At 37.5% G+C, this 72,089-nt stretch overlaps 4 protein-coding genes across 5 annotated transcripts; all 4 read left to right on the forward strand.

The window, feature by feature from the left end:
• Nucleotides 1–5,738: 5,738 nt before the first annotated feature.
• LOC130466100 (uncharacterized) lies at nucleotides 5,739–8,055 on the forward strand. Of its 2 annotated transcripts, XM_056834822.1 has the most exons (3): nucleotides 5,739–6,039; nucleotides 6,134–7,149; nucleotides 7,479–8,055. In XM_056834822.1, exons 2-3 carry the CDS (start codon nucleotides 6,249–6,251, stop codon nucleotides 7,487–7,489), a joined length of 912 nt encoding a protein of 303 aa, XP_056690800.1. In that variant the 5' UTR covers nucleotides 5,739–6,039; nucleotides 6,134–6,248; the 3' UTR covers nucleotides 7,490–8,055. The 2 variants fall into 2 exon arrangements, with proteins under 2 accessions (XP_056690800.1, XP_056690801.1); XM_056834823.1 differs by having other exon boundaries at nucleotides 5,739–7,149.
• A 22,167-nt stretch (nucleotides 8,056–30,222) lies between these two features.
• LOC130469382 (uncharacterized) lies at nucleotides 30,223–31,032 on the forward strand. Its single transcript, XM_056838648.1, has 2 exons — nucleotides 30,223–30,402; nucleotides 30,481–31,032. Exons 1-2 carry the CDS (start codon nucleotides 30,223–30,225, stop codon nucleotides 31,030–31,032), a joined length of 732 nt encoding a protein of 243 aa, XP_056694626.1.
• Nucleotides 31,033–38,132: 7,100 nt separating this feature from the next.
• LOC110801189 (homeobox protein knotted-1-like 2) lies at nucleotides 38,133–43,303 on the forward strand. Its single transcript, XM_022006519.2, has 6 exons — nucleotides 38,133–38,923; nucleotides 41,087–41,207; nucleotides 41,620–41,813; nucleotides 41,906–42,037; nucleotides 42,506–42,642; nucleotides 42,735–43,303. Exons 1-6 carry the CDS (start codon nucleotides 38,318–38,320, stop codon nucleotides 42,736–42,738), a joined length of 1,194 nt encoding a protein of 397 aa, XP_021862211.1. The 5' UTR covers nucleotides 38,133–38,317; the 3' UTR covers nucleotides 42,739–43,303.
• A 5,340-nt stretch (nucleotides 43,304–48,643) lies between these two features.
• LOC130469385 (uncharacterized) lies at nucleotides 48,644–50,059 on the forward strand. The gene is made up of 2 exons (XM_056838650.1): nucleotides 48,644–48,805; nucleotides 48,895–50,059. The coding sequence occupies exons 1-2, from the start codon at nucleotides 48,674–48,676 to the stop codon at nucleotides 49,693–49,695; spliced, it is 933 nt and encodes a 310-aa protein (XP_056694628.1). The 5' UTR covers nucleotides 48,644–48,673; the 3' UTR covers nucleotides 49,696–50,059.
• Nucleotides 50,060–72,089: the final 22,030 nt, after the last annotated feature.

Consider the following 72,089-nt stretch of genomic DNA (forward strand, 5'->3'; position numbering starts at 1 on the left):
CGACACCTACCTCTTGGTACACTCGAGAACAAGGAGGAGGTTAAAGTTCGTACATGTTGATCAATTGAGAGTCAAATTACATCAATTTTAAATCGAATGATCATGCATGAACAAATACAACTAGATACACAAAAAGAAAACTAATGATGTCTTGATCTAGTGATTAAGATTGATGGGTCTCATTGTTTGTGTACATATAGAAATGATCGCACCTAGTGATTAAGATTTATAAGTCATAAATTAAAAACCTTCCTCCGGAATAAGTTATTCATTTGTTGTTTAAATTTTTCATTTCATAATTAATTTCAATAGGAGGATCTAAGGGAAAATAGACAAAATGCAGAAGAAAGAATCCGGAGAAACTACGCGAGAAAAGTCAATTATCATACTCCGTAGCATAAAAATTGGGAGCCCACCTTATGGAAATTCCCTTCATGATTGATGAAACTCAAATAAATTTGATAATACCACACCCTTCGTCTTTTATGCGTCGACCTATTATAAAGTACAGACTTCTATTATTATTATTTACTTATGACTTTCTTTCTCAATTTCCAGGCAATTCTAAGTACAAAATTATGGCACTCATTCATAACTATACCATGAAATTATTACTCCCTTGTTATAACAGGAGGTTCATAACCGAGCTGAGGTAAGGGGTTTGGGCCGTTGGGCCGTCGGGCGTGGGCTAGTACCCGAGAATACAAGGTATTAGACTATTAGCTGGGCAAGGAAGTGAGTGATAGAGCATGTGGCATCATAGTTTTTTTTTTAAGGAAAATTAATTCATTAATAAAGAGTCATACGACATTTACAAGAGAAATATAGATCTAATAAATACATGAAAAATTGAATCAAAATTAAAGTTTCCTTCATCAAAACTACGGTCGTTGAATAGATCTTGCACTGTAGAACGTCTTCCGTTTATAGCGCTGGAACATGCAGTCTTTTCAGAGAGGGGGTCTAACGATTTGTTGTAGCCGCGAGGATGATTTCCACTTGATTCATCTGAATGTACTCGAAAAATTGATATCTGTTACGATCTCGCATGCATAAAACTTTACCAACAGATCAATTCTACATAAATCCACTACGAGTGAACGACAAACCAAACAAACTAAAACCAACTCCACCATAGGGAGACTAACGAACAAGGACAAATTCCGCTCATATGGTGAAATTTTATTAAGTTTAAGAAACAATAGATGAATTAATTGAAGACGGGTCGGAAATAGTCTAATTTCATGTGGCATCATAGTTAGTTTACTGTCAGACAATCTTTTACAATAATTTGCATTTCCATAACAATTAAACCGATAAGTTATTATATAACATGGTGTTGTAATTTGTAAGACATGAAACAAAACAACTACAGAGTAGCAAAATATTGTATCCCCTTCAACTTTAAGAAATTTGATAAAGCTATATATTTCGTTGGGTGAAATATGTTGACATAAAGCTTTTATCAACTCATGTTTTCATTGTTTCTTCTCTCTTGTTTGTTTCTTAATACCGTACAATTTCATGTTAACTAAACAATCACAATATTTACATATATAGTTATAACTCAATTGTCGTAGTCTCAAACGAAATAGGATGTTTACATCACTTGTGTTCTTGTCAAAAACCGATGAAAGGGTAAGGTGACTTATGTGAGGCGATCGAATTTCCGCTTTTTTTTTTTTTTTCTTTTTAACATCTTTTCTTCTTAATTTGTCTAATCTCCTTCAGAATTCATAGAGACACTGTTAAGTTGATGGATGAATGAATTATATGGATAAGACGATAGATCACATCATCACATCAAGGTGGGACTATCAAATTGTCACGCGTGATCTATATTTATTCATTCTCTAAAATAAAATGAATTCAATTTATTCATTCCAACCAAATAAGCAATTTCCTTCTTATGTACGCCACCCTCAAGGGAAAACAGGTTTTTTTTTTAAAAATATACTCCCTCCATCCCGGAATACTTGACTTGTTTTCCTTATTGGACCGTCCCTTAATACTTGACCTGTTTCTAAAAATGGAAATATTCTAACAATATTATATTATTTCTCACTCCACCCCTATTAACCCACTTACCCCTACTTCATACAAAAAATAATTAAAAATTCAACCCCTACTCTCCTTCAACCCCACCCCTTTACACATTTCCCACTAACTATATTAAAATAATACCCCACTATCAACTACTCCCTCCGTATTTATTTAAGAGATACACTTGGCAGGGCACGAGTATTAAGAAAAAAAATTGAATGAAATAAAGTAATAAAACAAGTGGGGTTGAGTAGATATTTTAATAAGAAAAACAAGTGGGGACCATGTCATTTTAGGGAGTGGGGGTTGGGGGTGGGGTGTAGATATATTATTTAATTAGATGGTGGGGTTGATAAGTTACTAAAAATGGCAAGTGTATCTCTTAAATAAATACGGCCGGAAAAGGCAAGTGTATCTCTTAAATAAATACAGAGGGAGTACTACCTATTAAATTAAAAAAGTCAATTCAAGTCTCTTAAACTCTGTACCGGTCAAATCGGGTCGAGTATTCCGTGACGGAGGGAGTAAAAGATTGCTTTTTTTGTCTATTTATTATTTGCTCTTAAAATTAGTCCCAAAAATGCCAAAAGTTGGCTATCTTGGGTTCAAAATTATGGAATGAAACCAAGCCTCAAATTTCAAGTCAGAATTGACAGCCAATAATTGATGATGGTATATAGTGTTTTTGTAATCCAACAATGTATTTTTCTCACAATTCATGTGATTGTTCATACCTAACTATATATAGTACTCTCTAATCACTCCTCCTATTCATTTAATGATCAATCATTCTCCAATAGTAATAACTATTCGTTTTTTCTTTTTTACAATGTACTCCCTCCGTCCCGAAATACTTGACCTGTTTTCTTTATCGGGCCGTCCCATAATACTTGACCTGTTTCTAAAAATGGAAATATTCTAACAATATTATATTATTTCTCACTCCACCCCTATTAACCCACCTACCCCCTACTCCATACAAAAAATAATTAAAAATTACACCCCTACTCTCCCCCAACCCCACCTCTTAACCCACCTCCCACTAACTACATTAAAATAATACCCCACTATCAACTACTACCTATTAAATTAAATAAGTCAATTCAAATCCCTTAAACTTTGTGCCGGTCAAACCGGATCGAGTATTCCGGGGCGGAGGGAGTACAATTGAGAGATGTACGGAGTAACCAAATATGTTCTCTTCACTTGAAAATATGGTCTTATGGTCTGGTCTAATGTACTGACCATGTTCATACATTTAATATATAAGCCCTAAGAAAAAATATTTTGTTAAATGGGATTTTGTTACATTCGAAGTAATATGTATTCTCCAAGTGTATAAATTTATGATTTTGTCAATGAGAAACTAACAATATATGACATTAAGAAAAGTTGGTATGAACTTTTCTGGTCAGTTTCTAATAAAAATAAACATGCTAATATAAGTAAATAAAATAGGTGAAGAGAACAATTCATATGTAGTTCTCTTTTGATTGAAACGTACAACTATAATGTTGACTTTTTTTCCCTTTTCCTAACAAGGGCATGCTCCAGCAGATTCATTAAATGGGTTTTCATATTTTTCCTCCTTTTAGAACAATATTTACAATTGTAAATTGAAAGATAAAATCCTTAAACCCTTTATATATGTACGTTAGTCGAGGCCACTCTCCTACTCCCAATTTATGCCTCACTTATTTGTCTAGATTCATATATATGAAATCAATTCATAATTTGAAATTTGGACAATTGATATGTGTAAAAATTGAAAGATATTCGCAATAAAGTTCCAAGGAACCGTTCCCACAAAAATATTCCCTAATCTATCGTCAAAATTACTTCGTATCATTCACTCTTTATACATTATAAATATCTCATGGTGTGTACATAATTAATTATTCCAGCATAAGTGGAAATGAATAAATCACACTTGTGACTTATGTATGTCCCTTTCGAAAGAACAAAACAATTGGAGGTAATTAAATATGCAAGAATTGAAGTTATAAAGGGCATCTAAAGTACGGAGTAAGTGGTAAAGAATAACATGAAAAAAAACAACTAAAAAACAGCAGCAGAAGAAGTGGAGGATGAATTTTGTTACTTTCAAGTTTGTGATCTTTAGCCTTTAGGAATTCGGACATGTCATAATAATTGAAAGGGTTTTTTTTTTAATCTATCTATCACTATGGTTGATATATACTTCTACTTTGATAGTGATGGCCCCCTTTTCAAGATTGATTCTATTTCAAGAAAATGGTCGAATGTTTGTTCGGGATTGATGTGTACAATTATTTAAGGATCTGGATTCCTTATTCTCGTCATCCCCCATATATCACCCTCATCTTGTCAACCATTCTTTTACCCGAGCTCGCCGGAAAATGCTATCGGGATGCCTATCTTGAGATATGATATGACCTACAAAACGAATGTAGTAAGCTATCTTAGATAGTGTTTTCAAGAAACTCTCTCTGTCACTCAAATTAGTTGACTTATATGATTAGAAAGGTAGCGGGTTGATTGTTTAACGTGGTTGTTCAGTATTCATATGTATGTGTAATGACATTATAGGTAAATATTTGCAACTTTGAATGTGAGTTTTAGGACGCCTGATTCCTGATACGGCTCTGAAATTCTCAACAAAGCCCATATGGATGTTGTCGTTGGGTATTTCAGTAATTAAAGGATATTTTATATGAATTATTTGGACGATGAACTTGTAGGTGGCCCGAACACTTATATATTTGGTGTCTAATGTTCTGCATGACATTTCAGGTAAAGTTGTTTACTGCATTGGTGTTATTTGAGTAATATTAAGAGATACGAGTAATAATGCGCGCAATGAAACATTTAAACTAACTAATTAAGACGAGACTTAACATAGCTAGCGCAAAAAATAATTCCAACCACTTATGCATGCACCAAGGATTAGACACTACTATAGCTTAATTTAGTTGGTAATTTGGTCCATTAAATAGCGTTGAAAAAAGCATGATTAAACAAGCGAGAATGCCAAAGTAAAGATGATTTGAAGTTTTGAAAATTCGTGGTCGGTGGTTGACTAACAGTAGCCTAAGCAGTGAGTTTACTTGTAACAAGTTATCGACAAATCAAATACGGAGTATTAAAGTTCAACATTATTACACTAATCATGCAATCAAATTCTAATAATTAGCTACTCATGAATAGTATTCTCTTTGTCTTTTAGTAAGAATTTTAAGGATGTTATATAGTACGGACTACGGAGTAATAAAAAAATTCAAAATTTAAGTCTCAACTTTAAACAATTACGGAGGACTGGAGGAGTTATCGTATGTCGGTATGTTCAATAGAGTATTCGATCAATAGGTTAACTAATTAAAATAGGTTGGGCATAAAACTAAATTAGAAAAATATTGTATAATTATTGTTCCTTTGTATTAGAATTCAATGTAATTAGGACTTTAGAGTCTAATGTCATACTATCTCGGTTTCAAAATGATCTTTACACTTTTTATTTAGTATGTTCATAATATTTTTTATATTGTGCTTTATTCTATTACTATCTATAGGAGAGCTTATATATTTATATTATTAATATTATTTTATTGCTAGTTAGTTACAAGTTTGTTAGAGGTTGGTTAGAGTTAGTTTTACATTGTATATAAAAGCACATTGAGCTTTTCTTTTCCTTCAAGAAATCAGATTATAACATTCTGTTTTCCCTCATTTTCTCTCTCAATATACTGGATTTCTTCTTTTCTTCATGGTATCAGAGCTAAATCTCCTCTGAGATTTAGGTTTCGATTTTTTGATTTCTTCGATTTTGATTGATCGCAAGTATTTTCTGCAAATTGCGAGGTGTTCTGAAAGATTGCTGCGAAATTTCTGGCGATTAATCTCGTGAAATTTCTTGCGCAAGCTTTGAATCTTCAACAAATCAGTGGTGTTTTTGTTGATTCCTGATCGAAATGAATACTGAAGATTCTGAAAACTCAGCTTCTCAGTCAAACAATGGAGGTAATTTTGATCCATATTTTGTTGCTAGCTCGGATAATCCTACTTCCTCTTTAGTTGCTGTAGTGTTCAATGGACTGAATTTTATTCGTTGGAGTAGAAATGTTTGAAGAGCATTAGTGGCTAAAAACAAAGAAGGTTTCATCAATGGTGACATATTGAAACCAGCTGTTAATCATAAAGATTATCCTAAGTGGAAACGAGCTGATTTTATGGTAGTAAGCTGGATATTGAGTTCAATGAATAGTGAACTTGCTGATGATTTTGGATACATAGATAATGATGTGGAGTTATGGAAGGAATTGACTGAGAGGTTTGGACAATCTAATGGTCCCTTGATTTATCAGTTAAAGAAAGAGATAGATAATCTCAATCAAGAAAACCTTACCATAGTTACATATTATGGCAAATTGAAGAAACTTTGGGATGAAATGCAGAACCTAAGAGCTTTTCCTACTTGTACTTGTGGAGCTCTTAATTCCTGCAGCTGTATGTTCTTGAAAAAGGTTGCTGAATTTGAGGAAGAAGATAAAATGATGAAGTTCTTGCTTGGTTTAAATGGAGGTTATGAAGGTACTGTGACTAATGTACTGTCTATGGATCCTCTTCCAACTATTAATCGAGTTTTTGCCATCACTCAGCAAATAGAAAAGCAGAAAGAAATGCACAGTTTGACAACTGAAACTGCTGTTTTGAGTAGTAGTGCTATGGCTGCACAAACTAACAAGGGTGGACAGTTTCAGAAGTTTGGTGTTACTTCTGGAAAGAAGGATTGGAAAGATTTGAAGAAAGAAAAGATGCACAGAGTCTGTACTCACTGCAAAGGAAAGGGACACACAGCAGATCAGTGTTTCAAATTGATTGGTTATCCAGACTGGTATAATTCCATTAAAGCTTCCAAAAATTCTCAGTCGCATGGAGACAGATTTGCTGCAAATGTTCAGACTAATGCAACTGGAGATACTCCTTTGGATGATACAATTGGGGGCACTGGAGGTGTAAGTAGTGAGATGTTAAATGCAATCTGCCAGGAAGTGATGAAAGCAATGAAGGGCAAGCATATGCAGAATGCTGATGCTGCTGGAGCTAATTGTTCCTATGCCAATTATGCAGGTATAATCTCTCACTCTTTCAATTGCACTGTGAATAACTTGCACAATGAGTGTCTTTGGATTATTGATTCTGGTGCATGTGATCATATGCCATATGATGAAAGAATCTTGATAAACAAAAAAGTCATTAGTGTGCCTGTTAAGGTTGGGTTGCCAGATGGAACTCAATTGAGTGTTGATATCATGGGTGATGCATACTTGACTGACAAGTTGTTGCTGAAAAATGTTTTATTGGTAAAGGGTTTCAGACACAATTTATTGTCAATAGGAAGATTGATTGAACAAACTGGTATGAATGTTACATTTAATGGAAATGGATATTGTTTCCAGGACCCCTCTAATGCCATGGTGCTTGGTGCTAGAAAAAGGATACAAGGACTTTATTACTTCCAGTCAAAGGTTAAGAATAAATCTGATTCTGTTTGTCAAAATTCAGATTGCAATGTAGTTGCTAATGCAGTTGAAGGAACTGTAATTGATGTAAATATGACTAGTTTGCCAAATAAGACTGCTACTAGTATTTCTGAATCTAGAATGGAACACAAAGACAGTCTTGATCTATTGCATGCTAGGCTAGGTCATGCATCCTTGTCAAAATTGAAACATATTAATGCTGAATGTTGCAGAAATATTACAGAATACAATTGTGCTATCTGTTGTCATTCAAAGCAACACATATTTTCTTTTTCTGAAAGTGACAGCAGAGCATCTGATTGTTTTGACTTGGTACACTTAGATTTGTGGGGACCCTACAGAGTTAAAAATTTAGATGGGGCATCCTATTTTTTAACTGTGCTAGATGATCATAGCAGAGTTACATGGACCTATTTGTTAAATAACAAATTGCAAGTAGCAAAGATCATTTCTGAGTTTATATCTATGGTTGAAACTCAATTTAAAAAGAGAATTAAAAGGATCAGATCAGACAATGGTACTGAAATTGTCAATCAGTCTTGTTTAGCAACGTTTGCTAGCAAAGGTATTATACATGAGAGGAGTGTACCATATGTTCCTCAACAAAATGGAAGAGTTGAGAGAAAACACAGGAGTCTTCTTGAGATTGCTAGGTCATTAAGATTCCATGATGGTCTTCCAAAGAAGTTTTGGGGAGAGTGTGTGCTCACAGCCACATACTTGCTAAACAAGATACCATCAAAGGTGTTAAATTGGAAAACACCCTTTGAGGTTATGTTCAAAACTCCTGCAGTTTATGATAAACTCAGAGTTTTTGGTTCCCTTTGCTTTGCTCATAATAAAGATGTTAAGAAAGACAAATTTGATTCCAGAACAAGGAGGTGTATATTCCTTGGTTATCCTGCTGGTTTTAAAGATTTCAAGTTATATGATTTGGATAATCATATTGTGTTTGTTTCCAGAGATGTTATTTTTTTTGAGAATGTGTTTCCTTACAAGGCTGAACAATCTACTTCTACTTCAGCTTCTTGTCCTGTTTCTATAGTGCAATTTGGCACTAATGCTCAAACTCATATAGACAAATCTGTTACACCAGCTTATTCTCCAAATCACACTTTCTCACTTGATTCTTCTTCTTCTTCTGACTCAGATTCAAACACAAATCATAATTTGACTTCAGAAACTTTCTTATCTTCTCCTCATATTTCCTCTCATATTTCTTCTTCTCCTGATTCTTCAAGTTCTTCTCTCCCTATATCTCCCAATCTCTCTATTCAATCTGATCACAATGATTCTTTATCTATTTCTTCTTCTCATGTTTCACCCACAACTCTTATTCCTGAGATTGTTGTTAAACATCCACCTAGACAAATTAAGTCTTCTACTGTTTTAAAGGATTTTGTTGGTGGATATATTCCTCATAGGGATACTGTTGCATCTTCTAGCAGTGAATCTCTATATTTTTCTGTGAACTCTTGTTCTCCTGACATTGGGAGTGATGATTCTTGGCTTTTAGCTATGGCACTTGACAGTTTTGATATTTGGGAATCTTTGGCATTTTCTGTGTTGCCTTCTGTCAATGATCCCAAATTCTACAGTCAAGCAAAGGATAATGATAATTGGGTACAAGCAATGAACAAAGAATTAGGTGCTCTTGAGAGCAATTACACATGAGAACTTACTCAATTACCCCAAGGGAAGAAAGCTATAGGTTCAAAATGGGTTTACAGAACCAAACTTAATCCTGATTACACCATTGATAGATACAAAGCAAGGTTGGTTGCTATTGGCTATCAGCAGGTTGAAGGGAGAGATTTCACCCAAACTTTTTCACCTGTAGCTAAATTAGCCACTGTGAGGATAGTTATTGCACTTGCTGTTGTCAAAGGTTGGGATTTATTTCAATTGGATGTGAACAATGCATTCTTGCATGGGTTCATTGATGAAGAAGTTTACATGAAGCCTCCTCCTGGTTACACCAAAGCTCAATCAGGTGAAGTTTGCAAACTGAAAAGATCCATTTATGGTCTGAAACAGGCTTCTAGACAGTGGAACAAAGAATTGAGCAAATTTTTGAAGACTTTGCAGTTTGAACAGTCCAAACAGGACTACTCTTTGTTCACTAGAACACTAGATGGGGAGTTTCTGGTGATTCTTGTCTATGTGGATGACATTCTAATTACTGGTACTTCTGTTTCTCAAATAGAGCATGTTAAGTGTTTACTTGATCAGGCTTTTACAATTAAAGACCTTGGGTTTTTGCCTTACTTTCTTGGCATAGAGGTTCACAGAAATTCCAAAGGTATCTTTCTATCCCAGAGAAAATATATCAATGATATTCTCAAAGATTCTGATATGGAAGACTGTAATGCTGCTTCTGCTCCTTTACCTTGTGGTTTGAAACTTTCTGTTAATGAGGGAGAGTTACTAGATGATCCCAATGTTTATAGAAGATTAGTTGGCAGGCTTTTGTACTTGGGAATCACAAGGCCAGATGTTTCTTATAGTGTGCAGCATCTCAGTCAGTTTGTTACTGCACCAAGGGTTCCACATTTGAGAGCTGCTCTTCATGTTCTCAAATATCTCAAAGGAACTATGGATAATGGACTTTGGTACTCAGCTGATTCTAGTCTACATCTATCTGCATACAGTGATGCTGATTGGAGTTCTTGTCAGTTTAGTAGCAGATCACTTAGTGCTTATGCAGTTTTTCTTGGCAACAATTTAATCTCTTGGAAAACCAAGAAGCAGCGCACTGTAAGCAAGTCTTCTGCTGAAGCTGAATACAGAAGTATGTCAGCTACTGCTAGTGAACTTGTATGGATTCAGGGTCTGCTTGAGGATCTTCATGTGATCATTCCCTTGCCTGTTATTATGCATTGTGACAATACTTCAGCAGAACATCTGGCTCAGAATCCTATGTTCCATGACAAAACTAAACATCTGAAAAGAGAAATGCATTATGTTCGTGAGCAAGTTGACAGTGGATTCATCAAGACTGCTCATGTCTCTAGCATCAACCAACTTGCTGATATTCTAACCAAACCTCTTGCTTCTTCTCAGCATCGTGTTCTATCTTCCAAGCTTGGTCTTATATCCAAAGTCCAGCTTGAAGGGGGAGTATAGGAGAGCTTATATATTTATATTATTAATATTATTTTATTGCTAGTTAGTTACAAGTTTGTTAGAGGTTGGTTAGAGTTAGTTTTACATTGTATATAAAAGCACATTGAGCTTTTCTTTTCCTTCAAGAAATCAGATTATAACATTCTGTTTTCCCTCATTTTCTCTCTCAATATAGTGGATTTCTTCTTTTCTTCACTATCTAATCCACTTATCTCACAACATTTACAACTTTTCACTCACTTTCTCTTATTTTATTCTTTTTTTTTCTTACACACATTCACCTTTTTAGTTTTTACACATTTATATTTTATTATATTTATTCACATTTTTACACACTTTCTATTTTGTCTTAATATTTTGTGCAAATAGTAACCGCAAAGATTATATTGAAAATGAGGAAGTAAATCCTAGAAGGACAAGCAATTAGTTCTGTAGTTACGTTAGTTATCCTAGTACTAGCTAGTTTGGTTAGGAATTTATGTACTATAAATATGTGGTACATGTTGAGGAAATATTCAAGATTGATTGAGTCGGTTAGTCAATTTAACACACCTTCACTTCAAATATAAGTAAAAATGGTATTTATGTCGTCCATATATAAAACAACCCAATTAATATATACTCCACCTCGTGAGTTGGGGTGAACAAATTTTATAATGGGATTGTTGGATTAAGATTTGTTATCTAGTGACCAGAATCAACATTTTGACCCCAAAATTTTTAAGGAATATGGTCCAGTGGTTCGAGTCGGGTCAATTTACATAATTGTAGTTTTATATTCAAACTTCTAATATAAAAGGCATCTAAAATACTACTGAGTACTTTGTACGGAGTAACTTAGTACAAATATTGTGGAAATTGCCCAAGGGTGGTTTAGGTCAAAGATGAACAATATTGAGACATGTCGTTACTCGTTAGTACTTGACCATGAAGTAATGGACATATATAATTAATGCGGTGGATTGATCGATAATTAGAATTTTCATGTTGCAAAATCGTATTCGTTGCATACATTGGTAGCACACATATTGCTAATTTTCTTAGGACTAGCTGGCACTAGGCCCCTATGATCGAGGTCCCAAAATCAAGTATGCCATTAATAATTAAGACGACGTTAATGAGTGACTACTCACTAGGATTTATTTGTACAAGTTACGTGTACCACGTGTTGATTTTTTTATGTGTATACATACTAATAACTTCAATGATTTTTCTGCGTGGTTGTGATTTACTACTCATTTCGATCATCAATTTTATATATTATCATGTCTACCAATTACTCCGTATCAGGGTTCTAAACTTCTAGACGTTCTAACTAGAATTGAGTCCAAATATACTACTTATACGTACTACCTCCGTTTTAAAATGATCTTTACATTTTCTATTTTAGTCTGTTTCATAATGTTCTTTACATTGTGTATTATATTACTTTTGGACATAAAAACTTGATATCTTATCCCTCTTACCACATATTCTGTACCACTTAAACGTTTACAATTTCTTACCCACATTTCTTACTTTATTCATTTTTTTCTTACACCATCCACCTTTTTACATCGTCACATTTACTTTATCCATGTTTTATTATATTCACACCACTTTATACACTTCTCCACTTTTATCTTAATATTTGTGCAAATGGTAACTGTAAAGATCTTTATAAACAGAGGCAATGTCAATCAATGCATGTAACTCGATCAAAGATCATACCCAACCCGGGTTATTAAGATATAGTAGTACTACATCCGTTTCAAAAAGATCTTTACGCTTTGAAAAATGTGTCTAAAAATCAATACTTTGACCATAAATTCTCACTATTATGTCTATAAAAAATTATCATGAGATATCTTGTTAGATTCGATCATCTCTAAATGTATTTTATAAATATCAATTTTTTATAATTTTTTGTCATACGAAATTGGATATATTAACGGTCAAATATTGCACCGGAGTCCGTGCAAATAGTAACTGTAAAGATCTTTTTGAATCGGAGGTAGTACTACGTAAATATTAACACTACAAGAATTTGTATATTTAATGACAACGTAATAACGATGGGTCAAAAATCTCGTTGTAAAAGCCTTTTGCGACGGGGCTAACAACCAAACAAAGACGGGAACAACCGTCGCAAATGTTTTTTACGACGGGTTAAGGACGAGATTTTTCACAAATGACGGCCCCCTTTCATGAAGGGTTCGCGACAGAAAATCTCGTTATTAATCAACGATTACTGGCCTTTAGTGACGAGATTTTCCGCCGTTTATGATACAATTTCTTGTAGTGTAAAACGTGTGTCAATTCACCGTAATTCAGTGTGTTAGTTTCTTCCCTACATGTTGGAATAGTTAATTCATAAATTATGTGCTGAGTGTTTGGTAAAATTACACCCTTTAACTTGCGCTATCATCGTGTTGAAAAAGTGATGAATCATGAAATATAAATTCGTGCTAAACCTAAAAAGGTTGAATTAGTGCTTAAGTGTGATGTTAGCACTTAGTTATTTTTCTAGTTAGTAAGACTTAAAATAATAAGATTTGCCCCAAAAAGAGGCACAAATGGAGACAAAGCCTCACATAAACGACTTTTATCGTCCATAATCATGCATGATATGAACTTTCCCCCATCAAAGCTTCATTTCTAGTACATACTAAGTATCTCCTTTTCTTTAATTTATACCCATTCTTAATTTTATAGTATTAGTGGGGTCCATGAAATTTAATTAGTAAATACTATAGGTTATCTTAACGTACCAAACCCATATTTTTAAATCAAAATTAATGTACTTTAACCTAATTATCTAATTAATTATCTGATTTATTAGATACTATATGCTTTAATAATGATGAATTAGATGGAAATTAGCTTGTGAATAGACTATAAACGACACCAAATTTAAATAAAGTTCTCATGTTGTCTGATCTGAGGTGCAATCACATACATGGAGGGGCCTATTTGAGTAATTTTGGATATATCTATTCATATTTATAGTTGGCGGTTTTTAATTGGATCGACGGCACCTTTCACAAAGAGAATTTGTATACAAGGGAATAGCTAGAAGGTCATCTACGAAATCGATTAGATAGGCTCCTAGTCGTAACTTGTGACTTTCATTCATCTTGAAGTTTATATTTTGATTATCACAAATCACATTTCTAATATAATGTTTACATCATCTTGTAACCTTGTAGTCCTACAGGACTATAGGTGGAAAAAATATATCCAGGCTTGGGTGCGTGTATAGCTGATTATTAATTGGATGGTGTAATTCAATGGTAAAGGGTTAAATTCATGTTAAAATGTTACTTACTGGACATACCTCTTACATAGTACTTCTTAGTTTTGGTTGATGACAAAGGAAACTTTCTGCTGTTGGTTAAGTGTGGTTGTTGTTTAGGTCCCGAGTTCATATGATAGATAATACTAAGTAGATGAGTTTCAGGGCTGGCTAAGTATGGAGGCAAGTGTGCAAAGCCATGTAGTCAATTTCAGGAGCTATTGTGAAGAACTAGCCATTCTACAAGTGTTGGAACCTGAGTTCCTGTTGTGAGTTCCTCATATACTATGAGGAACCTCGAAGTTCCAGATAAAGAAAAAATGCATGAGGTTTTCAAATGAAGTTTCCAAGAGGTGCAGACAAAAGATACAACATATGAGTTTAGATTTAGGTTTTATGTAAATGTGATAAGGGTTCCTAAAACTTCTCTCTGTATTTTCTCAAAATAAACGTGGCTGCAGTTACTGGAAGCAGTAACAGTAAGTGTGAGTTGAGGGAAACAAGGGAACTAACATAATGAAGACCCTCTATAAAAGGACAAGTAGTTTTACTCTTCAAATCACAACTGAAAATGTTATTTACAAAAAGACCTTAAGAGTTTTTAAAGTGTCAGTTTACAATAGAGTGTGTTCAATTCCATAAGTTCCTTAATACTAACAAGCGTTGTTAAATACTAGGGTTTTACACAGTTAACTCGTAATTTTGGGGTTTAAAGGGTTGAGTGATCCTTGTTAGACTTAGAGTTAAGTCTGAGAGAAAGAGTGTAAAGAAAAGCATGTACAATAATTGAAGGAGATTGCTGTGACAAACTCGATCAGTATTGTATTCGAGGTATTGGCGTATTGCAATTTATAATAGAGTTTGGGGTTTTCCCTTCTTGATTAGTTTGAATAAGTTTCCTCAATTTCATATCTCCCAGTTTCGTTGATCACTGTTCGTTTATTGTTTAATTCCGCAAAAAACTTACCAAAGTTCCTCAAACAATTCACCTCCCTAGTGTTCCTACTGGAATATCAACACTCTCAATAACTCCTTCCAAAAAACACCCAACATTAGTTGATTATTCTAAAGAGATCTCGAATCTCTTTTTTACTATTCAGGGGTCCACATTCCATAATTAATTGTCTTTCCCAACCAAAATTACTCTTCACTTTTCAACAAGAATCAATTCTTGGGGGTGTCTTGGCCAAGAGTTACCTTGAAATAGCTACTCAAGATCCCCTATGTACATGCTCTTATTAGACAAAGTTTTTACTGAAGAGGGTCAATATAAAGTTAAACTTATTGCCTACGGAGAAATTATTTGAAATAAAAATAGTTATGATATAAATAAAAACAATATGTACAAATTCGTACTTACTTGCACTCACCTTAAATTTGCAGTTTTTTTTCTTATTCTTCTTGCTCGTTTATTGGCTTGTCCACTATTTATCCACTATTCGTTCCAAACCGGCTAATATTGATTCATTTCGAAGTTACCCAACACGACATATTTTGAACCTGCACCGACTCTGATCAACCCAACCAGTAACCATGTCTAGGCACAATTGTTGATCAACGCGTGAGAGTGTGAGACACGCATGGTATAGCAAGTCAACCCTAAATGTTGTACTCCGTAACTACGTAGTAGTAATTAGTTCATCCTTGATAATGTAACAAAACCGTCTTTGGTACGTATAATATGTACATGAGCGTAGTCGAGCATGTACAATCTAATTGTTTTTTTTGTATTTTTTGTAAAGAGAGGCACAAATGACAAGTGAAAAATAATATAATTATACGATATTAGATCCTCAAAATTTTACCAAATAAGCTTATTATGAGACATGTGTATGTGTGAAGAAATACTCTATGGGTGGGGAAGGCATTATTTGCATAAGAGAATCAAAGAAAGGCCCCCCCTTTCCCTTAATTCCCAAAATCACAATTTAATTTATTTTACAAAAAATGATGCCACAATACCCAATTAAGCATTGACGTTTATAAAAGGAAAGGGAGGGGGGGACCTTAGCTTGGGGTGAAAAGGGGGGGCCATGGCATGCCAAAATGCCATACCATGTCCACTGCAAGGGTTAACTGCCCTTGGCATAAGGGCAAAGCACCGCTCCCAATTAGGGAGAGGGGACCATATATTCCATTGCCATGCCATGCCATTCAGATTTCAGACTCACTCCACGCCCCCATTTTTATTCTCTCTTAATTTCCATCTTTTGCGTCTAATTCTATCAAGTAGTATCAACTACGGAGTACTCCGTATATGAAACAACTTTCTATGTGAATTGTGAATTGTGAATTGTGAATTGTGAATTGTGAATGTGACTATGTGGGATGATAAATAGACGACTCACTTGTATCTGTCTGTTCCTTTTGTATTTTTACATGCTTTCTTGTACCTACTTTATTGGCCTACCTAGCTTTGAGGTTGTTACTCTGTATGTATTTGATCTATGAGATAATGAAACTTAAGAGTTGATCCGTGTGATTATATTAAAACCAAACACATCAATCAATCAATCAATCAATACCTAGTATTTAAAAAGCAAAACCAATTATCATTCTTTGCCATGTGTCACTCTACTATTTTGTTTTCCATGTGTTTTTCAACTCTCTTTTAAGTGGCCAGTAACTCAATGCACTTCTTGCTCTTCACATTCTCTATTTGATATTTTAATTACAATTCCTCTTGTGCTTCATATTCTCCTTGTAACATACTTCATCCATAAATTCCTTTAAAGTCTATCACTTAAATAATTAGATATTTTAGTTCTCAATTTACAATTCTTAATTTTGATTTTACCTTTCCAATTTAGATTTAACTGGCTTTAGGAAATTCAGTTAGAATCATTTCTACCTCAAAGCCTAAAGTTCAAGATTTATTCCTGCATGTTATTAAAAAAAGGTTTCGTATTAATTTTTTTTATTTCAACTTTTCGTATTATTGATAAACCATATAATTTTTGCTCTTTTAAGGAGAAGGTGTTGTAGAGGAGTTGAAGAGTAATAGGACAAAGGGCGTGAATGATTTTGCAGCATTTCCCTATTGTAGCTATGCACGCCATCCACTAGGTATAAATTATTTTTTATTTGTTGGTCATGTAAATGAAATAAATTTTCCCTACTTCATTAGATTTTTTTTAATCATACTCCAATATCTACAACAAAGGATTAGCAATCTTGTGATATCAATGTCAATGTTAAAATTTTGTACTTCTCATTTTGAATTTTTTGCTTATTTGATTATTTGAGTTCGATGCTTTAGTTTTTTCGGGAAGATTTAAATGTTTTAATTTTGATATAATACCGTTAATTATAGGAAAATGTTGGCTTTGTTTACATAATAAAGGATTTTGCCAAATTGACAATACATAACTTGGACTCAGTTGATATGGCTTAGCAAAGAATTGTATGTTGCTGTAGAAATTGCAAGATTTGGGAATATGCGAGAGATGATATTAATATGTTGTTAAAGGATCTCCTAATTTCCTATTTTTCCATGTTTCGGTTCACTATCTAGATGTATTGTTTTAAATATGACAAATTATGAGATTTATCAACATTGTTGCGTTAACATGCAAAACATGTGAATTGTGAAATGTAATAAATTTGATAGTGATAAATGTTGTACTTGGAGTGGCTACACACGACTAAAACGGGCGATATTACTTTTGGATTTAAGCAAAACACAATTTGATAATTTTGTACTCTAAACTTCAACGCGAAAATCGGTTAATCCCTTAACAACCACGTGGTCTATATTCATAATTTAACGTATTGTACGTAAAGTGTTACTTATAATGGATAGCAATGTCTTTTGGTACAATACTATTTGGCGGATAGAAAATTTAGAAAATAAAAAGGTTGCAAATATATGTACGTATTGTATACCATTGTTACCGTTAATATATATAAAATAAATTATCAAAAATTACATTTTTATCATTTATTGGTGCCTTACGTTACCTTATGTTATGCATAGCCCGTACATCGTACGGGCCAAAAAATTAGTTGTTCTTAATTCACCCATTTAACCATAGTTAATTAATAGTAGTAGGCGAGAATTGCAATTACTTAGAAACATCACAAATAGTAAATTGTTCCAATTTTAAGGTAATGAACCAACTATTCAATCATGTGTTGTTGGCTGCTAGGACTAGTTTTGGTTTATATAGGAAAATAAACTAGTATAATACCCGTACGATGCACAATTTATAATATAAATATTAAATTTTCATGAAATCTAAATTAACTATATTTATGGACAATTAACCAAAATAGAGCTTATGAATATAAATTCTTCTAGTAAAATTTATGATGGATAGATCTATTATTACTCTATTCTGCATCTTCTAGGAAATAGTCTACTTTCAGAAATTAGACTATTTTTGAATTCCAACTCTTTTCCTTAATTTAATTTAACTATTGTTTTTTAAACTCAATACATATTCACAATATGGGCAGAATTCGTTCCATGTAGTGGATTTATGTGAAATTGGTTTATTGATAACGTTTTATGCGGGGTTGCATACATACATTAACTTTTTAAGTAAATTAAGATGAATCAAGTCTTTCTATGAAAAATCTGCATGTAAGGAAGACGTTTTACAATGCAAAATCTATTCAAAGGCAATAATTTTAAAGAAGAAAATATTTATTTGATTCAATTTGTTATATATTCGCTAGATTTACATTTTGTCGCAAATGTCATATGACTCTTTATTAATCAATTAATTTCACCTACAAAAAAAGAAAGTCCAGGATAACTCATTTGGTTGAAAAAATTATGAGAAAATAATAGCCGCTTACGATATCAAATTATAAACCATATGGACATACAAAATATCAAAAATCCGATAGTGAAAAGAAAGTCAGAAAGCCAATGATGGAATAAACTATATTGAATCTTAGGTCACCAAGAAATTGAAAGTAGTAAATTTTCTTATTTTATTTCATTAGATGAGTTAGGAACTTAGGATAAAACCTTGAGCTAGATATTACCGTACTAACTTTGTTAATTTTCAATATCTTGTTATTCATAGATTTCATTAAAAAAAGAAAAAGAAAAAAGTGACGATAAAGACATCCGATCCTGTTTCATCACACATTACATTACAGTTAGCATGCCAAAATTGAGAAACTGCACGACACTAAATAAAAGACGAATTACAAAGAAATGACGCAAAAATTAAAATAGCTACTGTTAATCTGTCACTCTTATCACAGTAATAAATAAATACTTCGTAAAAACTGGAGATTATTATTATTGGGTGGTGGGACAGATCGAGTCAGAGAGCAAGTTTGGCCGGCGGCGGAGTCAGCAAAAGCCGGGAAGACGCTGACCTACGCACAGTATTATTAAGCATGCTTTATTTTTATACAAGTACTATAGTTTTACTCCTACAATACCAACTTACAGTCTTTTTACTTTTAACACATTTTTCTGCCATTCTATTTCTTTTTAATCATCCATCTTCAAAAGAGCTTACCTTTTATTTTTGTTTGCTAATGCCATCACTGAATTATTCTGCTTCGAGTTGGTTTTGGGTTTGCCGGTTTGGGTGGTTCGTTAACTTATTCAACTTTTTATACAATTTGGGGTTAAAACTTAAAAGAGCCAACTATTTTTCTGTCTCGTGTCAGTTTATATTTATCATCTAATCTTTCTGAATCGATCTATGTTTTTTTTAATTTGTACAACAACTTTTGTACCTTTAATTTTTAAGAGAATGTACTCCGTAAAACATAAAAGATGATCGAATGCTACTATGTACTCCGTACGTAATACCTTGTACGAGTTGTACCTATGGAATTATGTTTGGCTTAATGTTCAAAGTACTTTGAGGATATGTGATTAAATCTCTATATAGACTGATCGGGATAGATGGATTCATGGAGATTCTTCTTATTATTACTTCGAGTAAATTTGACATGCAAAGGCAAACATGATAGACGCATTAACCTTGATAAAGATATTGATTTGATGGAGATTAAAAAAAAGTAACTTTTATATTTAATTAAGTTCCGGTCTTTAATATGATCTACTCATCTATACCTAGTCTATAAAAACTAAAACCATAGATGATAATGAGACATGTGTCATCAACTCATTGTCTCATCATCAATCTCTTCTTTTTTTTGTTAATTAAAATAGAGAAAACTCAAAAGATATCAATATTAATGTGTACTTGTATTAAAAGATGGAAAATCCAAAAGACTTCTCATCAAAAAAAGAAAAATAAATAATCAAAACTTAATGACCTAACTTAAATGGTTATTAATACCATAACCTTAACAATAAACAATAGTACTTATGAGTTAATAGTCTTTTTAAATTGTTAACTAAAAATAATCATAAGAAACTAAACATTTTCTTCATCAGCGTCTCATGTTTCACGCACTTCTTATAAATTGACTAACAATCATTTTTTTGTTATATCATTTACACAATCAACTCTATATCATCTACATTTTCAGAAGTATGTGCATTTTACTTAATTTATCTATTCTCTTTTTCTATGGCTAAGTTTGAATTTTCGCCAATTTATTATGATTATTATATTAACGGTTTGTTTTGCTATTGACATTATGTTATATGTTACGTTATCATCATCGTTGATGGTTCCTTCTAAATGTTGTTACATTAATTTAGTAGTAATCTTAACATATACAAAATGTGGTTCTATGTATTTATATATTCGTGTCTTACACTAAGCAAAAATTTACGGATGCGCAAAAATAATTTAAAAGATCATAATACCTAAAGTTATTATATTTTGACTAATGCAAATTCGTATAATTTTACAAATGTTCCCGTGCATTGCGGGTTCAAATGCTAGTTTATATAAAAAAAGTTTCCTAAAACTCATGATAAATAAGTAGTACTCCGTATCACAATATCACATCACGTGTGACTGAAGTATTTAACAAGCCTTTAAACCTTTCCTCGCCTGAAAAATGTGGCCATCAAACTTAGCCTAGCTACGATCTATCACCTAAAACGCAGAGTTACATTTGATCAACCATTTAATATATACTCCCTCCGTCCCGGAATATTCGACACGGTTTGACCGGCACAGAGTTTAAGGGATTTGAATTGACTTATTTAATTTAATAGGTGGTAGTTGATAGTGGGGTATTATTTTAATGTAGTTAGTGGGAGGTGGGTTAAGAGGTGGGGTTGGGGGAGAGTAGGGGTTGAATTTTTAATTATTTTTTGTATGGAGTAGGGGGTAGGTGGGTTAATAGGGGTGGAGTGAGAAATAATATAATATTGTTAGAATATTTCCATTTTTAGAAACAGGTCAAGTATTAAGGGACGGCCCGATAAGGAAAACAGGTCAAGTATTCCGGGACGGAGGGAGTACGAAGTACAGCTTTATAGTTTAATTTATCATCCTCTTAGCCTATAACTCAAATTGATCCCGTAAAAAACTCCAACCGAGAACATAATAAAAGGAACAAAAAAAAACTACTACTTTCTCCGTTTCATATTAGTTGTTACACTTCTAAACCTCACAACTATTATATTGCCTCTTTCTTTCACTAATTTTTTTTGTCCGCATACCCTTTCTCATTCAATTAAAAAAAAAAAAATACGTACATCACTAACTCCTACTGTATTACATCTATATTTTCAATAAAATAACAATTGTTAACCAAATAATCAATCATTACCTAAAACTTTGTGCAAAGGTGATAACGAGTACTCCATTTGTTTCAAAATGTTTGTTACGTATGGATTTTGGCACGTTTATTAACGTATAATTAAGATTCTTTTTTTTTTTAATTTTAAATGTTCTAGATTTCATTAATTTTAAATGTTCTAGATTTCATCATAAATCTGATTCTATCTTTTCAAATTCTGACATTTATTACTCTCTTTGAATATAGTGCAAATCTGCTTTCATTTTTTATTAAAAAAAATATATACCTCAATCCACTAATCATTGAAACAACCAATAAGATTGTTTTATCATCAAAATGAACCAATAATTAAAAAATCACACGGATTGCTAACTTGTAATAATGTGACTTTTGGTTGTATGAGATTTATTGAAAAGTTGGACCAAAGAAATAAAAGTTGGCTCAAAAAATAATAATAGTAACAAGTTTATAAATAGAAAGATTCTTTATGTAACAAACATTTTGAAACACTATTAAAGGAATACGTAACAAATATTTTGAAACGGAGGGAGTAATTTATAAAGAAGAGAGTAATATTTAAAAACGGATGGAACAGTACTCCCTCCGTTTCTTTTTGTTATTTACGTTTTTCTTTTTGGTATTTCAAAATGTTTTTTATATTTCTTTTTATATTATCACATAAATGTTTTAAAATTCTATCAAAATTTGTGTCCAATGATTATTTTAATCAATTAAATTCATAGGGTCATTTAATCTTTCACATTTTTCCATTTGGACATTGAATTTTTCTCATTTTTCCAATATAGAATTTTGATAAAAGTGAAAACATTATAAATAAACGTAATTTATCTTGTTTAATTAAAAAAAAATAGATGAATCTCAATGTATATTAATTAGTCATTAATAAACGTATAAAAAATCAAACGTAAAGAATAAAAAGAAACGGAGAGAAAATGTTACCGAGTACGGAGTAAAAACTTTCGTGAACGGAAGCTGGGGTGAAAAGTGAAAAGTACTCCGTGCAAATTGAGTGGGGATATATACGTAGACGTGTAGACGGTAGACCTTCCATTCCATTACAGTAGTACTTGGCTGACATGGCTGTGAAAGAGAATCAAAAAACTTCATCAGGTGGTCCTCACGAGCTTATTTCTCCACGTGTACAATTGCAATTCGCAAAAGAAGGCGCGTGACAGTGAAAGGGCCCCACCTGAGTGGTCCATGAGTTATACTGGCGCCGCGTGTCCTCTTGTCCCCAGCTTCCACGTCGTTGTTCCGCGAGTGGCGGAGTGTACCAACGCAATATGTGGACCCCGTTTTTCTTCCTCACCTCTTTTGTTTTTTTATTTACCACTGTCAATTTGACATTTTTGCGTGCACCTGTGCAAACTTTGACCATATTACCCTTGTCATTTTAAAATATTCTAGCATAATCCAAACGTAACAAATATTTTGGAACGGAAGGAGTATTTTGTAATCTAAGATAATCCAATTTTTTTGGATATAACAACTCGTGTTCACCTTTAGGGTTAATTCGAATTTGTAACGAATTTTCGAAGATAATCCAATATAAGTATATTTGTCATATGAATTTAATCCTTACGAGTAAAAGAGAGAAATAATGAATGGGTTTATTGGCGATAAATGTTTACTTGAGAGTTGAGAATAAACAAGTTGAAATGTTGTTTACTTATGAGGATATAATGAGGATAAATGTTAGACAAATAAATAAAGAGTTTTAAAATAGATTAATAAAAAAAATAATCCAATACGAAAAAAAGACTAACATTCAAGGACGGAGTGAGTACTCATTGATGGTCCCCTTCATTTTTTTTTTTTTTTTACATAAACTCTTTATGTCTCTTTTTGGAGCATTTCTGACTTTATCTCCAAGATTAACACATAACGTATTCAAATGGCAGACTGTCAGTTAAGATAAATAAAATGAATATCAAGTGTATTAGTTAACCTTCTGCCACTTACCCTCCATCATCTATGCCTTTTCACACTTCACGCAAACAACGATGGCGAGAGCTTCACTCCACAGCCCACCATTCCACCACTCTCCACATCGGGGGAGTTTGGCAATTGGTTGTTGGTGGTGGGTGTTTTACTTGGTTGGTTTGACTGGTTGTTGTAATTGGTTTTTCTGTTAGTTGTTTGACTTATAAAGATGTTTGGTAAACTCATTTGTTGGTGATTACTATATAAAATGACATTTAACGACACTATTATGTTTTACCATCCATTTATCATATTCTTATAAATTAATTAACCAATTTAATTAGTAGTTATGCAAAAGAAAATTTTAATTAGTAGCTAAATTAGTTATTTAATAAATTATTAAATAATTTAACTATTAAATTAATAAAAAATAAACGAATAAAATTAGTACTAAACATAAATTAATAATTATAAAAATAATTAATTACGGATACTTCAATTTAAATAATCATTAAATAGTTACTAATTAGTATTATTTAAAAATGATTACTATGAATTAGTAATTATCAATGTTAATGCGTGGTTAATCATTAATTACTTCGTATTAATATTTATAAAATATTTAATTAGTAATAAAAAAATTATTAACTAAAGTCGGTAATGAATTAAGTTAATTAAGTACTTAATTTAAAATAATCATTAATTTAATTGGTTTATTAATTAGTACTCCCTTTGTTCCTTTAAGTTGTTCCTATTTGGTGTTTAGGGTGGAAATTAAGAAAATGGAATCTTGTAATGATTGGGTGGAAGAGTAATGATTAGGTGTAAGAGAAAGTAATAAAGAAATGAATGAGATAGAAGTTATTTATACGGAGTATTAAAGTAATAAAAAAATCATAAAAGTGGGATTGGTGGGTGAATGAGGAAATGTGAATGAATTTAATAAGGGACGGTGGGTAAATTTATGGTAAAAAGTCATATCCAAAAATAGAAACAGGAAGATCAAATAGGAACGTTATTTATGGAAACATGAAGAACATTTAGGAACGGAGGGAGTACTTCGTAGTAATTAAAAAATTATGAGTGTAATAATTTTTAATTGCTATTATTATTAATAATTATTATTAATTGTTAATTAGTGAAAAAGTAAGGATAGAAAAGTAATTGGAAAACTAAAAAGGCAAAAGCCATACAAAAAAGCTAGTAAGACTAGCTTTTCATTTTTTGCAGAATAAGTTGCCTTTTCGGCCAACCAAAAGTCACTTACAAAACACTTTTTTGGCTGTTTGACCAACATATGAACAATGGTGAGTTTCTAGTGACTCACAAGTCACAACACCCTTTATCCTCTTTGTGGGTAACCGCATCACTGTAGATAGTGTCGGTATGAGGTTGCAGTGACTGCTGGGTCACTTACAACCTCGGCCCACGAGCCGTCATCCAACGAAATTTTGACACTTCTCACATACTAGCTTGCTTGATTTTTCTGCCCAACTCCTCCATTAATTGCAACTTATATAATTGATAAATGTAGGAGAGAGAGAGAGAGTTATGAGGATGTTCACCATTGTAGAAAAATATAAAATCAAAGGTGATTCATAATGGTAACTCAAGATAGTGGAGAATGATTTAGAAGAGAGATAAATTTATTTTGTTAATGAGCAACCTCACCATTGTTCATGCTCTAAAAAGCCAACAACTAAGGTAATGTTCTCTTCACCTTAATTTCACTTATCTTATCTTATATTATCTTATCTTATTGGCTCTGAACTTATCTTATTTTATTTCATCTTATCTTAACTTATCTTATCTTATTTTATCTTATCTGAATTTATTGACCATTATCTTATCTTATCATATCTTATCTTATCTGAACTTATTGGCCCTTATTTTATTTTATTTTATCTTATCTTATTAGACCTGAAATAAGTGAAAATAAGATGAAGAGAACAGAGCCTAAAAGTTAGTGAAAAAACCAGCAAAATCCCATTTTTCCCAAACACCCCCAATACCAGCATAATCCCATTTTTCCCAAACACCCCCAATACCAGCATACTGGCTCACACCAACACTGCACCACTCCTTTCTTTGCCCTTCGAAGTTCGGTCCTTTTTTCCACGGTTCCACTCCTTCGCGATTTCACTACGAATAATGCAAAAATCAAAGTATTTCAAATAAACTAATAAATAAAATGTTAAGTATTTCGTATAACTTTTGGACTAAGGAATTATTAGCTATTAATGATTAAAATATTAAATTGATAAACTTGATAATCGGAGTACTACGAAATTAATGTACATTTTTTGCTAACATCCCATTTGACAGTCTATAATAAATACGTGTAGTAAAAATGAGTATAAACATAAAAATAGTCTGGTAAAAAAATATCATAACAATGTTATGCATGTATGCAATTGCATTAGTATTACCATCGATGGTCATTGGTATAAATTTACATCACAAGTAGATCTCATCACCACCCTATACGTGAAAATGATTAAGTTTACCCAAACATATTTTTATGCATATTGATGATTCCTATTACATTTTCTCCTCACATGTAAGGAGAAAATGTGAAAGAATACACGATCCATTCAAATGCTCCTCACATGTAAAGAGAAAGTATAAAAAAAATACACGACCCATTCAGATGTGCTCTACCTGTGTCCTTGTACTACTTCTTATAAACGGGCGGTCATGAAAAAAAAAACACTGAAATGACATTTTAGAGTTTTAGGGTACCACTTCTTTCAAAAATGATTTAAATTTGTAATAATGCAACTACAATAAAATAGACGATCGCGCGATCTTATCATATCAGTATGACTCAAAATCTAAAACGTACATTTGCTGCTAATTAAAAAGGCTCCTGATGTGACATCAAGTGGTTGTGGTTCAATCCATGCCATGCTAAACCTCCAAAGGACGAGGGCCCTAATGTCTTTCTTCATTACTCATTTTTAAGCTTAATTAATTCGATTAGTTTAACGTAATCTATAATAATCATGTTCCTTTCGAACAATATGTTATTCCTCGTCAAAAGATACAAAGTAAATAAAAATGCTACCCTCGATCAGTTTCACTAATAAGCGCAACAATGTCATATTTTGTGCTAGTGTCTAGTCCGCAAGTGATCGATGATATTATAATGATTCATACTATTGAGCTTGGAATTTCAACAGTGGTGGAACCACCGGTGTTTTAGGGCGGTGGTCCTTGATCCCACTTGGAATACATTTTTGGAAAATTTGGTAATATTAATCCAACCTTTGGCCGGTTTTCTTTTATTAATCCCACCTAAGCATATTTTTTAATAATCCCAACTTTACTACCCAACGACTTTTATTGGGCTTAAGTGACCGATAACTGGTGAAAAAATCATCGAGATGGTGATGAATTGATGATGATGACTGAATACATCTAGAGAGAGTACTTCCACGTAGGGATATATTACCGCCGACAATAGGTTTATGACGTGTTGGGCCCAATAAAAGACGTTGGGTGGTAAAGGTGGGATTATTAAAAAATATGTCGTAGGTGGGCTTAATAAAAGAAAATCGGCAAAAGGTTGGATTAATATTACCAAATTTTCCTACATTTTTTCCCTTAAACTCCCCCCCCCCCTCTAAAAACACGTAATTTTAGTCAAAGTTTCATCAATTAATAATGACCCTCTAATCTCAAATTTCCGAATCCGCTACTGAATTTCCGACTAATTTTGAGGTAGTAGGTACGTATGATATTTTTGGTATAACCTCATGCATGGTACCGTAGCACATATCTCACATTTTCAAAGCTTTTGTTTTCGCTTATACTCCAGGCTCCAGCTGTTTCGAAATAATAGGGCAGTTTGCTTCTTCACGTCTGTCAATGTAAATGTTTGGTCATTACTGTTGTGTGATCTTTTACGGTGCTGACGTGGCACGCGCTCCTCGGAGGTATCAAATATGACTTGGCACGAACTTCTGGCAACCTGCAAAACAAGAATATTCCCGTAGGAATATTCCCTCCGATGCTTAAGTAAGTATAAGCTAGAGAGATAAGTAATTTGTAGAGAGAAGGCAGAGCAAAGATAAGTTTTTTGTTGGTGGGCAAGAATTGAATGCCCTTTTACCTAGGGATCTGCACTATTTATAGTGCTAGGGTTTCTCGGGAACTGGTCCTGCATGATTGAGTGTTTACGCAAGATTGGGACACGTGTCCTTCATTGGTTTTGGAGGCTTGTTTAGGGCCAATGTGGTCCTCTTAATTGCTTGGGCCTGGGCCCTGTGAAGTTTGAGAAATGCCCGTGGGCAAGCTTTTGGGCTCTTTCTTCTGGGCTTTGATAGTGCAGTCAGGTGACATTCTTTTAGGCCACATCATTTGCCCCTCAAGGAGGATGCCCCTTGTCACTGTGGGGTAGGCTGCTTGATCGAATGGAGCGCCACGTGTGAGGGCTTTCCAGAGCTTAGATTTTCCTTTAAAAGCTTCAATTCCTCTTTCATTTTTCTTTTGTTACTCCAGAGCGATTTTTTCTTTAGAGAGTGAAAGTAAATTTCGTCCTGCCAAAGATATGCTGGTGCTTGCGCTTGAGTGTTCTTGAATTTGATGTCCAGTGTTCTTGAGGGTTTAAAGGATTTGCCAAGACTTCTCATCAGTTTGATCATTTTCTGGTAAGTTTTCTATCAACACCTTGTTGTTTGTATGCTTGTGGGACCTCTCTTGTTTATTGTTTATAGTATTCTGTGGAGGCGTCTTGGGGGTTATGACACCTATCCCTTTCATTCTTTTGCTAAAGTCAGACGTCCTGTCCCTTATGCAGGACGGCATGGCTCGAATTAGACAGACAGCTAACGTGCGTGCATGGGCTGCACCGCGAGAGGGGGACGATAGGGTTCCTTTTTCGAACCCGTCCCAAGGAAGTGGGAGTGGAGTCCGTTCCTCCCATAATACAGGAGACGGGGCCATTAGAACGGCACATTCTCCTAGGAGAAGGAAGAATGTGGCTTCCCGTCCCCGCGTTCCACGCAAGGATTTTGAAGATGATTCCTCTAGCTCCTCAGCCGAGGAGTTTGCAAAAAATCTTCCTCCTATGGTCCGGGGGAAGGAGGAAGTCAATCTGTTTCCGTAGGATATCTTTCCCAGCATGAAATGGTTGCGGTACCTGAGGGAGCAGGGACGTGACTTTGAGCGTTTTCTGCTCTTGCCCCCAGGTTTTAGTCTTAGGAGCCCTCGACCTCATGAATCCGTGGACCAACTCTCCCAAGGAGAGGTAGCCGTTTATACTGCTGCCTTTAGGTTGGGCCTTAGATTTCCATTGCACCCCTTTGTGATGGACGTTTTAGAGGGGTATGACATTGGCCTTGCTCAATTGACGCCCAACTCATGGGCAAATATTTTTGGTTTTATCGCCAAGTGTGCTTTGATCGAGCGGCGTCACCCCTTCCTTTCCTGCTTTCCTTCATCTCGTAGTCATTGCCCCTTCTTCTCGTTCTCCCCAGGGGTGGTTCACCCTCTACAACCGTCGGGGATATAAGACGGTGGTGGGTAAGACCTCTAGTTGGGTTTGGTGGAGGAAGAAGTGGTCTGTTGTCCGAATGGAAGACCTCTCTCTTTCCAGATGTCTTTCTAGGTGGAACCGTCGGCCCCGCTATTTGTCTAGAGCTGACGCCTACCCTCGCCTCTCGTCCAGAGAGTGGGGACAAGTGAAGCCCTTGTTCCAGGCTGAGATGTATCGGCTGTCGTCGAAAAGCCATGCCTGGGTGCCTAATGCTTGGCTTCCCCATGTCGGCCAGTTCACCAATATAGTCTTTCTTTCGGCCGTTGGTCTTTGTTCCTATTTGAGTAGAGGTAGTTCCTCAGTAGATTTTCAAACATTTTTTCTTCCATCTTTTTTTTTTTACTAACCCTTGGCTTTGTAGGTTCTGCCATGGATCGCTTATCTCCCGAAGACAAGGGTGTAGTGGAAGTACCCGCTTAGCTGTCCGAGGTATATACCGAGGACATTCTCAAGGTCGTGGAGGCCAAGAAGAAGGACTCCTCCAAGAAGTCCAGTGAGGGTGCCTCTGGCGACGTCGCCAAGGTAATATATATATATATATATATATATATATATATATATATATATATATATATATATATATATATATATATATATATATATATATATATATATATATTTGCCTCTGTTCATTTCTGGTCATGATTTGGTCACTGATTTCCTTTATCTTTAGGAACCCACCTTGCCGGCTACGAAGAAGCGCCCGGCATCTTCGACGGAGGCTCCTAAGCCAAAACGGCCCTTCTTTAAGAAGATGGGTCCGGCTGACGCTGTCACCAAGCCGTCGGTACCCAAACCGTCCGCTCCTCTGGCTGAGGGGGAGGTTCCTCCTATCCAGACGCCCATTCTTCCTCCTGAGCAAAAGGAGGTTCCTTCCCAAGTGGACACCGAAATGGATGGTACGGCCGGAGCAGCTGCTGACGAAGTAACAGTCGATCAGACTGCGGCGGCTGACGCCACCACTTTGTCCAGAGAGGACAAGGGTAAAGGCAAGGAAACTGAGGCTCCTTCTACTAATAATGCCTCTACTCCTCCTGCAGTCTCGCCAATCGGTTAACGTCTCTGTACTTTAAATCTGTTATATCAGGTTGGGATTTGCACGATGTTTGTTAATCTGGGTGTTTGGTTCAGTTGAGATGTTCAAGCGGATGCGTTGGGCCGAGGTGGCGAGCATCCCTCCTTCTGCCGGTTTTAGCTCAGAGGCGAAGGATAAGATCCTTGCCCATGTGTATGCGGCCATCCCTGAGGAATACGTGAGGTCACTCCCCGGGATTGACTTGAGATTCTTTGGGTCCATTCAGTCTCTCGTCCTTGATGTGAGACACTTACCCCTGGATTTCTGTGGTTATGATTATATGTGTACGCTATTTTTAATTCTATATTGTCTTTGGCAGCTCTTCATTCGCTGTGCCGAGAGTAGGAACTACCGCTTTGATATGCACAATGTGATGCTCAAGCACAAGGACCAGATCGAGAATCATGAGCAATATGCTGAGAAGACAGCCAGGTTGATCAACTTGGACGCGGATAAGAAGATTGCTCTGAAGACGGAAGAGCTGAAGAAGGCCGAGGAGGACGCTGAGAAATATGAAGAGAAGCTGCTGGAACATGAGGGGCGGCTTGCCGTGCTGAGAAAGGAGTACTCTTCCGTCTTAGAACGGGTGACTGATTTCTCTTCCAAGGTGAACGTTCTGGAAGGTCAGCTCAAGGCCATGCAGGAGAAGATCGAGGCCGTGCGCAAGGAGGCTGCAAGCTCTTTTAAGTTGGGCGAGGAGTCCATCTTGGAGAGTGCCCAAAAGGCGTGGGATCAGTATATGGACGGGAAGGATTTTTCCTGGTTCAAACACCGTATCTCCCCCCAGATAACCGTTTTGACGGCTAGGCGCTTAGGCTTAGATCCTCCCGAGTTCGTTAGTGACGGGGAGGAAGACATAGAAGAAGACTAGGTGAACTCTCCTGAAGGCCAAGACGTCCAGGACGGGAGTTCTATTTCCCCTCATCCCTGAGCAGATTTTCTTGTAGTTGATTTAGATGACGCCGTGGGCGTTTGTAATAACTTTGGTGCCTTCTGGCATTTATTTGATTTGGTTTGTTTGCGCTTTGGGCGCTATGTATAAATAGTTTGTGCCGTTGTGCACTGTATTTTAATTCTATCAGTTCGTTACTGATTTCTTAGGAATTTTTCTTTGGGTCCAATTGTTGGACAGAAACCTCAGTGTTTTAGGTGATCAGCCTAATTTGAGGCGTTAATCTAGGCCACTTCTCAGGCCGTCAAACGATTAGTCTATTTAGACGCCATCCAAGGAGGAGGTCTTATGTCTGAATGTTTTGCGAGCCTAATTTGAGGCTCTAATCTAGGCCACTTCTCAGGCCGTCAAACGATTAGCCTTTTTAGACGCCATCCAAGGAGGAGGTCTTAGGTCTGATTGTTTTGCTCTTGTTTGAGTCTTTCATTTTTTGGGCGCTTTTCAAAGAAAAGGCGTCATGCTGGATGTCTAAACCCTTCGTGTTTATTATCACGGGGTACATCCAAACCCCTCGTGTTTATTAGCACTGGGTATTGTTTATTTAGCGGATAGGGACGCCACTTTAGGAATTGTTTTCTGGTGAGTTTCTTTCAACTGAGACTTGTATTCGTCAGATAAGTGTTAATTTACTAAATTGCTTGCTACATTCACCGCGTCTTAGGCGAGTATTTACAGGCCGTTTTGTGGGCTCTGAGTATAATAGCTAGGCCGTTTTGTAGGCTTTGAGTACAATGGTTACCCTAATGATGTTCTACTCTCAGCCACTTTCTTCAATTTTGACCGCTTCTATTTGGACGGGTCCAATTTCTTTGGTGACCTGGGGTTCATCTTCATGCTTTCGTTTTCCTCTGACTTCAGCAGAATCTTGCTTCCATGCTGACGGGTTGAGGGTCGTCAAGTAACAATCCCTACCCTGTTGTTGATCTCCATGTATGGTGCCTATAACTCCATCATCCCACACGAACTTCAGAAGCATCAGATGGGTGACGGCTACAGCCTTGATCTGTTTTAAGGTGGGTCGTCCCAAGATGACATTGTATGCAGTCAGGTCTTTGACAATGAAGAAGTCCACCTCCATTTTTCGCCCATTCTTCCTATCTCCAATTCGAACTGGCAGAGTGATGACGCCAACAGGATGAATGATACTCCCTCCAAAACCAATGATGGGATAGTGAATTCTTTCGATGGTTTTAGGATCGTGTGCTAGGCGATTGAGGCATTCTAGACTCATTATGTCTGACGAGCTTCTCGTGTCTATTAGTATGCGTTTAACTCTCATGTTAGCTATCTTGAATTCAACCACAAGGGGATCATCGTGCGGCGTGGCTATCCGTCCGCCGTCTGACTCACATATTTCAATCTTTGGGAATGGATCCATGGGCGCTTTGGCTGACAGCAACACTTGTCCTAAGCGGCGAGCATAATCCTTCTGTCCTCTCATGGTAGGTCCTCCAGCGGCTGGTCCTCCAGATATGACGGCTACAAATCCTCCGTCGTTGTGTTGTCCCTTAGTTGGCGAGGCAGGGGACTTGTTCCTTTTGTATTGGTTTTTTCCAAAGCCATGAGCATTCTTCTGTAAGTAGTTCTTGAGATGTCCTTTGGAGGCTAGACCATCTAAAGCCCTCTTCAAGCTTCTACAATTCTTGGTTTCATGTCCTATATCTTCATGGAACTGGCAATATAATTTGGGATCTCGAGTCTCAGCAGGAGACTTCATGGGGAAGGGTCGATCAAGGTCGTACCTTGCCCCCACGTCTTTTAGTATGGTGAGAAGGTCTGTGTTGTACTCAAAATATTCCCGTTCTTGCGGTCGTTCTTTCTTGTGCCCAGGAAAGTTGGTATCGTGCTCTTTTGAGAGAGCCCATGTGCCATTTACCCGTGGAGGTTTTCGGTCCACCTTATCCTTCTTCCCGGAGGAGTCTGTTGTTTCTCCAATCCTCCCTTCCTTTGACGCGCTGCATATTTCCGTTGCATGGATAAATGCTTCAGCCTCGTCTAAGACCTCTGCCATAGTCCTTACACTCTTCTTAACTAGGTCAAACTTGAAGGACCCCTTCTTCAATCCCCTGATAAAATTATCAAAAGAGACACCATCTGGCAAATCTGGGATCTGTCCCGCCTCCAGATTGAAACGCTTCACGTAGCTTCTTAGGGACTCGTCCTTCCCTTGCTGGATCCGTCCTAGATGCATGCTAGTTTTCCTTTCTTCCTTGTGTGCCATGAACCTTGTAGAGAACAAAGTCTGTAATTCGCTAAAAGAGGCAATTGATCCTGGGGGCAGCCGTTCAAACCATTTAGACGCTACTCCCTTGAGCGTGGCTGGGAAGTACTTGCACCAAGTGGCTTCATTGGTTCCCTGAACGTACATGTGATGGCGGTATGCAACAAGATGCATGTCGGGATCGGTGGTCCCGTCATAAGCTTCAATGGTAGGAGTTTTTACTTTGGGTTCCTTCGGGGCGTTCATGATCTCGTCAGAGAAAGGGGTACTCATGTGCCTTAACGTCAGGTTGTTGAGTCCTTGCTGAATATGATAAGTTGGTTCACGGCGGTTTGATAGCAGGTGGGGGCGCATGCTTACCCTATGGGGCGTCATCTGGGTCGGTCCACGTGTAGTGGGATAAAATGGCGGGTCTTCCATCACAGGGGTGGACCCGGTGTCTGATAGTTCAGATTCAGCCTCATAGTGTTCTTGACGCCTTGAAGCTGGTCGCAAGATGGCTGGGGGACTTCCCCTAGATGATGGTCGTATGACCGGGTCCCTTCGAGGTAAGAAGGTGGGTGGGTCACGGCCATCTTCCGAGTTCTCAGGCACAGGGCTAACTCCCCTGCTTGTTTGTGGACGAGAACCTTCTCCAGCTCTCCAGACGTTGGACCTGAGCGGCATTCTGCTTATCCGGTTGACGCCTAGACTGAGGGGCCTCTGCGGAGCCGTCCTCTCAGCGCAGTAGATCATCATGTTTTTCCGAATTTCATCTTGCAGTGTAGTGCTCATCTGTTGTCGAAAGGTCTGATTCATTTGCTGTTGGAATCCTGTTAAAATCTCGCGTAGGGAGCCCACCGATACTGCCAAATCTAGATTCTCATCCAACACGACGTCTCGGACGCTAGGGCTTAGATGGCCGCCTGGCGGAGACACCTCGGTTATTGGTTCTTCTTCTACCACCACCTCAGCTTGCGTTCTTCCTGGTGTGTTCCCTGCATTTGCAATTCGATTGGTCTCTTCAATGTGCCGTCTCTCTTCTTCACCAGCATGCTCTCTGTCAGAGTGTAGTTCGGCCATGACACTGTACCACCCCACAGACGGCGCCAAATCTTGTGGGATCTTTTACGGTGCTGACGTGGCACGCGCTCCTCGGAGGTATCAAGTATGACTTGGCACGAACTTCTGGCAACCTGCAAAACAAGAATATTCCCATAGGAATATTCCCTCCGATGCTTAAGTAAGTATAAGCTAGAGAGATAAGTAATTTGTAGAGAGAAGGCAGAGCAAAGATAAGTTTTATGTTGGTCGGCAAGAATTGAATGCCCTTTTACCTAGGGATCTGCACTATTTACAGTGCTAGGGTTTCTCGGGAACTGATCCTGCATGATTGAGTGTTTACGCAAGATTGGGACACGTGTCCTTCATTGGTTTTGGAGGCTTGTTTAGGGCCAATGTGGTCCTCTTAATTGCTTGGGCCTGGGCCCTGTGAAGTTTGAGAAATGCCCGTGGGCAAGCTTTTGGGCTCTTTCTTCTGGGCTTTGATAGTGCAGTCAGGTGACATTCTTTTAGGCCACATCAATTACACTACAAGAAATTGTACCATTAACGACGGAAAATCCCGTTGCTAAAGGCCAATAATCGTTGATTCACGACGGGATTTCCTGTCGCGAACCCGTCATAAAAGGGGGCGTCGTTAATGGAAAATCTCGTCGTTAACCCGTCATAAAAGATATTTGCGACGGTTGTTCCCGTCTTTGTTGGGTTGTCAACCACCTAAGAGTTCGGCCGAACTTCCAGCAGGTTCGGCCGAACTTCCCCTGCTGCATGACAACTTCTCGTAAAATAGTCATAACTCCCTCATTTCTCATCGAAAATGAGCTTATGACTAGGTGTTGGAAAGATATTGAGCCAAGCTTTCACCTCCAACTTGAATCAACTCAATCTAATGAGTAGATCATGAGATATGTCCATTTGAAGTCAGACCTTCCACTATAACACCCTAACATCCTTCAAGGAAGATTCGAGGCACACATAACAGATAAGATTGTTAGGAGTTTAGTGGAAGATAATAGTCTCAATTTTAATGCGTATATTCAGTCGCAAAAGTATACGAATTATAGTAGTATAAATATTATGAAGGCAAAGTAAAACAGAGTACTAAAAAGAGAAGAGATAAGAAGGTTAAATTAATTAGGGTGTATTCTCTTCCCCTTTTAATAACACATGAACTTATATGATCCAATTGATACTTATTAGACCGGATATATACTCCACAACTTATTAATCTGATTGGACTTGATTGTAATAATTTTGACCTTATTGAAATTTATTGGACGTCATTGATGTGATTGAAACTTATGTGAATGCATTTAATAATTTATTAGACTTAAAACTTATTTAAATAAGTTGAGTACTCAACCTTAGTGTATGTTGCTAAGGTGGCCAAATACTTACTGTATGCATATTAGTTTATTTTTTAGGACAATGATAAAGGTCGCAAGTTGCACAACATTTAGGGCTCGTTTGGTTGACATAGGAATTTAATTCCTATAGGAAGTTGTAATTCAAGGGAAATTATTTCCCTTGTTAAATTCATGGGAATTTTCTTAATTTGTTTGGTTGACAATATGGGAATTTATAATTCCCATGAATTTTGATTGACCAAGGGGGAGCTAGGTAATTAACTTCCCATGTTTTGTAGGAATTCCAACTTCCCATGAATTCCAACTTCCTCCATTTTTACTTTTTTATGTCAACCAAACAACTACACTATCTATAAATTCCCATGAATTCCCACTACCCCATTTTTAATTGTCAACCAAACAACCCCTTAGTTGTCGCAATCTTACGTGTCACAGTTTAATTGGTACATATAGACGTCACGTAGGCTACGTGTCATCATAATATTTTTACTACCAATGCAATATTTGTACTATGAAAATATGTAAATAAGGTAGTCGATATGAAAACGGAAACAAATAAGAATATTAAGATTTTCCTACCTTTTTTTATAACATGTATAATATATAATATAAGTTAAATATTTTAATTATCAATTTAAATCATGACACATAAGCATCCTATGTCATCATTGTGACACGGCTTAAAAGTCGCATGTTGCGACCTTTATCATTTTCGTATTTTTTATAGTAATACACAACTTATTTTGAGTCGAACGATGTAATTTTTACGTTATTGATGTTGTAACTTTTGTGTAAAATCTTGTGATACTTGTAAGATCGACCATATCTATTAACAATAAAATCATACTCCCTCATTCTCTATTTGTTCTTCATAAAAAATTCTAATCAGGAAGAAAAAAAAAGGAGGGGGTAATTGTTAGTAGAAAACCTATTACTATTAACAATAAATTGTAATTATTTGATCGACAATAAGATCACAACTTTCTAATAATAAAGTATAACTAATGTATCATAAAGTTTAACTGTAGCTTTATACGGAGTACTATAAGACGGTATTAATTAAAAGTTTGAATTATTCATGTGTGTAAATATATGAGTTAGTTTAACAATGATTTAAGAAATTGTTCTTCTGTAGGTCATAATCACTGAAAAGTTATAGTCATCATCATCTATTATTAAAAGCGACTACACTTGTTTAGAAGTAATTAGTTGTTGGACCGTGCTATAGCGCGCACGATCTCCCAAGGTATATAAATTTATTTGCAGAAATATTAAGTAAAATATTGACATTTACAAATTTACATTAAATATAATGCTAAAAACGCAATGCTAAAGTTCGATTTGCATGTAATTAATAATATGAAATCATACATATGTTTACAATATTTGTGTCATTGATATTGTAGCATTCCACAAGCAACATTGATATGAGAGACGAGAGGGCGGAGGAAAGATAGGTTAGATAGAGTGACGGGAGAAATTCGGTGGAAGGGTTGTTGGGTTGCCAGCAAAAGGAAGAAGACAAGGCAAAATAGAAAAAAAGGAGACAAATGGTAGCAATATGACCAAGAGTATAATTGTCACAACACTATTGATAAGAATAAGACAAAAAAATATTAAGGCAAAAAATGAGGGCAAAATAGTAAGTGCACTATTGGGTGAATAGTAATAGAAGTTCAAGGCTTTATAAGTGTTAGGATTAGAACAAATGGAAGAAGTTATCCGGCGTAGAACAGACTCCATCTCAATGTTCACATAATGCATTCTTAATTACTTTCCACTATTAATCTTTTTCAAAGTATTCTATGGACTCCCGAGTACGAAGTACGAGCACAATATTATTCTTATTGATGCAATGTATTTTTTGGATTCGTTTTTTCCTTAAAAAGTTGCACAAATCATTGATATATACGTAGTATGGAGTAATTTATTCAATTCACCATCAACCCTACTCCGTATGTGTGAATGATAAATTATTTACCGCATACGAACAATAGTTGAGATAATCTTTTGCCAATAGTTATAGTCCCCACAATAAAAATGGTAGTAGCCTAGTAAGAGTAGACTATTACTCTAGTAGTACTTGTACAGTCCTACTGGGTAGAGACCGTAGAGTGGTAGACTGGTAGTGCAATAAAAACCCAGTAGCTATAAATAAAATAAAATAAAATAAATAAATAAATAAATCGACATGGAAACGACAATTTATCCACGTTGTCTCTTTTCTTACCTTCCGATCAAAATAAATAATCAACGACCCAGTATTTTCCAAATTAATTGGTCCCCCCCTCCCTCTATTCAAAAGAAAAGAAAGAAAATTAAAATTCCCAATTTAATTTCGGCGGCTTCCTTTAATATATAAATAAATAAATTATCATCATCTTCCCTCTAAATAAATAAAAAATCAATCTTTCTTCTCTCCCACCATTTTCCCGACCATTTTTCTCTCTCCTCTTTCACAAACTCTCTTCTTCTTCACCATATATTATACAATTACATTTATTTTTATTCATGGACCGTCTCTTATAAATATTAATCTTTCCCTCCTTTTTTTTTATTTCTTGAAACAAAAAAAATGGCGTACCATCACAACCACCACCTCTCACAAGCGGAAATGGCAGCGCAATTCGCCGGAGAACAAACTCATTCACCAAACCACCACCAACAACAGCTCCAACACCATCAAAGACAACTCCAACACCACCAGCCAAACTGGCTAACCTCCGCTATCCTCGGCTCATCCGCCGGTGCCGGCGAAGGAGGGAGTAACTTCTTTAAAATCCACTCGGTAGACGACTCGGGAGCGATGTCGGCAATTCCGTCACAACCTGGCGAGTTGACTCACAATGAGGAGGCCGGGAAGCCAGAGATCGGAGACGGTGAAGTCTCCGGTAGCGGAGGAAACAGCGGTGGAGGAGATAGAGGGGGAGAACAACAACAACAGCAGCAACAGCAGGTGAATTGGCAGAATGCGAAGTTTAAGGCGGAGGTATTAGGGCATCCGCTTTACGAGCAGCTGTTGTCGGCGCATGTAGCGTGTTTGAGGATCGCAACTCCGGTGGACCAGTTGCCGAGGATTGACGCACAGCTTGCTCAGTCGCAAAACGTCGTGGCTAAGTATTCTGCGCTTGGGAATGGTCACAATTTGGTTGGTGATGATAAGGAGTTGGACCAATTCATGGTATATTATTCTTATTTTCCCTTAATTTTTGGTTAATTGTGATTTAATTGAATTATTTTTGGGTTAGGTTGAAGAGTGTGAGATTAGATGATGATCTTTTCAAAATTTATAATCTAATTTGATAAGAATGGTGTTTGGTTTAATTGTTAGGTTTTTTTTTTTTTTTTTGTTGATTAAAGAAGTACAGGATTTTAAATGGGGTCATGATTGACTTGATGGTTAATTTTGAGATTCTTGAGGAAAAGCCACTAGTTATTTGATTTTTTTTTTTTTTGAAAATTAAGGTTTTAAATGTGTTTTTCTGGTGGTGTTAGTTGATTGCGTGGGATAAGATTGCGGACATCTGGACCTCCGTAATGAAGAGAGGTGACGGATTTTGTTGGATACTTGGTACAGTATGATTTTTGTCTGGGTCCATGGAAGACGCAAAGACGTGTTTAACGTTTGTACGAGTAATATAGGAGTGAGGATATGAACTTGAGACCTAATACGCCTACGACATTTGTTGTCATTGTAGATATTTTTATAATTTGGTTGGGGGGTGGCATGTTGATTGAATTGAAACAAAGCTTAAATTATTTCAAAAAAGGGTTTTAGGAGTTTGGGATTTTATTGAATTCAATATTAGGAGAGAAGAAGGTGGGTTGCTTTTTGGCATTTAGCAATTTTAGCTTAGCGCTTTGCATTTGTTTTTTACCTCTTCCCAATGGGAGTTCTGTAATTTCAGCCTTTTGGAAGGAAGATAGATACAAAGATTCTTCCAATGTCAACTTTCTATGGGAAGAATAAGCAAATTGGTTTTCTTCTTTTTTGTTTAAGTGTCCTAAATTTGCATGTATTCCTCAAACTTGTACAGTTGTATGCTGGTTTTGCATTATTCTAATTTCTAATTGTACCACAATCTTCAAGTTTTTTTTTGTATGTCTCTAATCGAAAACTTCTAATTCTATGTCTAATCACCATAAAAATGATATTAATGTTTCTTCTTTTCCAGAACCCTTGACAAAAGATTTAGTGGCATCTTTTTTGGTTAGGTGTGAAATTTTACTTGTTTTTTTTGAGTTGGAGAAAGTATATCTTCTGGTGTAAAGAACATTGCCTCTCATGGAATATTAAGCCGAGTATTTCCAAGAATGCCAACCAATAGGATGAGATATAATTCCTAATAATAATGCTCTAGTGTATACTACCAGTTGAGTTCATGATTTGCCAAATCTCGATGTCAATGATCATTGTTCTTGTTTACAACACTTGGAAAATGTTACGGCAAAGTGAAGTGGGCGTGAGTACTGAGTACTGTGATTAGTATAGCCATTTTATCTAGTTCATGATATGACATTTTGTGGGGTGTGGTTTATAAATCTTCAAACCTTATTTATTATGCTTAGGGAGAGTTTGAGTGGAATTAATAAGGATGGATGCAATGCTACTACTAGAAACATGGACACAAATTTCACTTGACTGTTTTGGGAATGAGCTTTGATCATGATGACGCTGAGGAAAAATTTGAAAGTGGCATATACTTTCTATTTGGGTGGGAAACATGTCATGGTGGCATGGAACTTTTTTTCATGCCAGCCTTATTTGGTTAATCTACCAAGTACACAACTTTGCAAATTGATGTTCGTCGTGTGTAAAAGGTTGTCAAATTCCAATCAATCGCTAGATGTATTAACGTTTATGCTTGGGTTTGTTTTACTCACAATTGGGAAAGGGAAAAAAATGCATACTACAGAACTAATTATGCTGACAGAGTACATCAGTAAGCTCTACACCATGTATAGAAGAAACTGTTTCATACTTCATGTCATTTTGTTCCTCTCAAATCAATCTCGACAGATTAAATTTCAGTCACTTTACCGAGTTAGAAGCTGTGTTTTCGTACCCCAGAATATTATCTTGCCAATTCCAAAATCTTAAATACTATCTTAAATTTATGTGCTTTCTAGTATCTTCTTGATTCATATTCAAAGATTTGTCCTTGTGATCTTTCTGGCTATTTTTACCAGTTTTGCAACCACCTTATCCTTCTCTATGGAAAGTGGAAACACAACCTTGGATTGCTTTGGTGGTTGAACTGGCATAGCAGTTAATACTACTGTATTAGAGGATGTTTTCTGATAGCCGATATCTTACTTGTTTTTTTCTTGCTTGACAATGTAGACACATTACGTTCTGTTGCTGTGTTCCTTTAAAGAACAACTACAACAACATGTTCGAGTACATGCAATGGAAGCTGTGATGGCATGCTGGGAAATTGAACAGTCTCTACAAAGCTTGACAGGTGCATATAGCTGTCCAATTCATCTTAAAACCTATGTGTAACTGTGATCAAGCAGTTGAATCAACTTGAGTTTCATGTTTGTGTTAGTCTGGTTTGGACCTCTGGTTTGTCAATTCCTGCAACCGGTGAATTTTGGGAGTAACCAAGTGGAATTGAAAATTGTTTTATATCGACATTCCAAATGATGTTACCCTTGTCTTTTTAAGGCATTTAAGGGTGAACTTATTGCCTCTGTTAAAATTAACCATTTTTAGTTGTCTCGTATATACAGCAATTTGTTTGAATTTTCTTTTTGTCATTCTTTTGGGCTATGAAATCTGTACAACTTTCTATACAAATGAGAGGAGGAATAGGTAGTTGTTCAATTTGTTGATGGCATACTGATGTTGGCACTTTGCTGTTCTGAGTGCAGGAGTCTCTCCAGGTGAAGGCACAGGGGCAACTATGTCTGATGACGAAGATGATCCAATAGACAGTGAAAGTAACTTGTTCGATGGAGGTTTGGATGGTGGAGACACCATGGGATTTGGACCTCTCATCCCAACTGAGAGTGAGCGGTCACTGATGGAGCGTGTGAGGCAAGAGCTAAAGCACGAGCTTAAACAGGTAAGCCACATTGTTGCACATATTTTCCGGGGTAAGAATTAAGCAATTTCAAGTTCAAGTCACTGATATCTTTGCCTTTGTTTCCTTAAAAGGGCTACAAGGACAAAATTGTGGATATAAGAGAAGAAATCTTGCGTAAAAGAAGAGCCGGGAAGCTACCTGGTGACACCACCTCTGTCTTAAAGGCTTGGTGGCAATCACATTCTAAGTGGCCATATCCAACAGTAAGTTATCTGGGACCTAAAAAGTTTGTACTCCTATATTTTATGATAACATTATTTATGATCTGTAGTTTCATGTATGCTAGCAGTTACTAGGAATTTGGATTTGATTAAGATGTATTGCTACTTGAGGACTTGTAGAATCATATTTTGTCGTTACCTTTACATAAGTCTATCTTTAATGCAAAAAATCTCGGTATTGAACGGGGAACCCCTATTCTGGCCAGTTTGTCCATTGAGCAGATTCATTGTGATTTCTGAGTAGAGAAATTCTACTAATATATGTTGCTTTTATATACTTTGACGTAAATAGACATATATGTCTATATGTGCATACAGAAAAAATAATGCATTACTGTAGTGTGCATGATATGTTGGGTTTAGTAGGTGGCCCATGTTTTTGTTGGACCTCTATCCACTCAATTTCTGCAATGTAGGGAACAAAAGTACTCATCTTAATAATATTCGCAGGAGGAAGACAAGGCGAGGTTGGTACAGGAGACAGGCCTGCAGCTAAAGCAGATCAACAATTGGTTCATCAATCAAAGGAAGAGGAACTGGCATAGTAATCCTTCAAGTTCTACTGCATTAAAGAGTAAGCGCAAAAGGTAAATTTGATTTATTTCTAATCCCTCTTCTTTAATTAGCCTTGTTCTCGACTTTCAGTTGGAGTGTAACCGGAAATACATAATTTCAACAGGTAAAACCGTGGCAATTGTTTCATGTAGATGAAGAACACCGCTGGAAAAGCTTCTGATATCTTTTGTGCCGTTTTTAACATAATTCTATGGTACTGTGGCATTGGATCATGGGACAACTTTTTGTGATTTGAAGGAGTGGGAGAAACACTGCTAATGAAAGTGGCAAAGGAATCCATAGATGCCGCTTGAAGGTGCATATGGATGGGTAGAGGATGAATGGCCCTATATACCGACATGGGTAATACCCGTATCAGTAGGAAGATCTGCAGAATGACAGGAATATGTATATCTCAGTGAAATGCAGTAAGAGTCACCATATTATGGTGACTTCTATATTTTTGTAACCTTTATATATATAGTCATTTGAATTAAAACACTTATGAAGGTGTGGATGTACAGATTAAGCAGTTTGTTTTCGTTTTCACTTATAGTAGTGCAATTACCAAAACGTTTTAATCTTGATAAGATATACTTGGTATTGTAGTAGTATGAACTATGAAGTTGTAGCAAAACCCAGTAATTGCTATGTCTTGAAAGCATAACTTGTAATTAAAGTTTATATTTTCAACTACAAGTCTCCGAAGTCCGAACTACTACTATCACATGCAGTGATGCAGATTGCAGATGATCGAGGAAATTGCGTTGCGGTGAGGGGGATTTGGCGACAGACTAATTTAATTGTTAGGCTGTGACGCCCGTGAGAAAGGAAATTGAGCGAGGTGAATTTTTATCGATCATTGTATATACTTAATACTTGGTATAATATATTTACAGATGTCATTAGTGATTGCAAAAATATGATTGAGAATAACGAGTGGTACTGGTAGGTGGTGCGGTCATTGAGCATTGATATCTATATTAGTGAAGCTAATCGGATTGCAGATTGCCTCGTTAATCAATGACGGATCATCAATATGTCTTTGGCCCCCTGCGAAAATTTTAATAGTGTAATTTTTAGTTATGCTCCTCCTAAAATTTTAATATAATTATATAAATTATCTACTATGTTTCTTAATTTTTCTAATGGTCCCATCGTAAAATTGTTTAAGATGGTCATTAATCAACATTATTAATCCGTTAAATCAACTGACTTTGTGCCATCTTCTCGTTCCTGATATTTTTTTGCATGATGATGGTTATTTTATTGTTAAAGAGTTTTTCGCATCGTATTTCTATGCAAAACGCCAAAACATAATCATATAAAAATTAAGTAGTAAATGATCATACATTCATACTGATACAACCCATGAGTCGATATTTTAGGATTAAGAAGATTTTGAAATAAGCTAGTAAAATAACTGAAAACGAACTATCTTTACCCTCCGGCAGAAAAACTACGTGTGACCGTTGTTTAATACTCCGTACAAGATATAAGCTTCTCAGGAAAACGGGCCATACTTACACATAATAAAAATCACCTCAAAAATAAGGACCAAAAGTTGGATGAGTTCTACTTCTTCCCCAACAAACTCTTGGATACGCCACATTAAGTGCATCATCTTTCCTTTAACCAAACGTACTTAAGCCTCCGCGTCTATAGAAACCGACCCAAACGTACTGTTATCAAAACCTACCTATATTTTGCCAATTTCTTAAATTGTTCTCTAATTAATACCTTTCTCACGGAGTATTAATCAACATAATATTATATATATATACATACACATCACATAATAACCAAATCTGATTAGATTGCCAAAAAAAAAACCAAATCTGATTAGGATTAGAATTAAAATTAAAATTAGACTAGAATTGGTGTATAAGTTGACATAAGTAAACTACTTTCCTAATACTTCTTCGATTTGTTTCTTAACATATGCATCATATCTACTTTTCACACTATTTAATTACTACCTAGATAAAATTTGTATTTTAAATTGTTATTTTACGTTAATCTCAATACATACTTTAAAAATATCTAATTTTTATTAAAGATATTTCATATTAATGGTTAAAGGTAGCATATAAATAGCATAGAAACTCCAAACAATGCAATCTATGATATGGGGAAATAAAGAACTTGATTAGCTAATACATTGTCTAAGATATATTACCATAGTATGGAACATATCTATCTAACTTATTAGCTAAACAGCTACTCTTTTAAGGAATACTCCGTAACAAAGGCCCGTTTAGAATCGTTGTCTTTTTCAATATTTTGATTTTTGTTGTTCTTCCTAATTCACACGGTCTTGCTTTTAGTTTTATCAATAAATCCCACAAAAAAGTTTGAAAATTTGGCTATTTTCTATGTAAAAGATCATAATACTAAACGGGCCTATTAAGTTTTTGTATGCTACTTCATTATACACTACTACGTATAATTTACATCATAACACGTAGTGGAATAGCCCAACAAAATTACTCAATAGATTGTAGGGCCGTCTTAAACTTTTTGGTGGCCCATGGGCGGAACAATCAATTGGAGCCGTATAGGATATAGTATATATCTAAACTCTAAAATTATGTAGTAAAAAAATAATTTGATCGTATATGTATATTTTTATTATATAATAAATCATTGGGTTTTCACTTCCTAATACTACTCCATATCTAATTACACTAGCTTAGCAAAGAAATTTAACCCAATTGACAAGATCTGAAGGCTTGAACACTTTCGATCCTGGATCATTAAGCTTGAATTCTAATATTTCATAAGAAAAATGACAATATAACTGTTCCGGTGTTGTAAAGATGGAAACAATGGGCTTCGAATGAAGGCCCTTTTGTATGTGTTGAAGATCTTGCTTGTTTGAATGAGTGGAGTCCGAATTCACCTGCACAAGAGCAAAGTCACTAGCCTCGGGGGTGTTTCCGAGGAAAGCCCCTCCGATGCCTAAGTAAGAATGATGCTCGGATTCTAGAGAGAAGTTCTCTAGAAGAGTAGTCTTAAGGCGGTAAATTGGACGTACCTTGAGGTGTGAGCCTTGGCGGCCTATTTATAGTGTTTGCATAATAAATGCCCATAGGTCACTTATTGTTATTGGGCCTTGGGCCTTAATGGATGGCTGAATAGCCATTGGTAGGTTTGATGTTGTTGTTTAGAGCCATTGGGCTTTGGACTTAGTGGCCCAAGTGAGAATCAATTGGGAGCCCAAACAACATGCCCCCCAGACCCGGTCCATTTAGAATTAAATGGGTGGGTTTCCAGCTGTCAGAAGTCCGAAAGTTCCCTCTCTTTTTTGAAAAGAGATGATTTGCATTGATGACAAGTGTTGGGAGTTGTATCGTGTCGTGGAGATCGTGGGTTGAGGAAGTTGATGCGCCCCTTTTCTTTTCTATAAATACTGGGTGCTTTGCTCTCTTTGAACTTTTTATTCCTTCTTTCAAACCCATTCTCTCTCTAAATTCCGGCGATCGCAGTGCAATTTGCTTCTTCAGATCTACGAAATTCGGCCAACTTTAGACTTCGGGAACTTGTGTTGTTCGTTTTATCGGCGAATTCCGCTTCGGAAAAAGGTAATTTGTTTCTGAATTCTCCTTTTTCTCTTCGTTTTTCCTTCTACCCCTCAATCTCAACCCTAGACCGAGAATTCGCGGCCATGGCAAAGAATAGGGGCAAGAGCAAGTTCGTCGTTGATTCCTCTAGTGAGAGGGAGAACGTGCCTTCGGGAAGGTTACCGAAAACTTCGAGGGGTCGGCCTTCGGAGAGGCCGGTGGAGAGGCGTTCGACTGGTTGGGATGCTTCAAAAGATGACGTTGTTGGCGGGTCTAGCGTGTCTGAACGCGCAACTTCTGGTAGGAAAGCTGGCTCTTCGGGTGTGCGCCGCTCTTACCCTGAGTTTCCAGTTCATTGGACTGAAGCTGATCCGCAGGGCAAGTATGCCCCGATTCTGCATGAGACCACTAAGATCGATGGTCCCTTGGAAAAATCGGTCAGTGGTGACTGGTTGGTGGAGGCGAAGCTGGGGAACTACCATCGGAGAGCCGAAGAGTTATACGGAATCCAGCACGCCTTGGGGTACTGGTGCGAGCTTCCCGACCAGGAGCGTCCTCGGGTGACTCATCCGCCGAGGGGGTTCATCTCTGTGTATACTCATCATTTGGAGAACGGTCTCCGCTTTCCTTTGGATCCCTTCGTTTCCGAGCTCCTGGTGTCGTACAACATCAGTTTGGCCCAGCTTACCCCCAAATCTATGAGGCACATCATCGGATTTAGATGGGTGTGCGATTTTATTAACTTTCCATGCTCTGTTGCCGTGTTTCGGGATCTGCACGATCTGTCTTTCAACCATGCCTCCAAGGGAGATGGGTATGGTTGGTGGACCATCATCAACAAAAGATCCCGAAGGAAGGGGGAGCCGAACTACATTACGGCCTACCCTTACCTCAGCTCTGATCATAATTGGAAGACGGAGTGGTTGTTTGTTCGTGTGCCGACAGATCCGAAGCATCCACATTTTTACCGCCCTCCGAAGTGGTTTGTGACTCCTGATCCTGATATGCGAAGCGTGGCTGCTCCGGATCGGAACCATCACCACTACGTGGATCTCCTCCAGTGGTTTTTGGCTCGGGAGGACAACTACAAACTGCCGTCCAACTGGCTCCCGAACCTCAACTATATCTTGCGGGAGGACATTCTTGCTGTTGCCGGTCTCAGTAGGATTTTTGACAGGGGTAGGTGTCTTTCGGCTGGGACCGTGCTTTAGTAAGTTTGTCCTCCTCCTTTTTGTTTCGTTTTATTGACTTTGCTTTGTGCTTCGTTTCTGCAGAGTACGGCTTTAGCTGCGTTGATCCTGTGGTCTTGGGCATTTCTTTGGATCTGAAGACCATTCACGACTCGGCCCCTGATTACAAGTTCGGGAAGGAAAATCCTCGTAATCCTCGCTTGAAGGATTACGTGCTGTCTCCGTCGGGTGTCGCTCGGATATCTGAAGTTCGAGCTGATCCGTGGGATTCTGCCTCTTCTCCCGAAGTTGTTCCGGTGAAAGTCGTGCTCCCTGATTTGAGGACAACCTCGGATCCGGTGAGTGTTTCTATATCTCGAAGTCTTTTGTTTGTCTTTCTTTCTGGTTGGCCGTCGGCTAACGTCTTGGTCCTGGACCATCTTTTTAGGGTCCTGGGACTGACGCTGTGCCGCGTGCCGTTCCTTCGGTTTCATCTCCGGCTCGGATAGATATCTCTTTATCTAGGAACCGGGTACTTCGCGTTTTTTCTTTATTCCTTCCTTTGTCTTCTTTTACATTTATTGACCCTTGGTCTCCTCTGTTTAGGATCAGCGCAAAAGGAAGGGCAGCACTCTTTTGAGGCCTTCTGCGCATCCGAAGAAAGCGAAAGCTTCTCAGTCTTCGGAGAAGGTATTTGTTCTGACTTGGAGCCTTTGTGATCCGTTCTCTCTTTTTCTGAAACTGACCTTTGAGCGTTTGCCCTGTAGGAAGAAGTTTCGGAAGTCATGCCTCCTCCAAAAAATCTCCTTCACTTCATGCCCTTGCCAGGGCAGAAGTTGAAGAGTGTGGTGGTTGCGGAACCGCCGCCCGTGGACCAACCGTTGGCCGAGGAAGATACCATCCCCTCTCCGCTGAAGCCGTCTGCTGCTTTGGGGATCGAGATCCAGGATATAACCAAGGTGATGGAGGCAATTGAAGCCGACCTTGTTCCTGGCTCGGATGTCCCTACTGTGGCCGAGCGGAAGGAAGAATCTGCTGACGTTTCTCTCGCAAGGGAGAGAAGTCCAGATAAGGAGATGGTGGATCTCACCGAGGCTCACATGGAGGTTCCCGAAGCTGAGAAGGAGGTCCCTTCTGCTGAGAAGGAGCAACCCGAGCAGGGTCTGACGAGGAAGAGGCGCCACTCGACCTTGGGCTCTACTTCGACCTCGGCCCTGGATAGACTGATCCACGCTGACCCTTGCTCGGATGTTCCGCTGAAACGGATCCCCGAGGAGGTAAGGGAGGCGATGACTCGCTATGCTAGGGCTCCGGTTTTGGGGGAGAACCCCATGGCTCACGTGGGATCTTTGGTGGGTCCCGAAGCTGCACGGGAGAATCTTCTTCGGGCCAACCCGCAGTGGAGGGTCCCTGGAGCTGAGGAGAGGAACCCAGCTATGATGGCTCAGTATTATCTGAATGAGGTAAGTGTTGGAAATTTTGTTTTGAGTTCCGTTTTTGGTTTGTTGTTTTCTTCTTTCCTCATCTTTTCTTGTCTTTTCTTCTTTCCCAGGCTGTTTTCTGGTCCTCGTTCGCTTCCGAGTGTAGCTCGGTTGAGGAGAGGCAGTTGAGGAGGTATCAGGAGGCTTATGCTCGTGATATCCCTGTCTTGGACCAGAAGGCTGGGCAGCTCATGGCCGAGATGGTGGACCTCAAGCTACTGTACCTTCAGTACAGTCGTGAGGCTAGGGAATCGGCTGAGCAGATCGGGGCCGAAGTTGGGAAGCTTACTTTCCGAGTCGAGGAGGATGCTGAAAAGATAGCCTCCTTCGACAAGGAGAGGAAAGAAATGGCTGCCAAGTTTGCGAGCGAACTTGAAGAAAAAGACAGTCTTCTCAAGGAGATGACGTCTAAATTTGAGGCGGCCATTAAGCAGAGCCAGGAAGCGGAGGCGAGGCTTGTTCAGTTTGTTAAGAATCGGGAGATTGTTCAGAACCAAGCTGACAAGGTCCCCGTTCTCCAGCTGAAGATCCGAGAGAAGGATGCTGCCATTCGGAAACTGGAGCAAGAGAGAGTTGACCTCTACACTGCTGATCAGTGTAGGGAGCAATACTGGAATGGCATCCTGGGCGCTCGGCGGATGTTCGCGAAGCATATGCCTCATTTCCCTTGGAATGAGAAGGTTCCGCTCTGGATGAGGGCCCAGGATCACTTGGTGGAGTGCCAGGCCGATCGGGACGAAGCTGAAGCTGAACGCCAAGCTGCTCTTGCAGAGGCTCGGGCCCAGAAGGCGACTTCCGAAGGTGATACTACTGCTGGGGGTTCTTCGAAGGATGCTCCCCTGGGGGATGCTCCTGAGACTCCCAAGAGTTAGGGATTCGGGCAGTCGTCTTCTTCAGAGTCGGTCGGTTCCAGTTGAGGACTTCCGAACATGTGCTTGCCTTTCCCCCTTTTGCCTCGGCGCTGCGTTGTACTCATTTCTTTTTGCTTTCTTAGTACTTCGGTAGGCCGGTATTGTCTGTTGATGGCTGCCGATTTTAACTGTTTCATTTTGTTTTCAATTTTTGAGGTTTTTCAATGTATTTGTACTTCCCCCAAATATTGAATAAAAAATGAATGTTTGTTACTTGGCTGCTTCTTTTCAACTTGTTCTTTCGCAATTTTAGGTCTTTAAATCCGTAGATTTCTCGAGCTCCTCTTTCTGTAGACTTGCTGAAAACCTTTTGATCTTGCGAGCTCTTTAAATCCGTAGATCGGTTAAGAGACTTTTTAACTTTTGCGAGTTCTTCAAATCCGTAGATCTGCTAAGAGACTCTTTGACTTTGTGAGTTCTTCAAATCCGTAGATCTGCTAAGAGACTCTTTAATTTTGCGAGTTCTTCAAATCCGTAGATCTGCTAAGAGACTCTTTAGTTTTGCGAGTTCTTCAAATCCGTAGATCTGCTAAGAGACTCTTTAGTTTTGCGAGTTCTTCAAATCCGTAGATCTGCTAAGAGACTCTTTAGTTTCCAGACTCTTCAAATCCGTCGATCTGCTCAGAGGTTTGGATTGTTCTTCCGATCTCTTGTGGTTCGGAAACCTGGGCAAGAGATCGCTAGTCTGCCTCTTTAGTTATGCCTTCGGCGATCCGTGGATCTGAGCCGGAGTTTTATAACTTGATTCGAGCGACTGTTTGTTGCGAACAAATTTTATTAGGGTACCGCGAATCCGAGGATTCTGGACGATTCCCTGAAGTGTATGATTTGGTCATTTCTTGCATTTTATCAAGGAATGGGCAAAGTCAGCCTGTTTTTAGTCTCGGATTGATCAGATCCGAGGCTGCATATATATATAAAGGGACAACAATTATAGAGATAAGTTTAATGAAACACATGGTGCCAATGGCTTTCCTCTTCTCATTAAACAACTTACTTGGTTTACAGACAGAGATCATACAAAATATTTCTTGAGAACATCGGTATTCCAATGGTTCTTCAGAATTGTTCCATCTAACTGTTTCAGCATATACGTGCCTGGCCTTTTTTCGGAATGGATGATGTATGGTCCTTCCCAAGTGGCTGAGAGTTTGCCATGGATCCGTCCTTTCTGAACCGAGGCGGCGTTTCTGAGTACTAGATCACCGACTTTTAGGGGTCTGGCGTTGACTCTTCGGTTGTAATGCTTGTTGACCCTCTGCAAATAGGCTGCGTTGAGTGTCCTTGCATCGTTCCGAGCCTCGTCCAGTAGATCGAGAGCTTCGGATAGAAGTTGATTGTTGCTTTCTCCTTGGAGCCCATCATACCGGTTGTATGCCTGGATCCTCAGGCTTTCTGTTCCGATTTCCACAGGAATTACAGCTTCGGATCCGTATACAAGGTGGAACGGTGTTTGTCCGGTAGCTTCTTTTTCAGTGGTCCGAAGGGACCATAGCGTTCCGGGTAGCTCTTCTAACCATTTGTTTTTGTCATCCTCGACTCTTTTCTTGAGTGCGTTGAGGATGAGTTTGTTAGCAGCTTCGGCTTGCCCGTTGCTTTGTGGGTGACAGACTGCCGAGTACGCTAGGTGTATGCCGAACTGTTTGCACCACTTTTGCAACGGGGTGTTGTCGAACTGTTTCCCGTGGTCGAAGACCATCAGTCTTGGTATGCCGAACCTTGTGATGATGTTCTGCCATATGAACTTGCGGACCTGAGGTTCGGTGATGGAGGAGACAGCTTCGGCTTCGATCCATTTGCTAAAATAGTCGACTCCTACAATCAACCACTTCTTCTGGTTCGTCGCTGAGGGGAAGGGACCAATGATGTCTAACCCCCACTGTGCGAATGGTAAGGGATACAGTGTTGATTGTAGGGTTTGAGCTGGTTGATGGATGGCTGGTGCGAACTTTTGGCATTTCTCGCATTTCCTTGCCATCTGCTTTGCCTCGGAAACCATAGTGGGCCACCAGTACCCAGCCCGAAGGGCTTTATGTGCTAATGTCCTACCTCCAATGTGGTTTCCGCATATCCCGAGGTGGATTTCCCTTAGGATGTAGTCGGCGTCTGTTGGACCCACGCATTTTAGCAGCGGAGCAGAGAATGATTTCCTCATGAGCTCTCCTTCGGCGCTGATGATGAACCATCTGTTGAATCTTTTCAGTTTTCTCGCTTGCAGCTTATCTTCGGGAAGTTCTCCCCTTTCTTTGTATGCAACTACTGCGTCCATCCAGCTAGGTTCGGAACGTAAGCTGCATACTGTGGTGGGTAGCAAGTCGATGCTTCTCTCTTGGTGAACTTCCACGTGGACCGACCTGTTTAGGTCGATGAGTGTTGAGCTTGCGAGTTTTGACAGTGCGTCTGCTTGCGTGTTCTGTCCTCGGGGAATGAGGATGACTTCAAAGGATCTTAACTTTGATGTTAAGGATTTAATTTTTGCTAAATAGGCTGTCATGCTGGGCCATTTGGCCTCATACTCCCCTCGGATCTGGTTGGCTACAAGCTGGGAATCAGTTTTGAGGCGAACATGTTCGGCCTCCAGGGATAGACAAAGTTCTATCCCTGCGATTGCGGCCTCGTATTCGGCCTCGTTGTTGGTTGCTTTGAAGCCGAACTTCAATGCATACTCTATGCTTTTCCCCGTCGGGGGGATTAGTACAACTCCTGCCCCTGAGCCGTTTATTGTGGAAGATCCGTCAGTGAAGACCTCCCAAGTGCTTTTCGTATCATCCAACATTTCCTGGTATGAGCACTCGGCCAAGAAGTCTGCCAATGCTTGTGCTTTGATTGCTGTCCTCGGCTGATATTTGATGCCGAACTCTGATAGTTCGAAGGCCCAGACAGCCAATCTTCCTGACCTCTCTATTTTGTCGAGTACTTTTTCGAGCGGTTGGTCAGTTAGCACTGTGATCTGGTGGGAGTCGAAGTATGGCCTCAGTTTTCGTGCAGCTACCACTACTGCATATGCGACTTTCTCGATGAGTGGGTACCGGGTTTCGGCCCCTGTGAGTGTTCGGCTGGTGAAGTAGATTGGCTGTTGCTTCTTTTCTTCTTCCCGAAGAAGCACTGCGCTGACGGTTCCAGGGCTAACTGCGACATATAGGTACAGGGTTTCCCCCTCCTTTGGTCTGGCCAGTGTCGGCAGTTGAGCTAGGTGGGCTCTGAGTTGCTGAAAAGCTTCTTTTTGCTCCTGTTCCCATATCAGTTCGGGATCCACTTTCCTCGGGACCCCCTTTTTCTTGACTGGTTCTGCTTCTCCTCCGGGGAGGTTCTTTGGTTTCAGTGCCTTGAAGAAGGGGGCTCCCTTGTCCGAGGCTTTTGATATGAACCTTGTTAGTGCGGCTAACCTGCCGGTTAGCCTCTGCACATCTCTCTTGGTCTTCGGCTCGGGTAAATCCAATGCCGCTTGGACTTTGTCTGGGTTCGCATCAATTCCTCTTTCGCTCACCATGAATCCGAGGAACTTCCCTGACTTCACCCCGAAGACGCATTTTTTTGGGTTCAGCTTCATGCTGTATTTCCTCAGATTTCCGAAGGTCTCTGCCAAGTCTTTGACATGGTCTTCCTCCTTGATGCTTTTTACGATGGAGTCATCCACGTAGACCTCCACATTCCTCCCTTTCTGGTCGGCGAAGACGTGGTCAACTAACCTCTGGTAGGTGGCTCCGGCATTTTTCAAGCCGAAAGGCATCATTTTGTAGTTGAACACTCCTGCGCTTGTGATGAACGCTGTCTTTGCCCTGTCATCGGGGTGCATGAATACTTGGTGGTAGCCTGAAAAGGCATCCATGAAGCTGAGCAGTGCATGGCCGCTGGTGGAGTCAACCAGTTGATCTATCCTTGGCAGGGGATAGCAGTCTTTGGGGCAGGCTCGGTTCAGATCTGTGAAATCTACGCACATTCGCCATGAGCCGTTCGCTTTCTTGACCATCACCACGTTGGCCAGCCACTTCGGATACATGCATGGTTCGATGAATCCGGCCTCTTGCAACTTTTTAACCTCCTCGGCGATGGCTTTGTTTTTCTCCGAGGAGTAATTTCTCTTTTTTTGCTTGATTGGCCGAGCTTCAGCGTTGACGTCCAGCTTGTGACAAATCAGCTTCGGATTTATCCCTGGCATATCTGCTGCTGACCATGCAAAGATGTCTTTGTGATCCCTGAGTAGTCGGATCAAATCGATTCGGAGCCCCGAGCTTAGGCCCTTGCCTATTCGGACGCTCCTGTCTGAATTATCTTCGAGGAAGATATCCTCCATTTCTTGATTTGGTTCAGGAGATAGGGTTTCGGGGCGGGCATCAACTTCTGCGGGAGACAAGCTGCTCGTGCTTGCTCTTCTCCTTTTTGCCTCGCTTTCCTCTCCCTTAGCTCCTTTTTCTTCCTCGGGGCCGTCCTCTAGTTTGGGCTTTCGGACAGCAGTGTGGCAGGTTCTTCTCGCCACTTCTTGATCACCTCTGATTCGTTCGGCGAATCCTGCATCCGAGACGTATATCATCAGCTGGTGGTATGTGGAGGGGACTGCTTGCATCTTGTGAATCATGGTTCTCCCCATGATTACGTTGTATACGGAGTCGCAGTCCATCACCAAAAATTCGTCCCGAAGGGTTTTTGCTGCCTGGCCTTCGCCCACTGTGACTGGCAGGGTGATCTTTCCTCGAGGGATAGCTGCGGATCCGTTGAATCCGATCAGAGGATAACTGACTTTCGTCAGTGCTTCCTCTGGCTCTTCGAGGATCAGCTGCTCGAAGCAGTTTCTGAAGATGATGTTGACGGCACTTCCTCCGTCGACTAACACTCGATGTACGTTGTGGTTGTTGAGGTCCATGGAAATGACCAGAGGATCGTCATGTTTGTACTGGACTCCGAAGCAATCGTCAGCGGTGAAGGTCATGTTCGGGGGGTGTGGTTGGTTGTCTCCAACCGCGCTGAAGTTGACCCGATGGGAGAGGGCTCTTAGGTGTTTCTTGCTGGCCTGGCCAGACTTCTGCCCCCCGAACACCACCAGGATGTCGTTTTTCTTATGTCCTGTTGCTTCGTAGACCCTCTTCTGGGGTTGCTCATGCTGTTTGCCACTGGCGGCCTTTTCTTTCTCCTCCCTTCGGTCTAACAAGTACTGTTTCAGGTAGCCTCGGCGAACGAGGTCCTCAATGTTGTCTTTCAGCGAGTTGCACTCTTCGGTGTGGTGACCGAAGTCATCATGGAACTCGCACCACTTGTTCTTGTTTCTCCGAGCTGGGTTGGACTTGAGCTTCCCCGGTAGTTTCCACTTTTCATCATTTCTGTTGAGGCTAAATATCTCTTTTCGGGGCAGAGCTAGTGGAGTGTAGTTGGTGTATTTGGGTTGAAGTTCACCCCTTCTCCCGTCTTTCTTCGGGCTCATCTCTCTAGCTCCTACTTTCTCTTTCCCCTTCCTTGAGCCGCCCTCGGGCTTGCTCTGGGTATTCTTTGTGTCTCTCGGATCCGACGATCCTTTCAGTCTTGCAGCGGCCTTGTTGAACTCCTCGGTTCTGATGAACGCATCAGCCATTTGGAGCACGTCAGCTATTCTGGAGGGGTTCTTCATTGAGAGTTCGTCACGGAACTTCCCTTCCTGGAGCGCGTGCTTCAAGGCGAAGATGGCCACGTCTGGCTGCAAGTTTGGTATGTTCGTTGATTCCTTCATGAATCTGGCCATGAATTCTCTCAGACTTTCGTCTCTTTCTTGTTGGATTGAGGTCAGTTCTGCTGTGGTTCGCTCGGGGCGATTGTTGCTCACGAACTGTGTGCAGAATCTCTTTTTCAGCTTTTTCCAGCTCTTGATCGATCCCTTCGGCAGCGATCTAAACCACTCTCCCGCCACTCCGGTTAGCGTGGTTGGGAAGTATTTACACCAGCATGCTTCGGAGTAGGGACTCAAGAACATTTGCTGCTCGTAGGAGATGACATGATCCCTCGGATCTGTGATTCCGCTGTAGGTTAGGTGAGCTGGCAGTCTTACCTTCGGTATTTCTTCCATGATCAGCTCGTCCGAGAAAGGGGATGACGTAGGAGTCATGATTCTTTTCCCGAGTCTAGCCCTGATGCCTTCGTTTGCCGAGGTTCTGTGATTAGAACGTTCGGGCGTACGATGGGGGCTAGGGGTTCGATCATGCCTCCTGTCTCTTCTTCTTTCTCGGCTACTGACCTCGGGTCGTTCGCCAGATTTGCTCGACTCACCTACCCCGAGTCTCGTATGGATCGAAGGTCTTAACCTTGAGTGGACCGAGGGCCTCAACCTGCTGAGTACCGAGCTTCGGACCCGAGGGTTACGAGTAGTTGATTCGCTTTGGAGAGCCGTTGGAGTAGGCGATGGTCTCGCAAACCAATCTGGTTGCTGTTGTGCCCTTTTTTGGGTGTCCCACGTGCTTTCCATCCACCTCGACGTCAAGTGTGTACCTGTCAAGGGAAGGAGTTCTCGTTCGGGTCTGGACACTTCCGCACTGGGTGGCTCGTTCAGCCTTCGCCTGGTCCTCCTCTCTTCTCTGCGGTCATTTGCCAGTCCTTGCTGCTTCTCATTGAAGAGGAAGTTTTGCATGATGGTCATGGCCGCAGTGAGCTCTTCCCTAGTTGGAATCGGAGGTCCTGTATTTGTGGCGGTCGTAGCTCTGCTTGGCTGTGACCTCGCCATCGATTGAGGGTGCCCCTCTTGGTCAGATTCTGAATCTGACCGCACCATCATATCGTCGTCATTGTTGTTAACAACATCGTTCACCATTTTCGCGGAAAGAGGTGATTGATGTCTTTCAAAGGCTTTGAAGTGTTCTTCCCCACAGACGGCGCCAAATTGTTCCGGTGTTGTAAAGATGGAAACAATGGGCTTCGAATGAAGGCCCTTTTGTATGTGTTGAAGATCTTGCTTGTTTGAATGAGTGGAGTCCGAATTCACCTGCACAAGAGCAAAGTCACTAGCCTCGGGGGTGTTTCCGAGGAAAGCCCCTCCGATGCCTAAGTAAGAATGATGCTCGGATTCTAGAGAGAAGTTCTCTAGAAGAGTAGTCTTAAGGCGGTAAATTGGACGTACCTTGAGGTGTGAGCCTTGGCGGCCTATTTATAGTGTTTGCATAATAAATGCCCATAGGTCACTTATTGTTATTGGGCCTTGGGCCTTAATGGATGGCTGAATAGCCATTGGTAGGTTTGATGTTGTTGTTTAGAGCCATTGGGCTTTGGACTTAGTGGCCCAAGTGAGAATCAATTGGGAGCCCAAACAATAACTATATAACAAATTAACAACGAGACATCTACAAATTGCTAAGCTGGACAACAGAAATATATTGAAGGGAGAATGGTATAGTAGGGAATTGTCCAAAAGTTTTAACAAGTGGGTAAACTTTTCAAAGTATAGTAATTAAGTTGAAAGAAATTAAAAAAACAAAAAGAGGGGAAAAAATAGCCTGTTAAGGTAAATGATATTAATAATCTTCCCAAAATGAAATTGCGACAGAGACCCAAATCCAAAAAAAAAACGTTCTGGAAATCGTACTAAGAGTTTATTCATTACTTGGTTAGCTATATGGAAGAGATTGCCTACTCGTGACAAACTGCGTGAATGTAAAGTTGTGTTGATTCTAATTTTTGATGGTTATGCTCTACTAGGCCTAAGTATGTTAATCACCTCTTCTTCCAGTGTAGTAACGCAAATTCGTTATGGAGTAAAATCCTGAAAATCCCTCACTTTAAAGCTCCGTTTGGTAGGGCGTAAAACGTTTTCCTGGAAAATGATTTTTCCCTTTTCAATCATTTTACGTTGTTTGGTTGGTTAAGGGATGTAAAACAATTTTCCATGACTCCCTCAAAGGTGGAAAACCCTTTTCCATTTGAAATGGAGGGAAACCACTTTTCCTTCTTTCCTCCTTACTTCCCTCTCCTTTCTTCCCCTCAATTTTCACCATCTTCTCTCATTTTCCTTTAAGTTACCAAACAAAGGAAAACTAGTTTGGAATTGTGTTTTTCCTTGGAAAGTGTTTTCCATGGAAAATCATTTTACAATGAAAACGTTTTACGCTCTACCAAACGGAGCCTAACAGAGTTCCTGGTCATTTTGTTGCTGAGTTGGAGTGGATAATCCGAGCTAATAAAAGAGTAGGAGATAGATTTAAGTTTCTTCTTACGTTCTTTCTGAATGTGTTTATAGTATTTGGTTGCAGAGCAACGATTGGGTGTTTAATAATAGAAGTAAACAATCTATGCTCCTAGTTCAGGAAATTTGATTCAAGGCAGTTTGTAAAGCTTTTGAGATGTAGAAACAGCTACTCTAAGTCTGATATTTGTAGTAGGGGTGCTGCTAGGGTCTTGCTCATTGGTTTTGTAGTTGGGTGTTTTCTAGCTTTTGCTAGTTGTCTTCTCCGTTCCTATTTAAGTGTTCAGTTTCCATAAATAGTGTTCTCTTATAAGTGTTTAGTTTTCATTTTTGAACATACACTTTTCCCACTTTTCCATAAATCATTATTAATTTTTCTTACCCATTCTACACTTTTCCCACTTTTCAATTCCCACATCTTTTTTATTTGTACTTTAAACACTAAACAATTATTTATTTTTTCCTTTCCTAAAAAAAACACTCCCAATCAATACCACTTACACACAATTCAGTTTTATTAAAAACCGCGTAAATGTCCAAAGTGGACACTTAAATAGGAACGGAGGGAGTATTTGATAATAAAATTCATTTTACCTGCCACACAAAAAAATAAAAAATAAAATAGCTTCTCTATGACGTATATGGAATAATTAGATTCCGTTCACGATCATTGTCACTTTTCAATTTAATGATTGTAAAAATCAGTAGTCTAGTTTCCAAATTCTTTCTTGTTTTCAATTAACATTGAAAAAAATACAAAATGGAAACAAAAATTAACGGAATACGCCTCCCAAAATTTCATTCCTAAATTTAGAGGGATAAGAAAATTTATTATTGTTTGATTTAAGACTTAGTTTAAACTTTAAAGTTAACATGCTTTCATTTTTGTTTGGATTTGGGATTGAAAAGGCCTAATCCACAAACTTAGAATTTAGTCATTTGGGGAAGAAAGAGTAGCGACAATGATAAACACTAAAGCCCATTAGGCCATTAGGCATATCCAAGAAATGACACCTCCCCTCTCGCAATTTTTTTTGTTATACCCGTATACATTCAGAGTTCAGAGTTGGTTGTATCCCCATTCAAAACGAATATTTACTATTTTGGAAAAATATTTATTTATTTATTTAAAAATGAACATTTATTATTTCGGAAATGAATGTTTACTATTTTGGAAATGAACATTTATTTATTTATTTGGAAATGAACATTTATCTATTCATTCTAATATGAACATTTATCTAATTATTTGGCAATCCGCATTTTTCAACCAATTTAGAAATGAACATTTATGTACTGATTGTGAAATGAGTATTTACTAATTTTAAAAATGAACTTAATTATTGCATTACTATGTTATTAATTTGAACATATATTGAGCAATTAAAACATGTCAAATAACATATTTTACCAAAAATAATAAATATTTTTGGCATTGCAAATGCAAAATTGTACTTGAATTACAAGATATTGGTAGAAATCATCCACTTATTTGTCTATATCTTCAATCTTGAATCTTTCTTTTGATATAATCTCGAAGTCTTATAATTTTGAATGTGTGTATGAAGTGTGATTCGAACACAATATTTGACTTTCACGGTTTCAATTTCCTCATTGTTGTCGGCTGAAAATGAAAATAGTAAGTAATTTGATATGATAATCACAACTAATTTAAAATTGAACATTTACTGATTTGAAAATGATGAGCATGCAAAGAAAACAAATAGGTTAAAAAGAAAGAACAATGGTCTAAAAGATGTTCAGTAATAGAACAAAAAAGAACAAAGAATACAAAAGGTATGAACAATTTCATTATGAACATTAACCAGATGATTATTACGAACAAACAATTCAACAAGAAAGAACAAACAATACAACAATTAGACCTGGCAAAACTGACCCGGACCTGAAAAACCGACCCGATTGACCCGATCTGTAACCCGAAATTGATCCGAAACAACGACCCGAAATTAACCCGAAAACCGAATAGACCCGACCCGAAACCAAAACCGACCCGGAAGAGATTTGACCTAAAATGACCCGATACCCGAACGACCCGAACCGAAGTACCCGAACCGATCTTCACCCGAAACCGAAATAACCCGAACCGAAAATAACTGTAAATTTTAAATAAACCCGAACCGATCCGAACCGAAAATCTAAAACCGACCCGAACCGAAAACAACTAAAATTTACCAATTAGTTTAAATATAAGTTCCTTTTACTTTTTCATATTATAATTATTTAACTATTATTATTATTATTATTATTATTATTATTATTATTATTTTCATTTTATTAATTTATACTCTTTTGTGTTATAGGGAAAAAGTTTCAATATTATGATAGTGTCAATGTAAAAAAAACATAGAATAATGATATGTTAGTTTCGTAGGCAAAGTCATAGGCAATGTTCTATTCTAACTAGCTTATATCAAAATATTATGTCCAAAAGTGATACTAGAGTAATTAGGGAGTATTAAATTTGTATATGTCTCAAGTCTCGTTTTCTCGATCGTAAATTAATAGTAGAACTAGTCTCGTGTTCGGAGTATTGTTTACTATAACTCTCATACCATAAACCATTAAACTTCGAACCGTATACGCTTAAGTCTAAACCCTTAATATTTTTTTTAATAATAATAACATTATAAATAATAATAATAATAATGTTTGACCACCAAAACTAAAGAGAAATAACCTGATCAAAACTCGAAACCCGAAAAATCTGTTCCAACCCGAAAAACCCGATCCGATATAAACCAATCTGATACGACCCGATCCGATATTGACCCGAAATTTTGACCCGAACCAGATCCGACCCGATTATAAAAATCGAAGTGACCCGAAACCCGAAATTGACCCAACCCATACCCGAAACCGACCCGGGAAAAAATAACCCGAAAATGACCCGACCCGAATCCGATCCAAACGACCCGTTTGCCAGGTCTAACAACAATTATGAACAATTTTATGATGAATTTTAAAAAAACAACAGAAAAGAACTAACAATACAACAAGAAAGAACAAATAATATATAATATATATATAAAAAAAAAACAATACAAGCGCTCGTAAAAATATAAAAGATCAACGAATTGAAGAGCTTAATTTCATTATGAACATTAACCAGATTATTATTATGAACAACAAATACACAAGAAAGAATAAATAATTAATCAAAAAATAACAAACAATACAACAATTATGAACAATTTTATGATGAATTTAAAAAACAAACATGAAATAACAAAAAATACATACACGTCGTTTTTTTAGGGTATAGCCAGAGCTGGTTGTACCCGAGTACAACAATTAGGGTTACTCCCCTTAGTCCCCTCTCTACAAATTAATGATATAGAGCTCCAAGCGTTTTTTAAGGGGACACACATAAATTGGTTCACTTTTTGAATAAATTGGTTCACTTTTCTATTGATCGAGAAATATGTGTTGTACTAACTGTCATTTACAACGGTCTGACTCAAACCACTTTCAATTGATTAAAAGCAAAGTGTACTCCTTCCGAATCTAAATGTTTTTCCCATTTTTCTTTGGCACACATATCAATGCATATTTTACATCCTTAATATATCTAGTTACGTGTTATTAAAAATTATAAAATTTTCATATCGTTAAAGTACTTATGGAGACGAAACAAACAAGACCCCGCATGACTATATTTTTTCTTATATATTGAACGTAATTCATAAGATTCTCTTCCATTATGAATAATGTCAAGATTCTAAATGATAAAAACATTTAGATTCGGAGGGAGTAATATACAGAGTATGTAACAGACGCTCCATCTTCGCTTGTGTAAATAAAGTGTCTTTTCTACCTTATGCAACAACCCGAAATTGACCCGACCCATACCCGAAACCGACCCGGGAAAAATAACCCGAAAATGACCCGACCCGAATCCGATCCAAACGACCCGTTTGCCAGGTCTAACAACAATTATGAACAATTTTATGATGAATTTTAAAAAAACAACAGAAAAGAACTAACAATACAACAAGAAAGAACAAATAATATATAATATATATATAAAAAAAAAACAATACAAGCGCTCGTAAAAATATAAAAGATCAACGAATTGAAGAGCTTAATTTCATTATGAACATTAACCAGATTATTATTATGAACAACAAATACACAAGAAAGAATAAATAATTAATCAAAAAATAACAAACAATACAACAATTATGAACAATTTTATGATGAATTTAAAAAACAAACATGAAATAACAAAAAATACATACACGTCGTTTTTTTAGGGTATAGCCAGAGCTGGTTGTACCCGAGTACAACAATTAGGGTTACTCCCCTTAGTCCCCTCTCTACAAATTAATGATATAGAGCTCCAAGCGTTTTTTAAGGGGACACACATAAATTGGTTCACTTTTTGAATAAATTGGTTCACTTTTCTATTGATCGAGAAATATGTGTTGTACTAACTGTCATTTACAACGGTCTGACTCAAACCACTTTCAATTGATTAAAAGCAAAGTGTACTCCTTCCGAATCTAAATGTTTTTCCCATTTTTCTTTGGCACACATATCAATGCATATTTTACATCCTTAATATATCTAGTTACGTGTTATTAAAAATTATAAAATTTTCATATCGTTAAAGTACTTATGGAGACGAAACAAACAAGACCCCGCATGACTATATTTTTTCTTATATATTGAACGTAATTCATAAGATTCTCTTCCATTATGAATAATGTCAAGATTCTAAATGATAAAAACATTTAGATTCGGAGGGAGTAATATACAGAGTATGTAACAGACGCTCCATCTTCGCTTGTGTAAATAAAGTGTCTTTTCTACCTTATGCAACAACCCCCTCCCCCCAACCCACCCCCCACCCCCACCCCACCCCACCCCACCCACAAAGTAAAATGTCTGTCGTTAAAAAATGATGCAATTATTCTAAACCAGAGAGGTATATTCAGTGGCGGAGTCAGGATTTTCAATCAGGGGGGCACCAATCAACTAACTAGACAGTAAAAATCAAAAAAAAAGTGCAAATGAGCCACAATGGCGAGGGTGAGAATCGATCTCATGATCACCGGGAAGGAATATGTAACCAACTTAGCTATCCCCCATTCTCAGAGGGTAAACAATGTTAAAGCAAACGATACTCTGTGGAGAATTTTTTTTTAGTAACACATTAGCACGTCATCGTATTTTTTTAATTTTTTTTTTGACATAATCCTCTTATTTCTTTAAAGGTTATAATATCATCAAAGGTCCGTAAAAAAAATTAAATACAATATTATAAAGGAATAATTAATGTTCCTCATCTAGATACCTAGAAAGTAGAACCACTTATGTACTTCGTATGTGGTAATTGCCAAAAAAAATAAAATAATAAATAAGTTATGGAGCAAGACTTAACCTAAATTTGGTGCAACAAATTAAAAAATCAATAATTGACTATTTTGTAGTTCAGAGCAACATATTAATAATATCTTTGATTTAGTTCAAAAAAGCACAAAAAAACATCAATAAAAAAATAAATGGAAATAAAATAAAACTAAAGCAATCAGAATTTGATACTAAACTGAAAAATATACAAAAGAAATCCAAAACCAGTATGCTATTGATTAGCCTATATTAATTTTTTAAAATTCTCACAAAAAGGGACAAAAAAAAAGCAAAAATTTATGTTGTGATGAGTCGAACCCCTGATCAATTTCATACTCTAAAGATAAAACACATGCATATTCCAATAACCACTAGAGCAAAGGAATGTTTGTGATATTTTATGAACTGTATTATATATATTATAAACCCGCGGGTTTTCTTATTTTAAAACTGAAACAGTTAATTTTTTTTTTTTTCGGGAGGAGAGGGGGGGCACGTGCACCCCCTGGCCCTGCACTAGGTCCGCCACTGGGTATATTATTGATTTATTGTGTACGATAAATTAGAAATACCCTTATAAAAAGGGTGCACCAGCGTTAATGAGGTGAATGGAGATGCTTTCTCCGGCTATGGGTGGTGAAAAACAGATTACATGGGGTGGTAGATGACTGTCGTAGGTGGTTGTGGACCTGTGGTAGTTGGAGGTAGTGGGTGGTGGTAGTGGTGCATGTTGATGGTGGGTGGCGGTAGTTGGATGTAGTGGGTGGTGGTGGTGGGGGGGGGGGGGGGGTTGGGGGTGGTTGGGGGGTTGAGTGAATTTATAAGGGTAATATCGGATTTTCACTATAAATATAACGGGCGACATAACTAAAAGCGGGCGTCGAATAGCGTGGCACTAATAAAAACCAATATTCCATGCAGGGGCCAGGGAGGTCAATGAGTCTGAGGCCTGTCCTAGATTCGGGTTAAACTCGACCCATTTTTAAAAGTACGTGTTTAAAAAATAGACCCATTGGATATGTTGAAAACTGGGTAAATGTTCAATGGGGAGGGTCTGGATCCGGGTAGGGTCCAATAATTTCAGACCCATAAAGGTATAAACGGTCCAGATCCGACCAATATACCCAATTTTATACTTTTATGATGTATACTAGCTCCCTCCGTCCCGGAATAATCGCACACCACTTTCCTTATAAAGTCGTCCCGAAATACTTTGTGTGTTTCTATAAAGGCAAATTTGTTACTCCCTCCGTATTTATTTAAGAGATAAACTTGCATTTTCCGGCCGTATTTATTTAAGAGATACACTTGTCATTTTTAGTAATTTATCAACCCCACCATCTAATTAAATAATACATTTAATTTACCCACCCCACCTCCCACCCCAAAATAACATGGTCCCCACTTGTTTACTTATTAAAATATTTACTCAACCCCACTTGCTTTATTATTTTAATTCATTCAATTCCTTTTTCTTAATACACGTGTCCGGCCAAGTGTATCTCTTAAATAAATATGGAGGGAGTAAAAATGACCTTTTATAACCAAAATTTTGCGAGAAAGAACCTTATATAATTTTTTTTGTGAAATCACACCTAAATGTAATTTTTTTTTTTGCGAGAAAGGACCTTATATAATTTTTTTTTGTGCAATTACACCTTAATGTAATTTTTTTTTTGCGAAAGACAACCAAAAGTAAATTTCCGTCATTGACTGAGCTTTTTCGGCCATTGACTTGCACGTGTGGCTTCATTTTGCTAATCACACCCAATTTTCCTCCAAAATTCTAAGCTTTTAAAACTAAAGTTGAAAAAAAATCGAAATAAAATCAAGTTTGAAAATTCAAGACTCTGGAAAAATCAATGTCTTTAGCCAACATAAGCCACACGTGTTGCTCACGTGAAAGTCTATGGCCGGAAAAGCTAAGTCAATGCCGGAAACTTCCCCTAAATCCTTTCTCGCAAAAAAATTACTTTAAGGTGTGTTTTCACAAAAAATTATATAAGGTCTTTTCTCGCAAAATTTAAGTTATAAAAGGTCCTTTTTGGCAAATTTGCCTTCTATAAATGATATTTTTTTAATTTCATATTGTTTATCTCACTTACCTAAGGTCTCACTTGTATTCATAATATCTAAAAACCATTAAATAAATCACTCACACCCTCCCCCCAACCCTCAAAAAGTTGGCCTATTTTTCAATAACTATATTAAAAAATATTCCACAATCAACTGCCACATACTTAAATAATAACTCAATTAAATTGCCTTAAAATATGCGTTGGTCAAATCGGTGTGAGTATTCCGGGACGGAGAGAATATTTTTTAAATGCATTGTACATTTGTACGTAGTAGTATCAAACATCTTTCAATCATTGTTTATTTACTGGACATCTAAGAGATGTTCTCTTCAATTTATAGGATCAAATCCTCTGTACGTTTCAGGTCAGATAAGACGTATTAAGGTAATATAAGATCCTATAAATTTAATAAGGTCCTATAAATTACAATAAGATCATATAAGTTCTACTAAGATCTTAGAAATTTCAATAATGTCATTTGCCCATTTAGGATCCATTTTGAAACCTAGACCCACTAGACCTAAAGGACCTGGGTCTAAATCTGATTTTTTAGACCTGGCGGATTTGGATCAGATTTTGATCCTATGGACCAACTCTGACGTTTTTTAATCTTTACTTACCTAATTTAGATTTCATTATAACACGTTGGCTGTAACTTTTTTTGAGGGAACTGTTAGAGTTTGGGGAAAAACAGCAAAACTAAATTTTGTATTTCACAATATTAAAGTAATTACAGCAGCTGATCTAATACATATATATAGTGATGCTATAATCCAGAAACTTCTATGTTAATGATAACAAACTTTCTAACAACCAAGAGTTGGTTATAACATAATGGTGACGTGGCATTGCTGAGTCATCAAATACTTATAACAGCAAGTAGTACAGCAAGTAGTAGAGCAGCAAAGCAACAATATATTCCAACAGGAACATAGAGCAATACATCATGCTTTAACGCTCCATATTAGTCACCCACTAATTACATTGACTTTAATTCAATCTACACAACTACGGAGTAGTCAAATATGGAGTACTTTGTAGATACTAACAAAAACGCATATTTAAATTGCTCTGTATTTAGAGTGAGCGCAAAATGATATGTTTGACTATAACAACTTTTACGAAAATAAGTGATTACCAACTTTTACCAAAATAAGTGATTAAATGTCTAATTTGTAAAATAGGATTGACTAAGAAATAATTCTTTACATAAATTCATAATATAAAAGAAAGTCAATTTTATTTTTATTTTTTACATCATCTATTTAAGTAAAAATGTCTAGTTAACTAAAATTTAAAATAAAAAAGTAAGCAAAGTAGTAAAGTTAAATACTAAAGTGAACAATGAAAAGAAAAAAGTATATCAATTATATTTTACCATGAGGACTAAATTGTCTTTTCAACTTACCCAACACAATCCTCTAATTGAAAAAGCTACATGGAGCAACTTTTTGGAATTAGAGGATTCATCCCAATCACTACAAGAATTTGTATCTTTAACGACAACCTAATTACGACGGGTCGAAAATTCCGTCGCAAAAGGCTTTTGCGACGGGGCTAACAACCAAACAATGACGGGAATAACCGTCACAAATGTCTTTTACGACGGGTTTACGACGGATTTACGACGGGTTTACGACGGATTTACGACGGGATTTTCTATTAACGACGCCCCCCTTTTATGACGGGTTCGCGACAGGAAATCCCGTCGTTAATCAATCATTATTGGCCTTTCGCGACGGGATTTCCCGTCGTTAATAATACAATTTCTTGTAGTGAATCCTCTATTTCAATCCTATAATTTCCAAACACCTATATTAGAGGATTGAATTGATCAAACATCTAAATTGGCCAAATCCTCTAATTTTTAGTGAATCCTCTAACAACCAAACACCCCCTTGTTTTATTTGAATTCTACATTCTACAGCTCTTTCACGTGTCCAACTTTTAACAAAGTCAACGTCGACGACAAGCAATTTAGGTTTTCTTGAACTTATAAAACAGATCATAGTAGAGTGTAGACTAGAGTGGTAGATTGGTGATGTGGATGAACAAATTGAGCAACTACTCCCTCTATCTCTTTCTTATGGTTGTATAGAAGAAACATCAATTTATTAAATATTGTATGTAAATAATGTACATGGATTAGTAAAGTACTTCTATGAGAAAAAAATTAGAGCTGATCATCATTAGCCTGACCCGCTGGTCCGACCAGGAAGTTTTACGGGTTTTGGGCAGAATATTTTAGCCCGCTTTTCAGGCCCGGTCTGGCCTGTCCCAAACTTTTTAAAAAAATGGCGGGCTTTGGACAACGTAAAACAACAATTTTTGTTATAAATTTGACCCGGCCCGAAAATGGCCCGAAAAGTCCGCTAATTTTGGCACGAAATAGCGGGTTTTGGGCACAAAAATTGGCCCGAAACTTGGCCCGGCCCGACATAATGGGCAGATTTTTATTCGCTCGGCCCGGCCCGCCATTTGATCAGGTCTAAAAAAGATAAAGAGAAAACAAGTGGGAAAACTAAGGACCCGTTCGGTATAGTTTTGTTTCGGTTTTTTGTTTTTTACCAAACAAAAAACCAAAATATGAAAACTACGTAAAGTTGTTTCCAGTTTTTTGTTGTCAGTTTTCAAAATCAACATAATTACTATAGACATGTTTATTTTTTAGTTCATGGTTTAATCTAAATCATATAACTTTAAAACTAAAAACTGAAAATAACAATGATACCGAATAAAATATGGAGCAATCTCAAATGGACATCCCAAAGAAAAAATGGGGTAAACAAAAAGGGACGCATTGAATACTTAATAGTTTTCTAGCGGATCACTTAATTAGCATATCTACCTATATAGTATCAGTGACATGGCATGCAATGTAATGGTTAATTAGTAATTAGTAAATTGCTCCCTGTCTTCCTAAGTAAATTTCGTATTTTAATTTATCGCGTTCCCTAATAAGTGTTCACTTTTCATTTTTTGACATACACCTTTTCCATTTTTCATAAATCAATATTGTTTTTCTTACACATTTCTATACATTTCCCACTTTTCCTACTTACTCTTATTTGCACTTTATCAAAAAAACAATTATTTACTTTATCCTTTTCCCAAAAAACACTTCAATCATTGTTTTCTTACACATTTCTCATTTTTTGTAATCCCTGCACATTCATCCAAATAGGACACTTATTTAGGAAAGGATGGAGTATCAAACAATTATTATACAATTATTACTTGAGTTTATTACTCCATGCGTATTTTAGAAAGGGATACAATTTTCTTAAACGACCGTATTTTATACTTTTATTTTTTGGTATGTCTTTGTCCCACTTCCAATTATATTAATATTTCTCTCTTTCTTGTGGCATCCACACTTACTCACATCATATTTTTTACTATAATAAATATTTAACCCACTATCTTACTTTCATACTATTTTAATAAATTCAACTCTCTTCTAAAACTACGTGCCGATCAAAGTGTATATCTTTTTAAAATATGGAGGGGGTATCATCTCATATCTAGACCTGATCAAAATGCGGGTCGGACCGAGTTCGGGTCGGGCCGGGCAGAGGGAATAAAAAGCTGCCATTATGTCGGGCTAGGCCGAGCCAAGCTTCGGGCCAATTTTGTGTGCCAAATCCCGCTATTTCAGGACAAAATTAGCGGTCTTTTCGGGCCGGGCAAATTCATAACTAAAATTGTCTTTTTAAATTGCCCAAAGCCCGCAATTTTTTTATAAGTTCGGATCGGGCCAGAAATGTTCTGCCCAAAACCCGCTAAACTTCGGACTAGGCGGGGCCCATGATGATCAACTCTACTCATGTCTAGTAAACTCAGGGAATATATGATAGAGTATTCCTTCTATCCCATTTGAATTGCCCTGTAGGATCATAGGTGAAATTTCAATTTTTCAAGGGCGAGCAAAGATCTCCCATAGGTTAAAAGTCTTTTATGTGACACATGAGTTTACAAGTAAGAAAACTTACTAAAAGTATAACGAGCAAAACTCAAATAGAGTATTTGATAAATTTATCGGACGATACACAAGCTGATATTCTATACAAGAGAAAAGATTGACCATATATAAGCTTGACGGGATCCTATTTCAAAATCAATTGGTTAAAAGTGAAATAGCACACCAATCTTACTCTGTATATGTTAATCAATATCTCTCTCTATTTCTTTTAGTATGATATAACTTGTCTAATTCTCACATGTTAATTACACTTTTAATATTTGAAAAAGACAAATTTGCAATAAAAACCTTTTATAGTCCAAATTTTATGAGAACGAGCCTTTCTTTTTGTGTGAAAACAGTGCTTAAAAGTAAAAATTATTTGCAAAAGACAAAAAAATAACACTTTCTAGTTTCTAGTGTTGTCTCATCTTGTCGCAAAATTTTAACTATGAAAAATCTTTTTAGCTAGAAAAAGGGACGATGGTATACCCTAATAAAGTTCATTTAAATAGAAATCTACTTGGGTCAAAAGGTGGCACTTATTTATACTTTTAGCTTACACACCACATGGAAACGATGAAGTCATGCATTTCGTAGATCAATTATGAGTATGATATGACTAAGAGTAGCGTCACATTCGCAGCAACCCACCAACAAGTCAGCATATGGACCCCATTCAACCTTTTTTCCACTTTTTTGTCTTCAAAGGCTGACTCACCTCCAACTATCTTACCCTGCCATTTCTCACCTATGTCGACTATATTTCCTAACCTCTCACCCTCCGAAAAACTTATTTTTCTACGCACATTTAATTGATTTTACTTCCCCGTTCCGGATTACTTGACATGTTTTCCTTATTGGGCCGTCCCTTAATACTTGACCTGTTTCTAAAAATGAAAATATTGAAACAATATTATATTATTTCTCACTCCACCCCAATTAACCCACCTACCCCTTACTCCATATAAAAAATAATTAAAAATTCAACCCGGGTCGAGTATTCCGGGATGGAGGGAGTATCACACTTTTACGATTCTACGTTAATAAAGTACGGGAAACTGTATTTTTGTTGTATAAATCTTTTTTATCCTAGTATTTCTCTATTATTTGTTCGTATCGTAATGTTAATTATTCCATATTATTATATGTTTGATCCGTTATCTTGTGACCTATATATGATTTATCCGCCATCCGTTAATATATGTGAATAGCACTCTTATTAATGTTTGGACACTGCAATTCATTTTTCCCTTAATCACCAACAAGTTACAAGCCGACTAGGCTAGCACTTTTCCATACCCATACAAAAATTAGATTACGGTTATTACAATTTACAATCCATGTATAGTAAAGTCATGCAACTTAGTCCATTATTAGAAATAACAAAATATAAAAAACGTTTCGATATTGATTCTTGAGTGAGGTATAGCATAAACAACATAAATGAAGTATGTATAAGAATATGCCATGACGTCAGACTTTTTTTTAGCATGGATCCAACTATTTATACACTGGCCTTTTCCCCCACAATAGATTTAAAGGGCTCCATCAGATATTGAAGGGCCGTCAAAGTTAACAACTTGACAACTTGAGCATCACCTATTCAACATCATCTCAAATTACTCAATCAGTGATTATTGGTATAATTTGGTCAATTTAATTAATTAAAAAATAAAAGAAAGAAATTGATTTATACCTTTAATTCTCACCAAAGCATGTTCAATTCCGAAATCAGGAAAGAGGCGCAAGTTTCACTTTTCAGCTAACTTCAAATTCAAACCACTCGTATGTGCTGTACAAAAGATGATTCCAGAACAAATCGTAGTTTACAAATCAATACCTTAACTTTTTAATTATAACGTACGTTGATATGTTCATAAATTTTCAATTTACAAACGCTAATTAAACACAGGTCGAGATAACATCTCTGATAATTTACAATGATTTCGCAATTTTCGCAAAAATCAAACCCTAAAAAATCAAAACTAAAACTAAATTGATGATTTCAGCCGTCAACTCCAGGCGGTAATGGGAGTGGAAATGACTACGTTTTTCTTCTCCTTGATAGGAGAAGGCGGAAGTCTAGAGGAGAAATTCCGGAGAGGAAATTCATCGAGGTGCGAAACATCGTCTTCGAAATTAAGCGCGTAACTCAGCGGGTCATACTTGAACTCGGTCGAGCTAGCACGGCGATTCCGGCCGAATTTACCGGCGAAAACATGAGAACAAACCTCCTTGACGACAGGGAGCTCAGATTTAAGCCAAGCGGCCAATGTGTGACGACGCTTCTCGGAATGTTGCAGAGACTTCTGGACGGCGACATCATCGTTGTCTTCGGTGTCGCAGCAGGAGGCGCAGATGAACTTCATCTTCTGCACTAAGGAGAGAGAGTGTTGCTTGTCGAACTCCATTGAAGAGAGAAAACAAAAGTTGAGAAAATGAGAGTGAGTTTAATTTGGGGAAATTGGATTATGGATTCTTAGAGAAGTTTGTTAGGTATGGACAGTGAAGAAGGGGGGTTTTTATAGAATCAGGAGAAAGGAAATGAAAGGAGGGAGGATAAGGTTTAACGGAAATAGCGGGGTCCACGCAGATTTGTGTAGTTGCCACTCTTGCCAGTTGAATCCAGTGAGGGTGACGTGGAAATGGTTAAAAAAGAGGAAAGTGCGTGGGGAGTGCGCGGTATTTGGTTGTTGAGCCCGCGTGACTTCACATGCACCCATTCTTTTACAAATATAGGGTTTTATCCACCTTTTTGTGACAATTTTTCTGATTGCTCTCCCATCTGGTTTACGGGAGCATA

This window comes from Spinacia oleracea, chromosome 1 (assembly GCF_020520425.1).
Source record: "Spinacia oleracea cultivar Varoflay chromosome 1, BTI_SOV_V1, whole genome shotgun sequence".
Classification (NCBI taxonomy): Eukaryota; Viridiplantae; Streptophyta; class Magnoliopsida; order Caryophyllales; family Amaranthaceae; genus Spinacia; species Spinacia oleracea.

Excerpts from the sequence above, each read along its gene's own strand:
- LOC130466100 (XM_056834823.1), top strand. The coding sequence starts at position 6,249 with ATGGTAGTAAGCTGGATATTGAGTTCAATGAATAGTGAACTTGCTGAT.
- LOC130469382 (XM_056838648.1), top strand. The coding sequence starts at position 30,223 with ATGTTCAAGCGGATGCGTTGGGCCGAGGTGGCGAGCATCCCTCCTTCT. Across the intron at positions 30,403-30,480 it reads TTCAGTCTCTCGTCCTTGAT|CTCTTCATTCGCTGTGCCGA; the intron begins GTGAGACACTTA and ends TGTCTTTGGCAG.
- LOC110801189 (XM_022006519.2), top strand. The coding sequence starts at position 38,318 with ATGGCGTACCATCACAACCACCACCTCTCACAAGCGGAAATGGCAGCG. Across the intron at positions 38,924-41,086 it reads AGGAGTTGGACCAATTCATG|ACACATTACGTTCTGTTGCT; the intron begins GTATATTATTCT and ends TTGACAATGTAG. Across the intron at positions 41,814-41,905 it reads TAAAGCACGAGCTTAAACAG|GGCTACAAGGACAAAATTGT; the intron begins GTAAGCCACATT and ends TTTCCTTAAAAG.
- LOC130469385 (XM_056838650.1), top strand. The coding sequence starts at position 48,674 with ATGGCTCACGTGGGATCTTTGGTGGGTCCCGAAGCTGCACGGGAGAAT. Across the intron at positions 48,806-48,894 it reads CTCAGTATTATCTGAATGAG|GCTGTTTTCTGGTCCTCGTT; the intron begins GTAAGTGTTGGA and ends CTTCTTTCCCAG.